Source organism: Mytilus galloprovincialis, chromosome 7 (assembly GCF_965363235.1).
Source record: "Mytilus galloprovincialis chromosome 7, xbMytGall1.hap1.1, whole genome shotgun sequence".
In the NCBI taxonomy this organism is placed as follows: Eukaryota; Metazoa; Mollusca; class Bivalvia; order Mytilida; family Mytilidae; genus Mytilus; species Mytilus galloprovincialis.
The window spans coordinates 51148124-51220212 of record NC_134844.1 but is presented as its reverse complement, the minus strand read 5'-3'; the positions used below and the strand labels follow the sequence as shown (position 1 = coordinate 51220212).

Genomic DNA, 72089 nt, shown 5'->3' with positions numbered 1-72089 from the left:
TAAGTTGGGTTTATAGTTATTGATAACATAACAATTTAATCAAAAATGAATCACTGTAAGATCAACCATAAACAAATTGAACCGTGATATGATTGCCGAATAGGACTATTATTCATCATAAGACGTAAGCAAGTATCAGATAACATAAGTCCTTAAACAAAGAGCAAACCCATTATATATAGAAAAGCCAGTAGTCTCGTTTCAAAAGTGTAATCCAAACGATATAATCCACAGACAAAAAAGACGAAGTTCCATTACAATAATAAACTGGGTTACATTTTATATATAGATTTTTTTTTTATATTAAACTTTTTAACATAGTACAACACCGATGTGTAGATTTAGAGACACCTATGAACAACATAAGCAAACGACAATTACTGAACATCAGATTGATGCTTGCATGTTTTGCTTTCATTTTGTACATATAATAGGCCGTTAGTTTTCTTGTTTGAAGTGTCTAACATTTGTTATTTCGGTGCATTTTATATCGCTACTAGTGGACTGATAGCATATCACCAGCCGAGTCGTAATTAAAAAAAAACATTTTGAATTAAAGAATGTATCTCCCTTTTGCAAAACTCGGATTCCTTTCCTGGTTTTGGTGATGCTTATTTTGTTGATTTTGTCTATTTGTTTTATTTATAGCTCTCCATCTTTTAAATAGGCTGTGCGTGTACATATGATTTGGCCTTGAGTATCACTGTAGAGACACTGATTGTCAAAATTGGCATCTGGTGCAGAAACATTGGTATCGTTTATGTTATATAGCTAATTATGCAGTATGGTATTAGCTCATTGTTTAAAGCCATACGATGAGCTAAAGTTGAAACTCTGTGTCAATAAGTTTTTTGTGGAGAGTTGTGTAATTGGCAATAAAACCAATTTCATAAATTATGCAGTATTAATAGGTGGTGATATAATATGATATAATGTGAGTTAAGTTCTAGTATGTATATGTTAAAAAAAGACAAGATTGTTGCAACAGAACATGGAGGATATTCATGCCGTCTCTGACGCATCTTCCCACATACATCATGTAAATTTGGCGTCTTTAGGGGTTCAATTTTCTTCTATAATGTTGAGGTGGTACATATGTTCGTATCAAAAATAATTATGATTCTGTTTTTTTTTTAAACCATAAAAAGATTATATGTTGCAGACATAATCCCTCTTTGGTTTCCTTTTTAACATCAAGGACTGTTGACAATCGACTTTTCACAGTCAACAAAAAGATTATCTTTCATTTAAAACATTGGGAAAAAGAATTGGCTATAATTACATATAATTAAGCACTCAGATTGTTGCAATAGAACATGGAGGATATTCGTGCCGTCTCTGACGCATATTCCCGCATACATCATGTTAATTTGGCGTCTTTAGGGGTTCAATTACTTCTATAATGTTGAGGTTGTACATATGTTCGTATCAAAAATAATTATGATTCTGTTTTTTTTAAACCATATAAAGATTATATGTTGCAGACATAATCCATCTATGGTTTCGTTTTTAACATCAAGGACTGTTGACAATCTATTTTTCACAGTCAACAAATAGATTATCTTTCATTTAAAAAATTGGGAAAAAGAATTGGCTATAATTACATATAATTAAGCACTCAATGCCTGCAATTGTAATTGTTAATCAAATGGCATATAGGGTGCAGTACTAATTGGCCTTTCGTTCTTGTTGACTACGACGAACTAGATCGGCCTAGTACTATCAGTCATCTTAATTTATTTATAAAGAATTGAATTGCACGTTTAACTTTGCGTCTTTTTGAGTTTTTATTCCGTATTTCTGCCTGATGACGCATTCAAAACGTGAGTGAAACATTCATCATATGCGTTAGTTCGAAAGCAATGCATAGAAAGGCAAAAGAACTTCTTGAATAAACTCGTAATGTAAACTGAACTAAAGGCTGGATAGCAAAAAATCATTAAGGTGATGTATATCGTATACCAAGTCAATCGACAGTTTGTTTCCTGAAATCGTTATACGCCTTAGGTGGTCACGGAGAAATCATCATAATGTATTCTTGCTATATTAAAGTACCAGTATTTGTAAGAATCAAGCAATTTAATAACAAATGAAAACATTGCCGAAAAAATTTACAAACCTTACCATTCTATCTCGATGTTACCCTTATCCTGATTTATAGATAGAAGTTATGCGTGTCTGATTATTCAAGAAATATGTAGACAACTCTAGACAACTTATTGTTAAATTGCTATCAAACTACGGAGTTACCTACACTTAATTGTCATTACAACTAAATTATATCTTAAATAACCTCTTTCTTAACGACTTTTGTAATTTCTAAATTTTAGTGCTGATGAAGGATCGTTTACCTTCTCTTTTAAGGTAACTATCAAAGTGTTTGTTATTTGGGACAAATGACTGCTAAGTATATTATAAAGTTGCATTTCTAGACGTTTAGTATGTATGTTGACCACTGGAATTCGTTGATGTGTTGTTTTGCTTGGTTAGGGTTTCATTAGCGTAAACCCTCATTTAATTGTATTCATAAACGAACCGTTAATGCATTCATCGTTTTACACTACGATTGTAGATACAATGGTCAGGTGCTAAGCATACCGTGCTATTCAATCTAAGTCTGGAGTTATTGTCCAATGTGTACCTACTGTTTTTGTTTTATTTTATCAGTTAAAACCTAAGTCAAAACCATAACCCCAAAACAACTAATTCCACGAAAAATGCTCACCTTGATGATATAATTGAAAATGCAATACCGAATCTGGAATCGAACAATATTTTAAATGTTTTATACAATGTAGTTTACTAAATTCTACTGCATCTATCAAGAACTATCCCTTTTTTTGCGGACCTATTTTTTTTTATAAAATGGTAATCTTGGGCATTATTGTTATATTATGTACTGGACTTTACAAAATAATAGTCAAACGAATCATGAATAAATTTATCTGAGACTTCCCATTTGAAGCTTTTTTAAGTTAAATCAAAATACATGCACAGCTATATAAACCTTCACAATGTGAATTGAACATTTTCAACATTCAACAGTTACATTATGCTGACTTTTATTTTGTTAAATCTGTTATTTGAATGTAGGGTAATTTTAATTTATTTTGATTAGGCAGCTTACTTAAGTATTTCTGTAAAGTACATTGTAGACACCATATTTCTCTACCTAACTGCGAATTATAAATACCAATTATATATTTCTTAAAAGAGCACAGGAATTCGTCTACCGCATCCACCTTCTATTTTTGCATGCATCCTCTTGTGCAGACTAAAGTTATAAGTATCAAATTCAATTTAGTTTAGATGTATGCGATTGGCTGTTGATTATTTTTGTAGATATAATCAACATTCCTTGCTCCTTAGTATCTAAAAAGGTACTTCAGTTTATTCAGATCGCTTTTGGTTATAATGTTTCGTCTTGTAACGTATCAAGGGAAATCGGATACATGATTTGGTCATACTTTTTTACGTTATATTTGTCTTTAATAGTACAAATTGATTGTTCTTTGGCTTTGGTTGACTTAGATGGAAAAAAACCACTAATATGGGTTTTAAAAAACCTTCGAAGCCTAACATCGCTTTACTTTTTTTTTACGTTTACACATTGCATGCTTGTTTGTAACCTTACTTCTCTAAATAAATCATCAAATTGAATATTGAAAAGGATGATATCTTATAAAAATGGGTTATTTAACAGCAATCAAGCAATCCAATGCAAAACTGTTGTGAATGAATTTAAAACGATTCCAATTTGAAGGTTTATGTTAAGGTAAAACCGATTTACTTTTAAATTATGTCATATTTCAAACTAAAACTGCATTTTATTTCAACAAGTGCAATAAGGCAATACAAAATAGTACAACACCACAATACAACATGTTATTTGCAAAACATGAATTACATTTGTTAGTAAAAGGAAGGATAGTTTTGATATATTAAAATTCTGCAGCTAAGACTAAAAATAAAGTTAGATGTTAATTATATATATTTGAATTGAATTTTTATTTGCATCTCTCATGTAATTGACGGTCTAAAGGCTTGCATCCAAGCAGCTGATATTTGAATTTAAAAAAACAAAATAAAATGCGACCTATAAATTGTTATTAAAATGTAGGTGATTTTTGCGAATAAAAATTTTGAAATCCTGAAGTCAACACTTATTTTTTATTATCTGTTTGCTGTTTTTACTTAGCTGCAACACTTACAGTAGACATGATAACCTTCGACTTTCTTGGTTTGATATCCCTAAAAAGATTTAATAAATTTGTATAAATCGTTATATGTGTTTCAATTCAGAATAATATTTTAATCAAACAGAAAAAAGGGTCCCGGAATATATTGAAGAAAAAAAAATTTCGTCAATAGGTGTTGCATGTTTCTTCTATTTTGTTAACGTTTCCGCTTATTCTATGTTTAACGGTCCTGTTTTTGGACTATATTGTCATTTCATACTCAGTTGGAGTTAAAATCCTCCGTCTAAAACCATGAAAAAAGAAAATCAAATTTTACGTATTAACATAATACATGATATATCATTTCCATATAGTTGTATTCATGTGCAGACAGCTACACAAGCAATGTATTTCTGTATTACACCCATACATGCACTTCTTTGTATTCCAGTATACGATAGTCAACAAATAAGATTATGCAGGTCCTTCTCCGATGTTTTTGTTTCAAGATTGTCAGTTCAATTGATGTTATACAGCGAAAATACAAAGATATAAAAGCAACATCATGTATTAAGATACACAAGGTCACATTCCAAAACTGTCTCAAGTCCCCCATTTTCGTAAAGCAAGTTTAACTGGCAGTTTTTTGTCCGACAAAAGAATCAAATGCTGTTTGTCAGTAACTTCGACACATATTCAAAGTGAAAACAATTATTTTTTTTTGTGGGGGGAGGAGGGTTGTCATTTTGAGTATTTCGACTATACATTTTTTTTTTATTCTTCTCGGTTTAGTTTCTCGATAATAAAAATGAGTATATAACAGCGAAAAAAAGTGTTTAATTACTGCGCATCGGTCTTTACACAATTCCAGCGAAATCTATACTGTTGAGATAATGTCAGGACATATTTAAGACTGTCATTAGTGTGTCGAGATATATTAAAGTCATAAGAAATGAGTGATCGGTGAAAAATAATGTTCTTCCAATTCTTGAACCAATGCATACAAACATCATAAACTTAGTCTTCTGTGCACGAGTTTATCATTTTTTTTCTTGTAAATTTCGTATTATCGTCATTTTTTTTTAATCGGTCAGTGTTGTTGTGAAAATATGGCAGGTAATTAAAGTTCGTGTTTTGAAGCCGAAGTTTAACGATTGTCACCTTTTTGTCAACAATCGACAAAAAATCAATAAAAAAAGCATGGAAATTGAGCACGTGTTTAACATATAAATTCAGATAATAGTTTATTTTAAGGACATCCATGCGCAATGCGATCACCGGATTTTTACGAGATGGGTCACACTGAGGTCACTTTGCATACGAAAAATATGTCGGGGAATTATTAAAATAAAGTAATTTTCTTCTTAATATGAATAAATTAAAGAATTTTCTTCAGAAAAAAGTATATGTACATAAGTTTTATAATGAAAACTATCCATTGAGTTAAAAAAAAACATATGCATTATTTTTTTTAATTTGAGGTTTCTTATGACTTTAAGACAGCATTTACACTGTCAAGAATGAGTCAAGACACATTCAGGCAAATTTAGACAACAATTTAGTCTTCTCAGAATTTTGGACTTTTGTAGTGTATACAATTGGATTCTAAATATGAATTCCGAGTTCCTCACTTGTGTTTGTTGCATTGGTTGCTGATTCACTTGTATTTACTCAAATGATTGACAGATGCATTAACCAGCAGTACGGAAGTTAAATATAATTACCCTATGAAATCATCTGAAAACACTCCCAATTAGTGGGGTTCTTGATGCCCAGTCTTTAGTTTAGTTATCTACGCTTTGTTTGTGTTCTTATGTTTGTCGGTTTGGATTTTTACTTTTTGAGCCGTTTTTTTTTTTTTTTATCGAATTATGAGTTTGAATATCCCTTTGATATCTTTCTCCTCTCCTGAATATTGTCTTCATTAGTGACAAAACTGATTTTTTCCTTAAGGTGGTACCCAACACTTTCACTAAAATTAATTTGGCTCGTTTAATTTTCATAAAATTTTGTCAAAGTATTAGACCCTTAAACAAAAATATCAAAATTTCAAAAATTTTGAACCAACCGTTTTGTCAGAAAAATTACACTGGTTTTAAAGCAGTTTGACAAACACCAATTCTGATCTTTGAGAAGCTTATTATTCCCTTTACAATACAACGTAATTAAAACGTTTAGCTGACTTTACAGAGTTATCTCCCTGTAGTGTTAGGTACCACCTTAAATGAAATAAATATTACTTTAGGTTTAATACTATCAAGTTATATCATGTTGATTTTACATTCCACAATTCCATGCATGTCTTAGACTCTTTATTATGTCAGTACACTGTTTCATTTAATTCAATTATCAATTATTGTCATCGTACGCTTTGTTTCCTGATCTGAGATGTTTTACTCTTTCTTATCTTTCTGTCGCTCTCATAGTTCAAAACTGATTGTAAACTTTGTTCATACCTTGTACTTTTACACCACTGTCACACATTACTGGATGTGTGAAGACTTACTGGCATGTTCAGTACTGTTACAATAATTATGTGACTTCTTTTATTCAAAAGTTTCTAACAAAGACTAAGTGAATTTAGATGGAATTCATCTACCATATTCAATAATGAAGAAGACGACATTTACTGAAATTTGTTCCTGCAGGGTTCACCGTTCCAGTAACATATGTTTAATTCGGCCGTAGTAATTATAGAAGTGAAATAGGTAGCTGTTTGTTTTGTACTTATATAAATAAATCTAGCTGTTTAAAGCAGGTGTTTCTTGATATGAGTACAAAACAGTAATATTGATAAAAAAAAAATGTAAAGCCACTAAATCGGTTAGCACGCCCTTGTCTTTTTCTAATTGTAGGAGTGTTACATTTTCAATATAACATGATGGATCGTCCTACGCTGAAGATTTAATGTGGAGTTTAGTGTAATAGCTAGTCATCTACCTCCGGTAAGCATAATCAGAAATTACATTTTTGCACATAAGATCGGTTTTTCATTTTCTCTCTGGATATTTTGTTCTGTTTTCATTGCGGGTATTCTCTATATTCAGTTTGACATCAAAAAAATATCAAAAAAACATTCCATAGCAATCTTGTATAAAAAGGCGTCGTATATGTGGTTTTACCATCTAAAAGAAATAAGTTATATCGGTTCTTATACAATTTAGAATTATGATGCCTGTCTATTTCCAATTTGCCAATATTTAAAGGTTGATGTTAAAGAATGATAATCATTATAATTATTAGGTAGAACGAACGGAAATTATGTTTATTTCATAAATCGACAGTGAATTCAATTACTTTACATATAATGTGAATATATATATTTTAATTAATCGTTTATAATAGCAACTAACAGCAAAAACACTAAGTAAAAAATGTATGATACAATGTTAGGCATCGCTTAGCACGAATACGACAGAAACGAAATATTACAATAAAAATGTTCATTAACGACAATAAAACTAGTTCAATAAATTATCTGCTAAAATTGAAATTGAAACTACCTTATGGTGCTTTTTTAATATTTTTTATGCAGAGCACTTTTTTGTGATGTATTTTAGTTTTAAAAAAAAAAAACATAATAAGCGAACCGATAAACATCTCCTTATTTCAAAGCAAAGCAACTATATTTAATGTTTTCTTGTAATTAGATGACTTTGTATGATTGTTGATATTGATGGTAGTCTATCAATTTAAAAAAAAATCATTGTTGTTTTCCTATTTTCATTATTCAATAGAGAACAAAGATGAAAATTGAAAATTTTAATTTCGAGTCGGAGTTAGTACATGCCTTCTTGATTTAATAGTTTACGTTATAATCATGTATATTCATAAATTAATACCCGTCTTTTTTTGCCACTTTTAAAGCAATTAAACTACGTCGAGATAAACTTCAAAGGACAAGGTACAATAAGGGCCATTTTGGCCCCCTTTCCAAATGAATTGAATTTTATAATTTCAAAAGACTAAATATAGAAGCTTAAAAAAATGACAATTTTTTTTTTGTAATTATCATTTGTTGTTTGCCTGGCAACAGATTTGAAATTTGTTAATTATGCGCTATTTTTAACTATATTCATTAACAATGTGTCTTTCTTTTTATATGAATCAAAATGTATCATTGTACAATACATATATAGAAATGTATAGTAATGTCTCATTTATCTGAATTATTAAATACGAGTAATTATGATATCTTAGCCACCAGAATGTCCCTTAGCAACAACACTGTATACTAAGCAACCACAGCCTTTAGCATCTCTTCAAGGTTTATGCAACCAATAATGTGTTAACCAAAGCTAGGTATATATTGTTAGGTGATTACATGACAATTGTAAATACATTTTGTCAGGTTATAAATGCTTAGAAACTACCTAGCGACCGTATCCATTGCATAGCAACGACCTTTCTATATATGATTTACGTTGATATTGTACTTTTCTGATGGTTATTTGTCATCTATACGGTATTGATATTTTGTAGATTTATCACTATCCAACTATGGGTGGAAGAAGCTTGATGTTACTAAACGAAAACAAATTCAACACCCCTCCCCCCAAAAAAAAAATAAAAATAATAAAGTCTTACGAAAATGTTTTACAAAAAAATCAAAGTTATAATGATCTTCAAGGGACCGTCTCTCATGGTATCATCAGTATTATGTTAAGCCCTTGTACAATAGCAGTTAAGTTAAAAAAAAAACAGAATTCATAACTGAAACTATTGATTTATTCAATGATCAAACAACAATTATATCAACAAGGAAATAACAGGTAGTTTTCTTTGACAAAATTACACAATGTTCTGTGAATGTTCATGGAACTAATGAAAATCATTCTTTGTAAAAAGTTCCACTGCATATAGATAAAACTGAAATGGGGAATGTCCATGTTAAAGAGACAACAATCTGACTATAGAGTATAAACTGCCAAACATGTATAGCTTACTAGGTTAAGTATATATTACAGAGAAACATGTAAAAAGCATCTTAAGATATAGTCTAATATGAAAAACAACATGAACGCCATTGGTCTGAATCGAAACTGTCGGATATCTGTATTAAAAGTGAAGGTAATTAGATAAACCTATCATAGTGCATAATCATATAACAACCACATTCCTTATAGTATATATGTACATAATACCACATAAACTGTGTAATCTCCAAAGTGACCAAAGTTTTGTTTATTAAAGACACATATCATCACACGTCAATCAGCTCCAAGGAGGAAAAACTTTAACCAGATTTGCTGACAGGGTGCAGCAAACTATTTTCTATTTCAGTATAATTGTAGTTCATTTTTTGAATTATGTACTGTTTAATGTAGAGTATGTTCAGTAAGAGCAAAAAGACTGATATCTAAGCTATAACTAAAACTCACATGGATCTAACCTCACTGGCAATCATAACACATCATCTTTTATATATATCTGCCATGTGACTGAAAATGTGTACAAACATATTCTTATTCTTAATTGGTGAGCAGATAATTATCAGTAAAGTATGTACGATCAGTGAGAAAAAAACGTATTCAACATTAAAATCTAAAAGAATTCTGTAAGACAAGAACAATAATCGGATGCAGATCTCAAAAAAAAAAGTTTGTTAAGACAACAATGAAAAAACCCACCCACTGTTAAATAAATTTACTATTTCTATGCATTTACATCTTAACTTCTGTCAATAAATATGAGTGTAAGGGAGTCACTCCTCAATTAAGCCGTCAATATCAGAATCGGAATCTGTTTGAAGGCCTCCGCAAACGTGAGCCAATAGTTTCTTTTCATTATCAGAAAATTCCGTTTGAATGCTATCCTTTTCACCATTCTTTTCTGTGGCTCATGTTGGCGGAGGCCTTTAAAAACGACGAATTTCAGTCCAAAAATCAACATTTTGCTAACTTTTGGCGTAATAAGAGAACTTAAAGCAACCCAAAATCAGGTTTCTGCTTTACCAAAAATTAAAATCCGCATGAGCAACTAAAGAACAGATATGTGCAAATTGTTTCCGATTATAATTTCGTTTATTTCATGAAACAAAATGACAATAAAGGGGGCCAAATACGGCCCTTAGTGTACCTTGTCCTTTATACTTGAAGGAGTTACCGATTATTTGAACAAGTAAATGAAGATGGAATTATAAATGTTTACTCCTCTACAGCAAGAAATTGATTTTATAATGTGATCTATATTCAATATGAGACGACTTAACAATATATAATATAGATACAACATATGATTTTTGCATTTAATTTTAATCGAGGAAAATATAGCAAAAGGAGAACATCTTCAGGTAAGAAGTGCTATAGACTATATAAATATCAAATTAGTTTAAAAGCGATCTTTCCATATACATAGTTGGAACTGAACTGTGTAAGTACAAAAATCCTCTCGTTCCGTACATGCATGGTCTATTTGCCACTGCATGTTAAGTAATCAACAATCAATGCATCGATACAACATGTTTGTCTTTTAAGCTTTTGAAAAAGTCTACTCAGTTATTTGAATATCCTGCAAATGATTACAGAAAACATTTAAAATAAGCCATGTTTGTAATGAGTATTTTCAAAAAAAAAATCATAATTCTCAAACTACTTGTATTGTACATTCAAAACCAGTAACGTTTAATTGTGTTTTGGGTATCAGTCTCTTTTTTTTTACTCTTAGTTTTGACGGAGGTTTTTGCTGAAATAAAACATCGTTCTATTGGTTAAAGAAATTGATAGAATCGAGTTCATTTTAACACCAATGCAACATTATTTTGGTGCCATGAATGGAGCAAGACATGTTTTGGCACGCTGTCTCTATGACTTGAAGTAAATTTTTGCGTATAATTCAAGATGAATAATTTTTGTTTCTAAAGTTATGGTGTTCAGTGCGGCTTACGGTGAACATATACCTTTGTGCGAAGAATCCTTCATACATATTTTACTGCTAATGCATTCTAATGCATTGATAATATATAAACCATTATATCTATCACAAAAGTTTGTTTTTTAAATTACTAAGTTTGAATATTCAATAACTAGAAACAAAAACAGGTCTGTTTGAAAATTCTATGTCATAAATTAGTCTGTTCTTAGATACAAATAAAGATTTTTCTGCCAAAGTATAACAAAAATATTGTTAAATTCAACTGCACAGTTTATTTCCCGCACTTGATTTATGAGCACCACATACAGCATATAACATCATTATATAAGAAACTTTTTTTCTTCTGAATAGCATTAGTAACATAAAGTAATGGTTCCCTTGCATTAGTATAGACTTCTACATCAACCTAGTATGGGAAATACATCTAAATCAAGATAAAGGTTTGGAAGATGTACTTTATATGTTGAATAATACTATTAAGTATAGTATCGTGTTTACATAATGAGAAGCATTTTCAATGCATAATATCCAAAAATGTTCAAATAACATGCCAACAAAATATAAACTGATGGTGCATGTTGATTTATTATTCAATATAAAGTTGATAATTCAATTGTAAAACTGATTGATCGAGACATTTATCATTTATAGATAACAAAACACACATTCAAGAACGACAAGGTACTTTATGTACCTTTAACGGAAAATATGATATTTTGTATCCTACAAGCAGCCAACTTTATTATATACATAACATATACATACATACATTTATGTTTTATTTTTCAATGAATTTGTACAAATAAAGTCTCCTGTAATATAGATATTTTTTTTTGGCGTAACAGTTTATTTCTTGGCCTCTTCGCGGTCCGCGTTTAAACGATGTCGATTACTAAGAAAAAATGGAGAGATTGATTAAAGTTTGAAGTGATTGGTCTAAATTGCAGTATAAAAACAATATGTGTACATTGTCAGAAACATATAATTGTAATTGTATTTGCTACAATACAGGAGAACATATCGACGAGCTTCGCTTTTCGTACTGTTTCTTAAGCCAGTACAAATGAATTTAATATTTTACGACATTTTACATACATTTTTGTGTAAATTGTATATTATATAGATATAAGAAAGGCCGAATAAATGAGTTTTTTTAATGAAGTATATATTTTATATAAATCATTGAATTTATCTGAAATAACTGCTGTAACAGTTTTAAAACGGGGTCATTGTGTCGTGATAAAAACATTAACCAAAACACTCGTAGAAATAGAAATGTACCGACTTGGTATAAGCATGTACAAAGAATACATTACATCATCATATTATATCATTACTTAATTTACAAATGAAGCTAAACAAACTTATAGTATTGACATGATCCAACATATAAGCGTGTTTATAACTTCCGACAAGTAATCAACTATAATACTGTGTCTACAACCGTTTATCGATGCAAATAAAAAGCAAAACTAATGTATATAACACACATTCAGCGGGTCATGTAAATCTTATAATGATGTGATTCCGACTTTACTAATTCTTTAGAAATTGAAGTTTGAAAGCGCAATTGCATTAATGTTTAACTGAGGCATACTAATTTACAATGTATATAGAAATCAAAAGTACACGCTTAAAGAGTAATGATTACTCGATGTTCTTTTATATTGACCAGCAAGTTAGACACATAAAGCATTATTTTTTTTTTCGTGAGATACAACATTTCACTTAACACATTGGTGCTTTAGCAATGTATCTCTATATTTCGGTTGGATACATACCATTAGATTTTTAACTGTGTACGATTCCTTAATTTTGACAGCTCATACATTCACATCATAAAAGCAACGTACACCTAAGATATCTTTGGTGTCAATTAATTGTATAATAAAAATACCAGAGAAAATGGAAATAAATCACTGTAAACATATTCTTATCTCGACTTACATTCAGCTTTCATTAACCAATGGGGATGTTGGGTAGTTCTAAAATTAATACAGTGTTTGAATCTCGTATTGTAGTTGTAAAGGGAGATAAAACAGTATATTTGAATATCAGATAGTCTTTAAGATGTGTCTATAGTTATTGATCAACCCATAACATTTTAATCAAGAATGAATCGCTATAATATCAACTATAAACAAACGGAAGCGTGATATGATTGTCAAAATTGACAGTTATTCATCATAAGTCAGTGAAAGTCAACAAAGTGCAAACACAAAAGGTAAAGTACATGTAAACTACAGAACAAACATATCTAAAATAACACATACACACACACACACACACAATTAAACAAACTCGAAAAGCACACATTAAAAACTCGTTAAACTACAGAGACATTTTTTTCATAATTTTAAGCAAAATAAACGGAGAATCACTAGAAAAGTCAAATGTGTTAGATTTAATATAAACAAACCTTTATGCAACAAATTTTAAATAAAAGACAACACCGGCGATAAGTCGTAGCAGGGATCCCCATAATAGTTTTAAATAAAAAATATTCAAGTATTAGACTTGTTACATATAATTAATGTGTATATGGTGTTTTAACATGTTTAATAATTTAATTGATACCGTTTATGTCATGAGCTACCAGTGCAGTTTGGTCTTTGCTTTTTGTTGATTGCCGTACAGTGATCTATAATTGTTATTTATGTGTCATTTAGTCTCTTGTCGAGAGTTTTGCCATTGGTAATCATACCACAGTACCACAGTAATAAGCATAGTTAGAACACTTGGTCAACGAGAACATTTTTGTGATATGAGCCACCAATTGCGTAAAAAATGATATAATGTGAGTTCAATATCAATTTTTTTAATTATATCGCTTCTACAAACACATCTGATATGGGATTATTAAAAAAATGGACGAGATTGTTGCTTCAAAAAATGAAGCATGTCTGTGCTTTCCTTGGCATATATTCCTACATATATCAAGTTGATATGGCGTCTTTAGATGTTCAAACTTTTAAGATCAAGCCAAAACCTTCTATCATGTCTGAGCTGGTGCATTGTTTCTTACAAAAACGTATTATCATTCTGTTTTTTTTTTACTATTTGTTATGTTGCAGACATAATCCCTCTATGGCTTCCTTTTTTAAATTAAGGACTGTAAAGAATATAATTTTCCCAGTCAATAAATAGATCAGCCTTCATGCCTTCATACAAAAGTGAGCAGAAAAGCATTCGCTATACTTATATATACCAAAGCACGCTGTGCCGTTAGTTTTAATTATAAATAAAATGACAGTTAGGTTCTAAAGTAATAGTTCTTTTGTTTCTGTTTACTACGACAAATTTCTCACCAGAACATAACTACATGGCAGTGATAGTGAAATTCCTTACGGGATGGAGTCTGCATACTTTTACTAAAAAATTGGTTTAATACACTCATTCGTATTAATTTATATACAGCAGAACTGCACATTTAACTCTACGTTTCTTTTTGTATTGTTGTTATGCCATACTTCTGATTGGTCGATGCATTCAAAATATTATATTTTATTGTCGCATAAAGTTATGCATATGTGATAACTCCAAAACAATGCATAAAAAGCAAATGAGGTGTTTGATTTAATTCCTTATATAAAAAAAGAAGATGTGGTATGATTGCCAATAAGACAATTATCCACAAAATACCAAAATGACACAGACATTAACAACTACAGGTCACCGTACGGCCTTCAACAATGAGCAAAGCCCATACCGCATAGTCAGCTATAAAAGGCCCCGATAAGACAATGTAAAACAATTCAAGCGAGAAAACTAACGGCCTTATTTATGTAAAAAAAAAAGAGCGAAAAACAAAAATGTAACACATAAACATTATAACCAGTATTCTGATAACAAAAAAGACATCAAGGTGATTTATATCGTATACGACGTCAGTCGACAGATTGTTTTCTGACAAGATGTTCTCCGTTTCAGGTGGTCATGAAGAAATCACTATAAGGTATTCTTACTATCTACAACACCTTATGTAAAGATTTTTGTAATTTTGAAATTTTACTGTTGATGAAGGATCGTTGACATTCTCTTTTTGGTAACTATGAAAGTGTCCTTAACTTGTTATACATTGCTGATAAGTATATTCTAAAGTTGTATTTCTAGAGCTTACATTGTAGGCGTGTTTACTGACCGTTAGAGGGGGATTCAGCTAACACAGCTAACCCGGTCACATTCTGTACGTATTTTATTTTTGTTTGTAATTAAATTAGGTCGTTAGTTTTTTTTTTTTTCGTTTTGATTGGTTAGCATTTTCCGTGCGATGACTGACCTATAGTTGTTCATTTCTGTGTAATTTGGTCTCTTGTATGACAGTTGTGTACTCTTTAATTTCTGAAGCCTATTTATGACTTAAAATGTCTGTGAAGAAATTAAGGAGCTACAATTTGATGTGTAAAAGAGGGGTTGTTCTTGGATAAAAAAAAATGCCTTGCATTTTCTAAGACATTATTTGAAATCTCTGTCCTGCCGTTTTATTCATTAAACTGTTTTGTGCTGCTTTATTTATTAGTTTATCCTGACTTTAAAGTACGTTGCAAACAACATGTGTGTTTATCAAAAAATGAAATATGAATCCTAATTTCAAATTCCATAAAAGTGCACATGAGTTGTAAACACTAGATATAGGTTTTGCCCTTCAGTATCTATAATCGTTCATCAGTATCATGTCACTTTCAGCTATAATAATATTATAATTCGTTTTGTAACACATCAAGGGAATTCAAATACTCAATTTGTTCATGCTTTTTATTGTAGTACTATTTTCGTCTTAAATATAACAAATTAATTGTTTGTTGCTAAATTGTCTTTGTTCAATAATACACCCATATTGTGAATAATACCTGTTATAATAATGTTGTTAGTTTGTTTGTTTGATTACATCGGCGTGCCTCAGTCTCTGAAGTATAGTTGCCTGGGTATTGCGTTGTCCTTTTATGTTTTAATAAGAGAATAATAGTATACATGTACATTTAGTTTATTCCGACTCTCTACCAAGCAACCATAGCACATTTTCTTATAATCGTATTCACCGACTTACTTATATAGTATAAATAATAATAAGCATCTAACTTCTACAGTTATACTTTAGTAGCATACAGTATTGTGTGCTTTACCAGTCAAATATGATCCCACACCGTACCGTTAGCTATAAAAACAGTTGCATTCCATACCGTCAAATGAGCTTTAGTACAACAATGACAGACGCCTATCAAGTAATAATTTATTGATTTAATTGTTGTGTTTTCTTTACTTGAACATGCATTAACTATTTGTCACTGAACATTTAGCAAAGAGCAATTAATCAACCCAATTTAAAGAAATAGTGAAAGAATTTAACAAAAGCTACTAATTTAAATTCTTTTATGATTTTCTTATCCCAGGAAGAGTTTACCTTAGCGGTATTTGGCACAACATTTGGAATTTTGGGTCCTCAATGCTCTTCTTCTTTGTACTCGTTTAGCTTTATAACTATTTTGATCTGAGCGTCACTGGTGAGTCTTCGGTAGATGAAACGCGCGTCTGGTGAACTTAATCATAATTCTGGTTCCTTTGATAACTACTAACTGCTTAAGTTCTTTAAAAAAAAGTATATAACTTGAACATTAGTGCAATAAAAAATTGTGATCAACCACAATTGAACATCATTTAAACAAAAAACAAATTCTTAAATCCGCTAGTTATGGGTAAGATTGTTTTGAATTATTCTAATTTTGAAGCTAATTCAGTAGATAAAGGAATAGAAAATTATATGAATTAGACTGATATTTCCATTTGTAATACTTAAAAGTGCATTGCTAAGAATGATGTAGTAACACAATAGAAATGCCAAGTACGTATGTATTATGAAAAAAAGTGAAATAATAAAAAAAAACGAAAATCATAACATGAAACGGCAAATTCAAAGGCTCAACACAACAAACAAACGGAAAATAGCTGACATATTTCTGATTTAGTACATGTATTTCTTCATGCTTCTTATGATTGATTTAACATTGTTTCAAAACTTGCTAAACCTTTCACTTGTATGACAGTCACAAAGAATTCCATAACCCATTATAAGTGCACATGAATTATTCTACTCCACTCGCCATCCAGTTATTATTTTGGTCGTGTTGCGCAGACTAAATATATTGGTACTGTTGTGTCCTATTTTTTTTTTTTTTCTATTTGCTTGATTTGCTTTTGAATGCCAATTTTTAAGATATAATCAGCGCTCTAAGCTCTCCAGTATCTATAAATATTTTTCAGTTTATTCAGATCGCTGGTTATTATGATATGTCTTGTAAAATATCAAGGGAAATCAAATACGCGATCTGTTCATGTCTTTTATCACTATAATCGTCTTTGATATAACAGATTTATTGTTTGTTGATAACTTTTTTGACAAGAAAATGTAAATCTTGATGATTAAATCTTCGAAGTAATTTCTTGCCTTTTATCACCATATTCAATTTTATTTGTATCGATTAATTGTTTGCTGGTAAACTTTAGTTATTCAATAAAAAAACGCGGATTGCAAAAAAATAAAGCATTTAATTGATGACGTCAGCGATGTAGTATGATCTTCTTCTTCGTACGTTAATTGGCCTTATTTCCATTATTTTATTCGAGCGTCAATGATGAGTCTTTTGTAGATGCGCGTCTGGCGCAAATATAAAATTCCAATCATGGTATCTATGATGAGTTTATTTTTATATTGTATCTGCTATCCCTATATTCATCTGTACTATCACTGAGTGATTATTTGTTGGAACCCTAGCTTAGCTAAATAAAAAATCATATTCAGAATTATGTCCAGTTAAAAAATTACAACTGTGGTGATCTTTCAAAATAAAACTTAATTCTAAAATATATTTGTTATTTATGTATTATTATCATTTTGTTGGTTATTTTCTTTGGTTACATCTTCTGACATCAGAATCGGACTTCTCTTGAACTGAATTTTAAATGTGCATATTGTTATGCGTTTACTTTTCTACATTGGCTAGAGATTTAGGGGGAGGGTCGAGATCTCATCAACATGTATAACCCCGCCGCATTTTTGTGACTGTCCAAAATCAGGAGCCTCTGGCCTATGTTAGTCTTGTATTATTTTAATTTTAGTTTCTTGTGTACAATTTGGAAATAACTATGGCGTTCATTATCACTGAACTAGTATATATTTGTTTAGGGGCCAGCTGAAGGACGCCTCCGGGTGCGGGAATTTCTCACTACATTGAAGACCTGTTGGTGACCTTCTGCTGTTGTTTTTTTTATGGTCGGGTTGTTGTCTCTTTAATACATTCCCCACTTCCATTCTTCATTTTATTAGATATAAAACAAACACATATTTTTTTCAACATTAAATACAACATCAGACGTCACTATAAGATGGAAAATCAAACTACAAAGAAACAATAATGAAGTGATATTACATACTTACCTCTTATGTGGCATATGTTAAGTAAAATAAATGTCATATTACATAAAATTTGTTTCTTTTATTAGTATAAAGATTATGCATGTCAAGGTCACGTTTAGATAAATCACCTCATGTGATCACATTGTCGTCTATCGGTCTTAGGTGGATAGTTGCCTGATTATAGTAATAACAATCTATTTTACACGTATCAGCAATTACATCATATCTCCCTATTGTCATATATATCGTTGCGCTATGATTCAAAACTGTTCCGTCCTTCTCTAACATTGTGTATTGCTACTTGCTGCACATACCGTGCGCGTAATGATGAAAACCTTAATTGTAAACTAAAATCACATAGCGTACCGTTAGCCCAACATTTTATATGATTCCATACCGTATGATGAAATGTGAAAGCCTTTTCTTCCGTGAGGTCTTACATTTTCTTGATATATCATTGACACTCTCTCATACCATGTAATGATCTTGAATCAAACAAATTGATATTTTGCTTACTGTCACTAATTTTCGTTTATACACACGTCCATACTGTATGTAAGACATTTTGAAAGTTCATAAAATGAATATATTTAAGTTCCAGCTAAATTACTGTATAAGATAACGCGTTAATAGAAGACAGTGAGGGTATCACCAGTCCAGTAGCCAGTACTGGCATGAAAATACGGATATTTTGTGTTATTAACATTTTCTGTTACAAAATGTTAGAAATTGTTATAAATAAAGGAATGTTTCTCCGTCATGCAAAGCTCTGATTCCTTTCACAAATTTAGCTATGCTTTTTGGACCATTCGGATTATAGCTCTCCATCTTTTATATAAGCTTTGGATTTCAAATATTTTGGTCACGAGCATCACTAAAGAGACATGTATTGTCGAAATGCGCATCTGGTGCAGACAAATTGGTACCGTTAATGTTATTAGATTTGTATATTTGCATTACTAGTATGATATGGTGTGATAATTGTTCAAACCGAGCTAATGACGTGTCAAAAACTCACAAATACACATTGTATTACATTCTAACGACCTTAATGGGTGTTTTATTCAATTATAAAACATAATTGGTATTGAACTTCCTTATTGCCATTTTTATCAAAATTTTCTGTAGAGGCTAGAGGACTGTTTTGTAAACATGATACCATAAAACAAGAGTTAATAGACCATTGTTGCTTGTGTTTACAAATTAAGAATACAGTTTTACTCAAAATTTTGAACTTAAATACCAACATTTAAATTGTTTTTCATTTTTATAAATGTCTCAGATGATGACTATCTATAGAATGCAATTACATATTATACCTGTTCTTAGATTATAAGAATAAGGACATGGAGATAGCATAACTAGCCATGACTATCCATTCGATACTAATACGCAATGATGATTTAGGTCTAGTGTATTTATCAAAATGAGTTGTCTTACATTATAACAAGAAACATTTCGTCGCTGGGCTTCTAAAATGTCGTATATGACTTTTTTGGCTGAAAATACTTTTTGACACCAATGGTCTGGGCGGGAGGAAATCTTTGTTATCACAAAATAGCATACAGTTAGACCAATCAAAATGTGTGAAATAAGACATATTACAAAATTGCCAATGTCAGTTGTTTGTAAAGTTTGCTTCCAAAATGTTGTAAGAAAACTTGAAAATCGTTCTAGAATGGTTTTGGGAAAAAAGTAATTGTACATTTCTTTATTTCTGTGAAAATAATTTAAGTTCTTGGATAATCCAGAAGTGTCAACGTTTTTATTTAACTGCTATTTACAAAAATGTTCAAGTTCACATACGACATTTTGGAAGCATGCATATATGCACATATATTTGTTCCATTTATGAAAAGGTATTTGATAAATCAATAAAGTATTTCAAATATTGTTTCCCTAGCCATGTTAACACAAGGAGATAAAATTTGAATTGCTTTTATTGATTTTCGACAAATAATGAAGTTTTAAACACATATATGAAACAAACAAAATCAACCCAGTCCCCCTAACGTATGAACTGTCAAGATTGAATATTAACATTTTATTGAATATGAAACAAACACACCAACATTAACAATTTTCTAATTAAACTCATGTACTGATTTATATCGTACAGCTAAAGAACAAATGCTTTTCAAATATATTGACTATCTTCCTTTTTGCGATTTACGGCTAACCGTGTTGTAGATATAATCATGTTTATGGTAAAAAAAGTAAAACCTCCTAATATCTTCACATTTCTTGTTTGTTGCAATTCTATAGGTACGAATTAATCAAATCGCAGTTAATTGTTCATATCAAAAGAGTTTCGAAATTGAAAGAGACACGAATTACCAAGTCCACAAGAGTCAAGGTACGGATAATAGTTAACACAAGTGACTTGGGATGAGTTCACTTAGGTACTTAACGATTTTTGTTTATCTAACACCATACTTAAGATATATATTGAGTACAAAAAGTTAGACTATTCAATTGAATTGTATCTCATGTCATGTTGAATTTTACTTTACAAACTAAGTAGTCTTCAACAAAGTGTTTCTTTTATTACTCAAAATTGGTACTTGATTAATAAAGGAGCGTTTGGCTCTTTTGTACTAAAAGATTTTTTTTTTTTTTTTTTTTTTTTTGCTTCTTATAGTATTTGTGTATTCAAACTAGTTTTGACAAGTTTGATATATTTTGATATACGAAATGTTGATTAACTTTGTCAAATGCAATGTTATGCTCAATCTATTCGGAAACATTGAACTTATCAGTTTCAATTAAATCATAAGAAAATCATAGTATATTCATTTATCTTTTATGAATTCTTGATTTGAAAATTGAACAATTAAAAACAACTTGCTCGAGTGAATGAATATTAAAAATATAAGCAGGTGTTAAATGGTTTTTTGACAAACAGAGATGCACTGAGGTAAAGTTTAACAGTACTGTAAGACAAACAGTACTTTCGTATGTTTGCTCCTTATCGCTGTAACTCTGGTATTACAGTTTGATTTATGTGTGTGTTAAATATCATATTATATACATGCATCTGGTTTAAGAAACTTTTCACATTTCACTGATTAGACAATAATTGTCAAAATGCGTTCCTGGTGCAGAAATACTAGTACCCTTAATATTTTTGACCAACACTTCATTTATTTACCAGGAATATCAAAACAAATGCTTAAATATATTACAATAGTACAGTGTATTTAATACATATTCCATGCATTCATGTTTCCTTCTCTGAGCATAAGAGTGATGTCTGCAATCGTTGTGTCCGGAAATTCAACTCCTGATTTAGGTTAATAGTGATAGGTTCTCTGTTGGCCAATTAAACTTTTAAATCAAATGTTTTAATATATATAGAGTTGAACATTTTTAAGAGAGGATGAAGAAAATATGCTTGATTGCCATCGCCCTACGCAAACTTCTTTTTCTCCTTTACTTCTACAACATACTAACTCCATAGAAAAATCGGTCATATTTATGTTTTCAGTATATCACTTTTTTACCTCATCTTTCCCTGTGGCTTCGATTACCACACTCCATCCACCGTTCTTACGTTCCATTACCCCTGTCCAACATCTCATTTAAGGACGTCAATGTATACATTACTTTCGCCTTTCTGCGTATGCTGCAAAAATATATTTAAACTCCACTGGTTTAATCCAAAAGGATTTGTAAAACTCATATGTTATCTTTCTCATATAGTTGTATATATTATCATGTATATAAATATGCATAAAATATGTCTAATGTAAGTGTTGTGCAACAAAGAGTTCTTGTCATAAAATAAAAACATTGAGAAGCAGTTGAAAGGATATTGATGTATTTTATCCATTATTTAAGATTAAAGTTTTAAAATTGAATTATAAGTTTACAGATTAAATTTTCACATAACATGTATAAAGCATCGACACGACTTATTCGTAAATTCTTGAAACGTTGGCAGATTGAAATATTTATCGCATTGTCTGCAAAATTGAGAGTTTGATGGATTCGCAGCTTTGTATAAGATTTAACAGCTATAGTAGATATCACCCTGTAAGTTGTATAAGTTTGATATTAAATATTTAGATTGCTCAACACATTCAATGTTGCATCGTTAAGTGGTATGTCAACAAATTTTAGGAAAGAAAGTGTTTTGTATCATGTTTCTAATTATATGATAATCAATGATATTGGTGTTAGCATAATTGTCTACTTGTGACTACAAAGGTTACTCTAGTTTCAAGACGTGTTTTCAACTTTCAAGTAACAAATAGTTCTTCAGATCATCTACCAGTAACATCATAACTAACGTGAAGTACCTACTTCTTCTGCTATTTGCTACCTCACTCTAAACTCGTTCAACAAATCCATTAACAAAAATGAAGATACAGTGAATCGGATTAAAGCGTAGGAGCCAGTCATATTACTGTTTGATTTCTTGGATACCATAAACAAGTTATTACAGCAATTACTATAGATTTATAACGTTTTCTATAAAATATAAGAAAATGAATTTGTCTTTGCTAGTATTTCATATTGATGTGTGTGTGATCGAATAAGAGATGTTAGTGTGTGTATAATTCCAAAATTAGGTAAGTTTTTACATTTTATTTCTATGCTTTTAAAGTAAAATGCAATATTAAAACAAATTGTTAAATTGGCACTGAAACTTAGTTTCAGTATCACACCTGGAAAGTCTTATAATTTTGTCAAAGCAGTATCTTATAATCTTACTTATGTTTCAATTGTTTAATTTGATATCATTATTAGCTTCTTATCCTGCTATGGGAACCTTGGATGTCCTGAATGCAATATAACGATTTGTTTGGTTCAAACAAATGGACAAACGTTTAATATTATTAGGTGTTTTGTGTAGAAACACAAATATTCAGACATTTTGTTTCAAATTATATGCAATATCGATATGGTTATGAATAATATATGTGTTAATCTAGTTAACTGTGAATTAACGTGGGTCTATTTGTCTTAAAATAAAAACATCCATGAACATTTCTTCCTCATAATTTGTTCTTTTCGCAACCCTTTTAAAGATTTAAAAACAGCTTCACACATGCAGGTTAATCCTGCTTCACATGTGTTAAGTATATTAAATTAATAAGTTTTATTTTAGCGGTGTGTAAATTTTCGCTTGTGTTCGTGCATAGAACAAATCGCCAAAATAATTTCAGCCATATTGTATGTGAACATGCAAAGGTATTGATAAAAGATTTGAATCCGCCAAAATAATAACCGCCAAAATATTTCGTTTACCTTATTCAGAACAAATCGTATTTTTACACTAGCGAAAATAGCCCGTTATACCATAGTTTGACTTAATAAATAATAATGAAAGATTGCGTAAATAATTAACGGTATCAATATCAACGGAAAATTCGTAAACGTCCAACTACCTCAGTTGTTATGGTGTATTTACTTTTCAAAGTCCTGGATCAGCAACTGGTCAGTACTGAGATAATTACACCAAAAGGACTCAGGCTGACATTCGAACAACAATGGTATCGATCTAGTACTAGTAAATTCTAAAAAAAAACATAATACTTTCGTGCGTCCCTTTATGTTATTTCAGGAAGGAAAAAGGCATTAACAATTAAGTATGTGCGTGTGTCATCTTCAAGATAGAAAAAAGGTTCCTTCCATTTAAAGATATGATAACCATTCGATGCAATGTTTTACAAAAAAAGTATGAAATGCAACTACATTTTTTAAAGTTGTGTTATAGATCTGAAGATTATTGTTTTACTATCTCAAACAAATTAGTTTATACGGTACTGTTGGTTTTATCCAATTTTGATAATTGTGCTATCGTAATTTTAACATGTTTCAGATTTTGGGTTTTCCAACTCAAGCTTAACTGATGCAGAATATTGTGTTCACAGATACGATATCCTTTGTTTGGTCAAGCTTCACACTTCAGGACATAAAATGACCAGTTTTTGTTGTTATGTTTTTGTTTTTTTTTCTTGTTGGTGATTTCATTTTCTTCCAAAAGTCTTAATCATTCCGTGTAGATGATGAATAAAAGCACAATCAATTACTCGAATGATGTTATTATGGTTAAGGCCAGCAAACCGGATGTATCATTTATACCTTAAAGAGATTTAGTTATCTGTTTCGGAAATGAATAATTTATAGACACGAAATAATTGCGTACATTGGTAAAAACATATGAGCTCAAGGCATTAACAGTTTAGTTGATATTAAATATAACAAATTCATTACTTCTGTCCATTCATCGGTACACAATATATAGAAATAAAGAGACTTTATTAAATTGACTACTATCAACCAGAGTTCAAATGACGAGGAAGTAAGCAATTAAAAAAATTAAAAATCTTTTAATATCCTTCAATGATGAGAACAATTTTAAGTTAAGTCAGACTCCTACATGACAAATGTTAAAAAAAGGGATTTAGACAAGAAAACCATCAGACTTATATATATATATATATATATATATATATATATATATATATATATATATATATATATATATATATAAATAAACTTTTGAAAAAGAAACATGATGTACATGAATCGACGACAACCAATGACTGATATAGTTAGTATGCATTACAAGTTGATGCAGTATGCATGATGATGTAACAGTTTGCGAAAAGTTAAAAGGAACATAGATCGTACACACTTAACATCTTATATGTAATGAAATATTATGCTGAATGTTGTCCATAGTACTGGAATGATCAAAGTTTACTCATGCAAGGTATTTCCTTAATTCAAACAAAGATAAATTCTACACAATTTTTTAAAAGTGAAAATTTAACATAGTGGTTTCACACTTGTGTATACGACGAAACTTGTATTCTTAACTTCGAAACAGCGAAACAGTTGATGTGTATTCTAAAAACACAAGTATTGATTTGATCATCCCACAAATTTCGTGATAACATATTTTATTTATTGAGGACAATTCTTAATACACTGTCAGCTTTGCTACTCAATAATCAGTTGTATGTCTCCAACTGTAATATGCGTTATGTAGAGTAGGTTAAATCTATTTTATAGATGATTAATATCCGACTTCACATCACGCAATCATAAATAACTGATCAAGTTTAGATGAATATGTAACACGTTGAAAACAGACTTTGTTAACATTAAACTTAACATGTAATAGAAAGGCAACAACTTTTTTATAAAACGATATGAAGAAAGTTCACGTTGCTGTCTCATTATGCATGTTAAGGAATCACTCACATCCAATTTATGAATGAAAAACCTTTAATACACTGACAGCCATAAAATCACTGAAAGAATAATTAAATAGATACTGAAATGACACTACATTGTTAATACTGTAAGATTGTCATTAAAAGATATCATTTTAAAAACGTTACGTAATACGAAACTCTGTCAACTTGATGACAAAATATTAAAATTCTTATTCAAGCTAACAAATAAACACCATTATTAGATTAATCTTGTTTAGCAGCTTTAGGTTATAAATCTTCTTCGGTATAATGTGATCATGGACGGTAATCTTATCGAAGCACTTTACTACGTACATTGGAAGGACTGGTAGCAATTGGCATTAACTTTAGAAATATGTTTGTTACGATGAATCATGGCTTATACATTCGAAAACAAATATTTGTTTATATACTATTTAGATTGAACTTTTAGACGTTAAGAAATGAAATAAGCCTTCGATGCCTTTATACTGAGATTCCGTTCAAATTGTCAGTTGTCAATCTGTTTCGTCATTAGGTGTTGTATGTTTCTTCCATGTTTGCATCTCTTTCCCCGCTTTTTAATTTAAATATCATGTTTTGATATGACTATACTGTGTACCATAATAATTGGGGTTTTGAAATCCTCGATTTTTAAAAAAGAAGAACATCAAATTTTACGAACAAATCTAAACCGTGATATATCGTTTCCATATAGTTGTATGCATGTTCAGACAAGCATAACACTAGAACACAGATCTAAATGCAGTGTATTCATAAACTACAAATATAAACGCACTTCTTTGTATTCAAGTAAAAAGTAAAATCACAAAAAAATGAGCCCGAGGAAAATAAAAAAGGAAAGTCCCTGATCAAATGGCAAAATCAAATGTTCAGACGCATCAAACGAATGGATCAAAGCGATATTCAATGGATGAAGTAATGCAAATCCAACTTCTCCATTTGCAGTATGGATGGTTGTCTATCAATTTGATGTAATACGACAATAGAACAAAGAAATAGAAGCAAATAGAAAGCTTATTTCATTTCGAGAAAATTCTATCATTTAGTCTGCGTTGTTTGATTTTTTCTTTACATGAGGTGTTATAAAACAGCGGAGAATTAATAACTTTGTATTGAATGAGACACCTCCTGGAGCTTACATTAAAAACCAAGTGTTCGTAAAACAGCTAAATATCTATAATCTAACTTACAATGTATTTTAGTATTTAACTCTGCAGGCAGCATCAACATGCATTTAATAAAGTAAAACGTTTCAGTATAATGAATGTCATATTCATTATTACAATATATCAAACTAGAATTGTGTCTTGAAGACACCATTACATCCTCAAATTTACATTTACAATGTGTCAATGTCCAGTAAATTGGTAAAAAAGTAGCTTATTATTTACAAAAAAATGACAAAATACACAATGTATCAGATTTTAAAATAAAGTCCCCATTATGGACCCAATATATTTTCCAAACAAATTGAACTGTTTCATATTTGTCATGTCTGTAGCCTGTTATATCAGACTATACAGTATGGATTTTTTTTCCCGTTTTCGTCTCAAGCAAAGTTTAGGTTCATATCGTAATGACACGAAGTAAAATCACAAAAATACTGAATTTCGAGGAAAATTCAATCGGAAAGTCACTAATCACATGGCAAAATCAAATGACAAAACACATCAAACGAATGAACAACAATTTCATATTCCTGACTTGGTACAGTCATTGCCAAATATTGAAAATGGTGGATTGAACCTGGTTTTATAGCGCTAAACCTCTCACTATTACAACAGTCTCATCAAATTCCGTTATATTTACAACGATGCGTGAATAAAAACAGACATAATAAATAAAATAGTCAAAATATATATAGCAGTCATCACTGTGTTACAATCTTAACACAAACAATTTTACAAAAAAAGCACACAAGAATCTATCAAATTAAAAACACATGCATTGCTTCGCGTGTCTGACGTCAGAAAATTAATACGTCACATAGGAAGAAATTTTGTCGTTCAATGTTTACACACAAAACAATTTAATAATTTCACATGGGAAATGTTAGCATAGAGGGTTAAAAAATCAGAAGTACGTTAGAATTTATTTCAGAAATAGACACAGATTTTAAATTGTTAAGAAGTTCTGTAAAATTTATAAAAAATCCAGAAGAAGAACTTATTTCTGCAATTCATTTGAAAGTTTTTCGAGTCATTGGTTTTAATTCTACGAAGTATTTAAATAAGCCAGATTTTCTATAACCACACGGAATATTTAGGTCGGCTTTTGCATCATATGATTTATATCAATATGCTGTTTATTAATCTTGTTGAAAATTTATACAAATCCGTCCAAATGTCAAAATATTAATGTAAGAAAGACAAAAGATGAATACACTCCTTGAAAGCTTAGTAGGAATTAAAATGATATTTACAATGAAAGTTAAGACAACTGATGGTGTTGTGAAAAGGACAGATAATCAGTCGGTTTTTACTCTTCTGATTTACTTCGAGAAAAAACCTCAGAGAATTCACATGATTTTTTTCATCATTTCTAACAAGCCATGTATACCTTAACGTCAGGAAAACTTAATAAAAGTCATATTTTATCAAATTTATGACTACTACCAAGTTAATGTTATATTAACCGATAAACTTATAAATGTTTTTTTTAAATATTCCATTAAATCAACATTACGCAATCACTTCACTTTCCAACAAAAATAAGTTAAAGGTCAGAAAGTTAAGTTTTAAATTACTCATTAATACTAACAAAATAAACTTGGAGTGTTCGAATTTCTACGGAAGACAACTTGGTTCATACATATACAGAGATGTGTTGTTGTTTTTTTTTTACGTCAGGTGCTTTATGAATAAAATATAGCAATGACGATTCACATTGCAACACTGTATATTCAGAGTACGACACAATATTTCTGAAGATTTGCACTGAAGAAGTAAAGTCCTACTCTATAGATATATTGTCAAGTCTAGCGCTGTAGATAAATGAAAAATTTTCGCGTTATATAAAGCGCTTAACTTTATATATGCAGCGCGGAACTTTGCCTGTAACATGTGTAACGCGCTACACTTCAAGTCTCTAGCTTGACCTTTGAAAACGTTAATGTTTCATCTACCTTCGCTTTAAGATATCTTCGATGACCTGTGATTTGGGTGAAAACTATTGAAAATATAAGGTATTGAGTTAAATATCTACACAATATAATGTTTATAAAGTTTCAAGCCGGTTTAACTTCATGGTAGACTACATAAACTCAGCAAAATGATGTTCAGATACGGATTTGACGAACTGACGTTCATATGATATAGTGCAAAGTCTATACATGTATTATATTTTCATATACAACTATCCTATATTCGTTGAAAAAAAAATATGATATCTTGACCAAATAAACCTTGTAGTTTTTTTTTTGTGTTTTGCCAATTGACATTCACTAACCGTTGTTATTTCAAATAAACAAGCACAACTTTTCATTAACATTATTTCAGTATATAACATTGATGATAGGTCATTGCAAGGCCTTCGAATATACAGAACCCAATAACGTATAGTAAGCTATAACAGACCATAGCGTGATAAAATGTGAACAAAAATTAGAAATAAAAAAGAGAGTCAATGGCCTGATTCATTCTGATGAATAACGAGAAACAAATGATGCATACATAAGCCAACGATTTGAACTATATTAAAAGTTTCTGATGTCGTAGAGGTTCTGAACTATTTATTAAGTCTGTATGAATAGTAAAACACTCCATACGAGCAATCATTAATATTTAGTTGGAAAGGACTTGTCTCATTGAACGGCACTTAATACTTAAAACACATTTAAAGATAAAAAAGACACATAGCACTCGCAATGCCCGAAGGCTATTGATGACTTAATTTCAATAGTTAAATATATTGTAATTTTTAGACTCAGCTACAAATCCATGAGAAACAAACGCAACAAGCATACAGATTTCATGAAACAATATTTTAATTCATGAACTTGTGCAGTATCGTTTTTACAGGATTTAGCACCGCATGTATTCAAATCAGCTAACATTTAGATATTCCATTTATACCTGTTGAGACAAAACAAACGTAATTGTAATGATACAGACTATATCAAAAGATCTTATTATAATCTTAAATTGATAACTATTAAGCATATGTATATTTCAATGATCAAAAGGTTCATATGGATCTTGCTGACCCTATTATCTACATGACTGTAGAATTACTGATTTTGAATACCTTCTGCAATTATGTTTATACGTGTGGATGTCTTCATACGATATTATTCATTTAGTTTGTGTTGCATGTAAATGAGAACAGTATCAATTGAATCTTTGAACTAATATTGTAAGAGGCAAATGTTTCAAAGTTTCTGCCTTTGCACCTTACATATGTATAAATATGGCTTAAACGTAGAAGTACAATAGATGCTACATGTTTTAGTCATGTTTGTATCATATTGGCTTTTGTCCAATATTGACCTGTTCAGTGATTATAAATTAAAACATTACGGTGCATTGTTTTTAATTAAATGCTCAAGTAAATCATTTTTCTAAAAATGAATACAGACTTTACTAATTAGGCAGGAACTGTTTCGGCTAACTGACTTATTTCCAAGAATGAACACTTAGTATGCATGATCATGATCAAACAATATATCAATTAATTTGAATAGGACGGGTAATTAAATATCATTTATAAACGTACTTGGGGAGAATGTACAATGCACTTCTGATGATTAAAGTACATATAAATTAATTATGAATATGAACAAGATATTAATGAGAATATAAAAATGAAAAAGAAACTCATCAACACATTGAAATAAATATGATATCAACAAATATTCTATACCAACAAGAACTGTTCATTTCATTTGCTCTATATCCCAATTGATGTAGCTACGATGCGTTATCAATTCATAGGAACTTCTCAATATCTGTCACATTTGTCTTCAACCAAATATACCATGAGTTAAAAATGATACGCTGAAAATATAAGATAATTGGACTGATGATAATTGTTATTGATGTTATATTTTTGTCCGTGTTGATGTGAGTATATCAGTGAAATATTATATGAATCGTTTTGTCTTTACTGCTGATATACTAGTATTCTTGTTCAAATAAAAAAAAAACATTTGTCCTCTTTCGTAGCACATGTTTTTTCTCTGCTTACAGGCATTCACTGCCAAGAAACCTGAATGGAACAACTGCACGGTGACATGTAGTTCTTAAATTTTGTGTCAGTTGATCTCGTATAGACAGTTGTCTTAATGTCAAACATATCGCATCTTCTAATTTTAATTCATATTTAGAGCGCTTGCAATGCAAATTTTCTTACATCTTTCAGGCATCAGTCGTGTCAAAACAATCTTTCTGTGCTAATTATTGAATTCGATCAACATTTTGCTTACACAAAACCTTCGATATAAATCTTATACAAAAGTATATCATTGAAAATGCTGCATTAACAAAACATGTTATTATGATTGTTGCTTTCAATGCAAAATCTAATATATCCAAGAAATGTATCTATTGAACAATGGTTTATACAAACCAAATTTCAAACATTCTCGAGACATCGCTAATATAAACTATTATAAATTTATACAAAAATGAAAGTCACTGAAGGCTTTTGAGCGCGAACAATACAATCAACTGTATAATGAAATTTTAAATTAAACATTTGTTCTGTTAAAAAGGTATCAAATGAATATCATAATTTTATTTTTTTTTAAGCACGATTAATTTTGTTAAAATTTTGAAAAACTATTTTATCTCATTTTAAAAACCAGATGTTGAATATACTCGATCACGATACATGATGACGTTTCTGTTCATATAAATGCAGTACTATTAGTCGCAAATATATGTGCACCTATAATGGTTTACTTTTATAAATTGTTATTTGGATGGAGAGTTGTCTCACTGGCACTCACACCACATCTTCCTATATCTACATACTTGTGTCGTGGGTAGTGGGGGTTAGGGTTCGAAGACAGATATCATACAACTGAGTTCAGGTTCATGATTTTCTAATTTGACTTGTTATACGAAATATATAGAATTAATTTTCTCTTATAAAACGATATATATAGGTTTGCTATCATATATTTTTATCAAGCGTATACAGTTTTTAAATATTCTTCTTTTTTGTCAAAATATTAATGTAAGATTGGCAAAAAATGAATTACGTTTTTGTAGATTAGTCTGAATGAGAACATTATTTAAAACTGAAGTTGACACACATGATAGAGTTCACAACCTAATCCCATTGAAGTAAATATATCAAAGAAAAAAGGATAGAACTTCTAAGAATTAAATTAGTTGTATGGACGACCTTAAGAAGAACCAATAGAATGACATGCAGTTACTTTTAGAAATAAGACCTACTTACCTAATACCCATAAACTATACAGTCTGGTTTTTGCATGGAAAGTAGTAATAAGTGCTATAGGAGTTTTAACATATTTAAACATTAATCCGTAAGATTGGATAAGTCGAATGAAATAAGTGTCTTGCTATAATGATGTTTAGGACACACGAGGATAACGTGGTGTCTGCAAAACATTTCGAACATTTGTTTAATGTCTAGGAGATTAAAAAGTGGGGATTATTTGTTTAAACACTGAACACTTAGGTCGGCTTTGTCTCATAAGCAATTATGGTAATATTTGATACAATATTTTAATCATGTTAAAAATCAATGTAATCCGAATAAATATAGTTGACAAAAGATGAATTCATACTTTGGAAGCTTAGTCTGAATAGAAAAAATATTTAATATATAAGTCGACATCATGATGGAATTTGCAACCTAATCTCATTGAACTAAATATATTACAGAAAATCAGTAAAGAACTTCAAAGAAAAGAATTGATTGTATAAACATGCTCTACAAACGCAAAAAAACTGTACAACATACCATTAAACCTAGTACCAATACGTAGTCTTTTAAAAGTATTAACCGACATGTTTTTTATGCAGAATAGATATAGCTGTTGTAGGTTTAAAATAACACATCTGTAGCAACAGCAACGCCTTCATATGCAGAATATACTTGATACGATATAACAGGGCTTGTATTTTTTTACTATGATGTCGTCGGTAAAGTTTTACTGCTCACAAGGAAGTTTTAAAAAGAATGAAGTTGTGAAGTTGAAATCATACTTTTGTAAGATTTACGTATGTCATCACGAGTTAGTTGACCTTTACGGAATTTCATTTTCATAGATGGTATTGTCCTTATGTTGCAACTACAATCCCATCCCCTTACTCCAAATTTGACCTACCTCTTTAGACTTATTAACTGGAATGTATTTATACGAACGACGTGACGGGTGCCATATGGTAACCAGGATCTGATCTTTTTGCCCTACCAGAGCACATGAGATCACCAGAAGTATGTTGTGGGGTTCGTGTTGCTCAGCCTTTCAGTTTCTATGTTGTGTACTGCATTATTGTTTGTCTGTAGATCACTTATGTATAATGAATCAGAATTAGACCAACCTGTATTGCTTAGATCAATTCATTTTTTTTCCTTTTGACGAAAGAAGAATACAAATATGCAATCCACAATAGATTTTAGGAGCACCTGGCATCACATACATTATTTTAATGTGGTTCGTGTATCTCAGCCGTCCCTTTTCCACCTTGTAGTAGATGTACTGTTGTTTGTCTGTGTGCCTTTTCTTTCAAGAAAAGACCCTGGAAAGTTTGTTATATGATCTTGAAAGTCCCTTCGGTATTATTTGCCTCTCTTTAAAATGTCAGTCAGTTTATGTGTAGATATTTTTTCAGAAAAAAATGAATTTGTAAGCAAAAACTGTTGTTTCGAATATGTACTACACCAGCTACAAAAGAAACATTAAATGATAATTTAAGAGAAATACTTTTTTTCTCATCATTAAAACAAGATTTGTGAAGATATTTTCTATGCAATCAAAACCAATGCGTAGACTAATCTGCCAGCTATGAATAACATTTATTGTGACTCTGGAATCTTAGTTAGGCATTAGTTTTACAAAACGTCTCAGTCAATTTAAGTATAAATATTTTTCATTTAAAATTCCAAAAACAAAATTCTATATATCTAAACTAACACTGCTTCCTATAATGTATTGCAGCAATTGCAACAAAAATCTCACACGATGTACTAACAGTAATAAATATTTCCTTGTCAAAACAGCTAGAACTTTAAAGATGCAAAGTGTAGACTAACATGCCAACAAGGTCTGACATTTATTGTGACTGTTTTATCTCAGTTTAGCATAAGGTTAACAAAAAGTCACTTTATGTGAAGATATTTTTCATTTAAAATTCCAAAACTAAATGCTGTGCATTACAGCAATAACAATAAAAATCTTACTTGCTTAACTTCGAGTAATAAGGATGTTCCTTTGAATAACAGCTATAACTGCATTTGTATATAGGCGTTTTATATGCAATTAAAAGCAAAATGTAGGCTTATATGCTAACAAGGCCTGGCATTAATTATGGCTCTGGAATCTTACTTAGGTCGTAGTTTTACAAATCGCGTCAGTCAATTAATTGTTAATATATTTCGTTTATTATTTACAAAACAAAATCTTAATAGATAAACAAACACTGATGTCTATAATGAATTGCAGCAATTGCAACAAAAATCTTACATGCTGTACTTACAATTATAAATATTTCCTTTTCATAACAGCTAGAACTATATAGATGTTTTATATGCAATTAAAAGCAATGTGTATACTAATATGCCAACAAGGCATGACATTCACTGTCGATGTCATATCTAAGTTTAGCATAAGGTAAACATGATTAACAAAATGTCAATGTAAATGTAGATATTTTATATTCAAAATTCTGAAACAAAATTCTGAACATATTATTAAACACGCTGTCTTAACTGTATTGCAGCAATTACAATAAAAATCGTACATGCTGTACTTCAAGTAATAAATATTTTCTTTGTCATAACAGCTAAAACTATGTAGATGTTTGTATGCAATTAAAAGCAATGCGTAGGCTAATATGCCAACAAGGCCTGACATTCACTGTTAATGTTATATCTCAGTTCAACACTATGTGCATTAAAAAGGTAAAAATATATTTGGGTCTACTTAGATAATGATCGTAATTACTCCGATAATAACATTATAAATCTGAAGTTAGCATGTATTATAACATTCAGACCACGAATCGTCTTCTCCAATATCCGGTAACGTGAATTATAACCTGAGCTTTGAGTCGGATGTCAGACTGACTTTTGCAAAACATTAACTTTTTAGTGACAACGTCAGGAATTAAGATAATTTCCAGGCCAGTCAAACCACTTTCATCTAAACTAAATGTTCTACTCTGACGCAGAATTTGTAGTGATTATATGTTGAGAAAACAAATTATGTATTGCTATGAATAATAATAGAGTAGAACATTTCAATTTGCAAATATATTCAAAATAAAAATAATTAATTAAGACATAAATCATTACTAGTGGTAGTTACAGCGGACAATCTATCTTAAAAGTGGTAACATTGTGAGAGATATGTTAACGTAGTGCTTGATTGTTTTCGGATGTCACCACTTGACTGATTTGACTCTTATGGGAAGCTGACATAATTATCATATGTTTTATCCTGCAATAAGCCAACTTTTGAACATATAACAGGTATACAAAAACAAATTTGCTTTATTTGTACATGTACAAAATAAAGTCTCCTGTTACCTCACTTCCATGTTGAGCAAGTGGTAATATTGTTGTTAGGATCCTTTTTCGCGGTCCGCGTTTCAACTATGTTGATTTCTTTGAGAAAAAAGAGACAATGATTTAGACTTGAATAACTAAATTTTCAAGTGTTAGGAATAATTTGAGGATAAAAATGTGTTTGTACTCGCTACGAAACAGGATAAAAGCTTGACGGAGCCTTGCTTATGGTCCTGTCTCTAAGGCTCATACAAATTAATTTTATATTTTCCGACTACATACATATATTGTGTATGTATCAGCAACTATATCACATAGTTTTGCATGTAACAAGGAATATATCATTCAATAGATCACAAATGTATACTTACAGATCTTTCCTTAATCTTTCCTTTGCCAACAAAGGTATCGAAGGCGTCAACTTAGGCAATATCCTTCATCATAAATTAGTTCAAACGAAAATACCTCCTTATTTTAAATACCAGTCTGTACCAATCATTTCTTATACCTATACCAAACCTATTGCAACTAAAATTTTCAATTACAAAACACGTTTTGCAGGATCTCAATATTGACGACTTCAAGTCTAAACCTCCTGATTGCACTTGTGCTAGTTCCCAATTCACATATAATCCTGCTGGCCAAGTTATTACCGGTGACCTCAAAATTGTTAATAACACTTTTCTACGAAATGTGTTATCGAAAGGTCCGAAATAACGTGAGCCTAAATCCATCAATTGGAAATACAACTTTAAAATTTTGATGGATTCAGTTGAGGATTATGCCAGGCAATAGGCTAAGCGCAAGAAGGAAGACGTAGACACTCTTTCCGAATAGATTAAGGCAGTGAGGTCGTTGATACAAATCAGAATTAAGAAACTGAATGGGTTTATCAATGCCCATGCTACGTCAATCTTTAAAGACCCAAATGTTGCAAAACACCTATCCTACCTCCATGACAAATATGTTGTTGTCCCCGCAGATAAAGCCCCAAACAACATCGTTTTTGTATGTAAAACTCATTACATTAACTGCTTGATAAACGAATTAGGTATTGACAATTCACTTGGAAACTCAACATATTCCCTCACGACACTTACCAAAGAGGAAATTCTGGATAATCATAGGTTTGTCCTGTGTTCCTTTGGAATTTCAAACAAAGATGAAAAACTGGATCTTCCATCACTGTATTGGATACCTAAACTACATAAGTGTCCTTACAAACAACGGTATATTGATGGGTCTTTCAAGTGCTCCACGAAACCTCTTTCAAAATTATTAACATCCATTTTATCAGCAATCAAAGACGGGCTTCAAAAGTTATTGTGAAACTGCCTATTCTAGAGGGGGTGTAAATTAGATGTGGATACTTAAAAATTCCAAAGATCTTTTAGAGTACATTCAATCTAACTCTCTTTCATCTTGTAACAGTATTAAAACATTTGACTTTTCTGCTCTTTACACTAGTATTCCACATTCCAAACTAAGAGACAAATTGAAAGAGTTGGTATTGCTTTGCTTTATAAAAAAGAATGGCCAACGTAGATACAAGTATCTTGTCTAAGGGAGGGGTAAATCCTACTTTGTAAAGGACCACCTTGATTCAAACAAAAAATTCTCTGAAACTGATATTATCAAGATGCTTGATTTCTTGATTGACAACATATTTGTTACGTTTTTCAACAGACTGTCGGCATGTTAATGGGAACAAACTGTGCCCCTCTGCTTGCCGACTTGTTTCTTTATTATTACGAGGCTGACTTCATGCAGGAACTTCTTAGGAAGAAAGATACGAAGTCAGCAATATCCTTCAACTCTACTTTCCGCTATATAGATGATGTTCTTTCACTAAATAATTCAAAATTTGGTGACTATGTGGAACGCATCTATCCAATCGAGCTAGAGATAAAGGAAACCACAGATACAGTTAAGTCGGCCTCATATCTTGACTTACATCGAGAAATAAACAATGAGGGTCGGTTGAAAACAAAACTTTACGACAAAAGAGATGATTTCAGCTTTCCAATTGTGAACTTTCCATTTCTAAGTAGCAACATTCCAGCAGCACCTGCATATGGGGTATATATCTCCAAATTGATACGATATTCCCGTGCTTGCATTTCCTATCATGATTTTCTTGATAGAGGGTTGCTGCTCACAAAGAAGCTATTAAACCAAGAGTTCCAAATGGTGAAGTTGAAATCATCCCTTCGTAAATTTTACGGACGCCATCACGAGTTGGCTGACCGTTATGGAATAACCGTTTCACAAATGATATCGGATATGTTCCTTACGTCGTAACTACAATCCCATTCCCTATCATGAATGTGACCTACCGAATTAAGACTATTTACCGGATTTGTAATCACATGAGCCACACGAAGGGTGCCACATGTGGAGCAGGATCTACTTACCCTTCCGGAGCACCTGAGATCACCCTTAGTTTTTTTTTTTTTTTTTTTTTTTGGGGGGGGGGGGTTCGTGTTGTTTATTCTTTAGTTTTCTCTGTTGTGTCATGTGTGCTGTTTTTTTGTTTGTCTTTTTCATTTTTAGCCGTGGCGTTGTCAGTTTGTTTTAGATTTATGAGTTTGACTGTCTCTTTGGTATCGTTTGTCCCTCTTTTAGTCAGACTCAGTGATGTGCATATCGACGGCTGTTACTATTTACCTCCCACGTTAATCCACACCTATGATGATTGCGTTGAAATTAAAAATGAAACTTCTAAAATCTTATTTATTTATTAACAAGAAGAATAAATGCATCAGATCTTAAAAATGTCTGAAATCAATATAGAATTTAATTCCACGAAATTGTATATATAATTTTGACGCATTGACGTCGTGTTTAAAATTTTGAAAACATCATAAGAATGAAAACTCTCAACCTGGGGATTATTTCGTTACTTGAACCATCTAAATTCGGATGATATCGCATTGAAATGGCGTTTTGAGATAGTGGTTGTTTCATTTCTCTTAACACACATTTATGGATTTCATTGCTGCTCACTGCATGCGACATGTAAACTGCTGATTTGACATTTAATAGTAGCAAACAACAAACAAATGTCTGAGTTCAGAATTATTCAGGAACTAACACTTTTTTTCAATTGCTAATTTAAAATTTCAATTTAAAGGAAATCAATGAAAGCCTTAAAATTATTTGAAAGTTGTAGCTTTAATCTTACAGGGGGTTAATAGCCATACACACGGTTATCTGATCTTCGCTTCGGCTTTTTTGAATTGCCGTATTAGTTCTTTCAAAATCGAAATCATTCTTGCAAACTATATATTTGTAATAATTTGTTCATGTCATTGGTCAAGTGAACTTTTTTAATAAATACATGGCTTGCATGTATTATTTCTTAAACAATACTAAATACTATACAACATGTTTTTATATATCCTGTTTCTGGAAGTATAAAATACTAAAGACTCGTTTTTACAAATAGCACCACTTTTAAAGGAACACATGTCAATACCAGACACTGAGGAATCTTCACATGATTGTCCTGTAAAAGAATAAATATGTTTCCGTTTTATAATTATACTGAATAGTACAAAATTTCAATCCTGATATCTATGATGAGTGTCTTACCATTCATCTCATTTCTACTATGTATAACTTATTTTTATGATATGGTAGTAGGCACATTTTGTAAAACATGTTTTGGTACTTGATAAATTACCTAATTCTTGTCAATGATCAGCATTAAATTTAGAGAAAATTAGATGTTTATTTGTATTCAATTTTATAAAAGTTAAGTTTTTTTTAAATTTTATTCCTCCTTTAATTAATCGTCATTCTTATCTTCTAATTATAAGCAATATGTAAGTCATTTTACAACACGATAAAAATGCTAGGACAAAATGCATGCAAAAACGTGAGTTTGTATTCCCTTTTCTTGCATATCATCATCATTCATACAAAAATACAATTTTTTGAAGTGGAAGTCTTATTTCATTCATGTATTATTGATATGTTAATGGTCTGTGGATAGAGTTTATTCATAGATCACACAAGGTTTTCCACAAATAGACATTATAGTGGTAATAAAAACTTACCGTTCATGCTGATATGTATAAAACATTAAATAAAGTTAGATAGTCTGAGTGTCTTTTAACAATGTTAAAGGTACCTGCTGCTGAAATCAAAATAAAATAGATATATTAATAAGGTCCATTCTTACTGAACTAGTATAATATTTTGTTTAAGGGCCAGCTGCGAGAATTTCTCGCTGCATTGAAGACCCATTGGTGACCTTCGGCTGTTGTCTGATCTTGGTTGGTTTGCTGTCTCTTTGACGCATTCCCCATTTCCATTCTCAATCTTAATAAAACAAATTGACGTGATTTTAGGTTTCATACAAGCTTAAGTTTAACTCAATATAAAATAGTGACCGTTTATATACGATGCTTTTTCTTACGTATGAGGGCATTTTTGGATCGGCTGGGACGTAATATTACAGTCTATATGAAGTTGAAATAAGCAACAACAAAAATATGAAAACAAAGATCATTGATAAAACTTCTGTTATAAAAAAGAAACTAGAACAACTCTTTTAACAGTAATGAACTGTAATGGCACGAATGTTCTGGCATCTTTTAATTAAGACACGTACAAATGATACAAAAATATTGTACCATTACCAACTGTAAAAAAAGTGCGATCACTTAATCATTAGGGGAAAAAAAGAAGTTATAGGAATGCTCGGTCTTGTCTAGTTTATTTACCTATATTCTTTATGTGAGCACGCGATGGTGATGTTTACATATCTAACACGTCAGAGGTAAATTACTCATCTTAGAAATCAAAAGAAATTCCAATTTCTGACTGGTTAATACTCGTAAATACAATATTACCTGTCTATTTTCTTCATCTTGGTACCAATGATTATCCTCGACCAACTGAACGTTTATAGTTAATACGCGTATTTCTTTAAAACATCCCATAAATGAGATGAGGAAGGCGTAGAGTGACAGTGCTAATAGCAACTCTGTGATTTTTGCCAACAATAAAACATCTTTGAAATCCTCCTGGAAAACATTTAAAGAAATACTTGATCGTCTAAAACCTAACATAAACGGTACCAATTTGTATGCCACAGATGCGCATTTTGACATCGGATATGTTCCTTACGTCGTTATTACAATCCCCTTCCCTTTCATGAATGTGACCTACCGAATAAGACTATTTACCGAATTTGTTATCACGTAAGCAACACGACGGGTGCCCCATGTGCAGCAGGATCTGCTTACCCTTCCAGAGCACCTGCGATCACCCCTAGTGTTTTGGTGGGGTTCGTGTTGTTTATTCCTTAGTTTTCTTTGTTGTGTCATGTGTGCTGTTGTTTATTTGTCTTTTTCATTTTTAGCCATGGCGTTGTAAGTTTGTTTTAGATTTATGAGTTTGACTGTCCCTTTGGTATCTGTCGTCCCTCTTCTTTGACAACATATTTGAAAATCAAAAATTACTAAAAAAAGATGAATAGCTGTAAAGCAAAAAAGACAAAAGGTATAGCCAATTAAATATAGATGGGAAAGGCATCAGAGCTTTACATGAGGGAGATACTCTCAGTCTGAGAAAAAAAATAAAATTTTGTAACATCAAATTTTATTTACACAAAATCAGTATTTTCATGCCAGTACCGAAGTAACGTAACGTATGGATAGATATTCGAATTTAGATGAAGAAAATGCATAACAAAAATCTTTCATAAATATATTCGAATTTAGATTATAACCCATTTGTACAGCTTTCCGATGGTTATCGTTTATGTACTGTACGTTGTATACGATAATGCATTTAATCTCATAGGGAAAAGGGCATAGGCGGTAAAGAAGAAGAAACTTTTATTCTATCTTGTTCATCACATGATACACACTGATGCATGACTAATGAAATAATGTGTATTTTCCCTAGAAGTCAAAATTACAGAATAGGAAAAGCAATCGTACATTTACATTACCTGTATTTTCCTTACGAAACACAAAACTTCCAATTTAAAAAAAAATACCGGTTTTAACTTCAATAAAAATCTAAAAATCAACACTCAACGAGAAGTCACGAAATAAAAAAAAATCTTAAAGCAAGAAGAAAGTGACATGCCCAACCCTCTTTGTTGTTACACGTACGAATAAGCAACTGTATTAGTCCAGTCAATCTAGCATAAATTTGACCTAAAAGTCTAAAAGTAATTGCAACAGAAGATATTTAAGTTTTAATCTTTAGTATTATACCTCAAATAAACACAGAAAAAAATCTTATAAAATCTTTCTTGAGGAAGACTTAAAATCTTGATTTAAAATTCCTATGGAAACATGCATTGAAAAAGAGAGATAACTATGTAGAAAAGGCAGAAATATCAATAAAAATTGATACTAAATTTACCCCGTCTATTCAACAGAATGTATTGATTCTTGATATTTTAGCCGTCTTTAGAGTATAACAAACAACTTTTAAGGTGTTTTCATATCTTTTATCAAGCTTCAATTGAGATTTCTTAATTCATTAGTTGACCATTTATTGAATTTTTCAACATGTCAAGGTAAAGAATCTCAAATTTAATAAAAGTAATTAAACAAGGTAGAAGCTGAACAAAGGAGTAGGTTCAGTAAGACCCCTTTTTGGCCCCAAAATATAGAAGTTTTACAAAATTGTTAAAATGTAAACCTTTAGTTATTTATTGGACAGTAGAATGCTTCTGCTACATAAATATGGGCTGTTTTTGACAAAACAATGCACATATATCCGGTACTAGCACCATTAAGTGATGCTAAATTACTGAAATCCTCATAATTCTAGCATTTTAGTTAAATTTTAGACGGTTTTCGTGTAAAACGAAAGTGGCCGCATTCGTGTTCATCCTTAATATTGAAATGTAAGTTGTATTTTATGATAATACATAACATATATAAAGGTTGAGGATGAACACGGATGCGGCCACTTTCATTTTTACCAAAAACCATCTGAAAAGTGACATTTTTCGGCATATTTGGTTGATTTTTCATATTTGAGCTTGAATCGGATCGTTTTTAATGACTAAATCTGTTAAAATCTTTCTCATAAACTAATTAATTCAAATAAAATAGACACTTAAGTGTTTAAAAAGTGGTCAAAATCTTTCGTCCGATGAACCTGAAATATGAGGCCAAAATCGGTCCTTACCGGACCTACTCCTTTAATATACAGATATAAACAATACCAAATTTTCACATTATTTTTTTTTTTTTCAAAATGGTCCACAAATTTGCAATTTCTTAAATGAAAAATGCACAAAAAAATAAAAAAAATACCTATAACACTTCGGTTAAGTCCAATTTATGACCAGAAGATTATATAATATAGTCAAATACAAACTTATAACCACATCAAAGTATCATACTTTACATAAATTAAAAAAAAAAGCAACCAAAAAAGTGACAAAAAAGACTCATTTTTGCACAGTTATCTCCCGTTCCAATGTTAATTTCCAGAGGAAATTAAAGATGCTGATATTGAGATTTCCTCAAGTTAGATTTCTTGGGACTTTTTTTCTGTGTATATTTAGGGCATACTACTATAGTTTAGAGCTAAAACATTTTCTGTTGCAATTAGCTTGCGGTTAAAACTTAATTTGACTGGACTAATACTACTGCATTGATATACATACCTTTTTCTCCACTTTAATATATACAAAAGGTACAATAACTATTTTATGATTAAGGAAAGTATCCATTAGAAGGGTGAAAAATTCTAAAAGCTATAAGTTGTCTGGATGGGACCATTCAATACATTTTGCAGCGCATACAACATCGCAATCTTATCTTTTATATTTTTGTTCTGTTTTTCTAAACCTTGAATCTTATTATGCCTATATATATATATAGATAGATCATCCCTATTTATGTAAATGGCTAATATATGCGTTAATAAACTGCAGTCAATTTTCTAAGGTGCTTATCCAATTCTTGCAATATAGATATTATATACATAAATATCTAGAATTTGATAGGAGAAAACTACCCTTGTATATTATCATGATCAGTTAGGGCTGCTTTTTCTCCAGTTCATCATTTTTCAATTTCAAACCCACAAGGGTCCATAATTGAATTAATAAAGTATTCTTATTATTAAACTTATTCCTATGAATAGAGGTAAATTACAAGGACATTTCATCCCGAATATACCGAAAACTGTAAACGCTAGCTCCCGAGTTCCAAAAAAAAATTAAGCATGTTTTCTTTGGTCCTGAATACCTAATTATCAATTCGAAAGTTTTGCTATATTTAAAAGCCGAATTCCAACAAGAAAAGGATACAATTCAGACGTCCTAAGAATGCACCTAATGCAATGGTGTGGGTTTTTTTCAAATTAAATGAGTCGTACACAAAAAAAATCAGTATCAAGTGGAATGTTTAAAATGAAAAAGGATCCATATAACACTTTAGTAAAGGTAAACATTGTGAGTTTAATACTGAAAGGCAGTTATTTCTTCTTCTTCTGATATACAGTGTCAGCTTCATTTATATTGAAGATTACGAACTGTTGGTAGGTGAATCAAATAAAAGTTAATCAATTTTTGATTTTTTTTTTAAATATGTAAAATACTTGAATAGTGATATTTACATAAACGAAAGACAACACGTGATTAAAAAAATACTATTACTGGTTATAGTGACCATGACATCAGTCTGCATATTTCTGGTATACAATTTATGTGGACTACAACAGAGGAATTATTAGTAAGCCAAAGTACATTAAACATTTCCGACTATCCAAACATAATTAATTTGACATGACTCAATCTTGGATTATAGATTATACAAATCACCCGTTAATCTGTTCTTATCCAATAATGTGGTTCCCGCGTTTATTTATTCTAGATTGTCGACCGTAAATTCATTTATCATAGATAATAATAGATTGTCGACTGATAATGATAATTTACGGCGTACATCTATAATGGTCGACTGACAATCTATCATTATCCCCGATAGCCTGTGATTATCTCATTTATGTGGTTCCCGCGTGCCATATGCTCTCAGAGGTTATACAATTATTAATATTCGATAGTTGTGCCTTTTCGTTTGATCACTGCAGTTCATTATATTTGGTAAAAAGGATACAAATCACAAATATTATACATGTGACAACAGAATTGATACACTGCCATAACCACTCCCATCGTGCTCTCTTGAGCTTGCGTGTGAGGGCTGTTTGCAAAAACATGTATATTAATGGTAGTATAAATGCAACGGCAGCACCTACAATATGTGGTGGGAACATGGTATCAACCTACAAAATAAACATACTTTGTGAACGGCACTTATTAACTCTAGTAAGGATAATTTGTTGAAGAAATTGTATTCAAAAATAGTTTTAGGTTAATCAATTGGATTGTCTATTCGTGGATTCGAGAAAACACTAAAATGTACATGGCTCCCTTTTTTCCAGAACTAAGTAAGAGAACAATGATAACTAGATATAACGGTTCTGAGTAGTTTTGGCAATTCTTTTTTTTCTGCGCAAATTATTATGGTTTGGTTTTTTTTTTTGTTGAAGTTAGTCAGACAAAATGGTTATAAAAGGTGATACGCTATTAAAAAGATTAAATGTGAATGCATACAAATTTACTTTCAAATTAATTAAAATAATATATCATGTTGATTCTTACCTGAAAACATGCTACCATTAACAGTCCGATTGACGACAAGATACCTACAACGAGTCCAATAATATTCGCTATCTGCCAACGGTTACTGCAATTGGCTCGGTTTCTTTGTATCCTTTCTCTTATAAATAGGAATCTTATTTCAGCATTTACTGCCACTGAAAAAAAAAGAATTTAGACGGCAATTCTTAGTGTTGGGAATTCGGTATCATGTATAACTATATATGTGAACAATGGCATATGTATAGTGAAATGAAATGTATGTAAAATGTAGCAATTTGCCAGGAAATGTGTGTTTATTCGATTGTGTTAGAGTCTACATTGAAACCAGCAAAAGACACTGTATTCATATTTCTCTCATCGTTTGGAATATAATTTTACTGATTTTGAAACTTTCCTTTTATAATTAAAACATCGGTAGATAAATGTACATTTCCAGTTGTTTAATTGATAATAACAACGATTCTCCTTATTTTTATAGTAGAAATGTTTGGCGCGATCAAAACAAAGCATACAGCAAAATATTTAAAACAACTCACACATTATAGCTGACACTGTAATTAAGAAGGAAAATATACCACTCTCTGGTTCGTCTACGCCAGTATAACTAAAAAATGGTAGACCAAAACAATATTTGATAAACAATTTTTTAATTTTCCATTGTTAATATTTCAAAAACATGGGCACTGACCCTTCATTTTTACTGCTATTTTAGTTTCATTATTCATATATTATCACCGCATACCAGTTTTCAAAAAGCTTGTTATTTTAAAACAAAGACTAAATAGCGAATATCCTTAAAATTTTGTAAACCAAATCACGGTTAATAGTATGCAGTTCGTTTGAATTCATTTAGTATCATACATGTATGTGTCTGTGTGTCGGTAACGATATGGATTCTTCCAAATACTGAACACACAATTGTGCTATTTTTGCATTTTTATGTTTTGTGAGCTATTTGAAAAAATAAAGTAATGAATTACCTTATATACGGAAAATCTTGATTCGTGTGATTCTGTGCAAAAGCTAACCCATATCTGTAAATTGCAGTATATGATTGATATGATAAAATTATTGGTACAGCTGCAAATATTGTCAAGTATACGAACACACGTTCAAACTTTTATAATTTCCTTGAGCAGAACGAAACAATATTACTGACAACGATAAACGTTCGTGGCATAACAGACGTTGCAACGTTAGTTAGATTTGTCATACGAGTTGAAACTAAAGAAATGAATTTGTTTTTGTTGTAAAACATAATGAAGAGTTGCTCGTTAGTCTTTGCAGTCCTATACGGCTTAAAATTTGGACGTATACAGTTATCTTCAGTTGTTAGTTATAACAGTTCGTGCAATGTTAATAAATACAGATAAATACAGATAATTAAACGGACAGCTGGTTTAAGACATGCATGAATTGTGTATGTACTAGACGTAAAAGGTTGATTTTTTTTTAAATTGCATAGGATTCCTATATATATATATATATATATATATATTAACTAATATATCTACTGTTTTCAATTGGAATCGAATAAATGAGATAGGTAAATTGTATTATCCGTACATAACCTTCATCAAATACATGTCGCTTCTGCTTGTGTAGTTTTGGCATCATTGTGTGGTTATTGCTGTTGCATACTTTTGTGTATCTAAATCTTTTTCATGTGACCGCCCGAGTTAGACTATTTACTGGGTTTGTAATTACATTAGCAACACGATGTACGCGGTATGTATGTGGGAATCTGCTTACCCTTCCGGAGCACCTGAGATCACCTCCACTTAGCTTTATGGTGGGGTTCGTGTTGCTAAGTCTTTAGTTTTCTATGTTGTTTTTTATGTACCGTTACTTGTCTGTTTGTCTTTTCTGATTTAAGCCATGACATTGTCAGTTTATTTTCGATTTATGAGGTTGACTGTTCTTCTGTATCTTTCGACCATCTTTTTCTTTTACTAATCACTTGCAAGGTATTCTTTTTCATTTTTACCAAAAAAGCTTCCAGATTATCCTAACCTTGCATCCTTACTTTCGCTTAGGTTTGCTATTTGTTTGTATTTTCTTAAAGGTCGAATCTATTTGAATATTAAACAGCTATAATTCCATTCATGTAGTATGGACTTACGTAGTTCCAAATGAAATCCAAATCCATACGTTTGTTACTATAGGTAAAAGGTATATCAAGCTACAAAAACTGCAACTTGCAGCGAACAACATTTTAGAACCAAATCTTATATTCTTTTAAACACTGAAAACAAAATGTATGAATTAAGGTATCAATTTGACAAACACAGCAATCAGGGGCGGATCCAGGAATTTGGAAAGGGGGGCGAAGTTTGTAATGCTCGCCGAGCGGAGCGAGGCGAACAATTTTTGGGACCTTTTTTAGGCTAAAACCCATAAAATAAGTGTAAAATGCACTTTTTAAACGGTTCCTGGCGTGGGGCATGTACATTCTATAGTTACTGTAAAGTGTAAGGGTTGGACAATTTTTATGCTGTATTCTCCTTATTGATTGCCTGTCATAAAAATGATAGTATGGATCCAAAGCTATGTATTGATATATTTGATGTGGGACTTGTCAGTAAAAAATAGAAATGGAAAATTCTCGTTTGTTGTATGTTAAGTTAGTATAACCTCACAGATTTCTTGTTGTAAACAAGAAATACGTCGGGATATTCTATGAAATTTACAATACGACCAACACGAGTTAAAAAAGTCAAACAAGCAATTTTAATCTAAATGTTTGGTAGATATGTTTCGCCCAACAAAATTAAGGGAGTTGAGGGGTTTCAAATCAACCAAAGTCTACGAATGAGTTTGAAATGACAACGAATTTATGAATGACGGTCGACAAGTGGAGACATAAAGGCCACACCCACCAGGCAGGTTGCAGTCTGGTCTTGAAAAAAGTATTCAATATATCAGTTCAGCGAAACAGACATTCCGGTCAGACATGCAAAACCCGGCCTCAAGCAAATACGCCTGTTTGTATTCATCATGTTCATTTAATACTAAATAATTCTGTTGGAAAGTTTCGTTTCTAATAGCAAAAAAGATTATAGTTTTCAATGCAGATACGGCCCGAATTTTTATTTAATGCAAAAATCAGAGTCAGATTTTTTTCTCTTAAATACCTTAGACTGCCTCCTCAAATCAAATGGTTCGTACTTTAGACTTTAAATCTATCTAGAGCTTATACTGACTGGGTATCATTATTCAGCTATCTTGCTATTTTAAAATAGGCTGGGGCGTTTGGGGTTAAACATGTTTTCGTTGGTAAATAATATCGCTGTGGATTTTTTTTTCATGAGAGTGTAATAGAGTATTACTTTCTGTTTGGTTGAATTGTGAAATGGATGTCACTACGTTCTTGCTCAATCCTGTGTCGCTTTGAAGGTATCATGGTTGTCATCCTCAGCCTAAGCAATGTGTTACTGTTATTTGAATTTCAAAATAACTAAGTGGCGTTTTATTTTACGCACTGATAAACTCCACCATGTAGCGAATCACATGAGTTTGACATCATCAGTAAATACCAGAGAAAAATATCTTTATAAGTAATGAATTGTCGCATGAAAATTAAATACACGGGAAAAGTTCACAAAGTCTAGTCTGGTAAATCATTTTACAAAAAAAAAAGTCCAAGCAAAGGGGGGTGGGGGGCGTACGCCCTCTACGCCCCCTCTGGATCCGCCAATGGCAATAAAACCGTAATAATGGAATGATGATACGTAAATAAATGATTTTGACTCTGATAGATCTTTATATTCCACATCTGCTCATCTTTCTATTATGACAAGCGAGTGTGTAGCCGCAAGTTATGAACTCAAGTATTCATGCTTCTGTTTAGAAATATTTGAATGCATTTGCATAGCTTCGACAGATATGTATATATATATACTTATAATAAGGACTCACTTCTTATTTTTCTCTCAAATATAAATGGACATACATGTAAAAGCCTGTCTCCGGCTGCTGGAACTTTTAGTTCAGTCTTTGTATTAGGTTGCTGTCTGCTATTATACGTATTTCTCGTTTATAAATTGTTTTGCGTAAAACTGGCAGATAGTATTCTTTTTCGTTACTTGCTTTATAAAATAGTTTAAGAAATGAACATTTGAGACCCCCAACCACCAGTTTTTGGCGGGTTTTGTGTTGCTCTGTCTTTAGCTTTTCCGGTGTGTTTTGTTTGAATGTTTGTTTGTCTGTTGGTCTTTTCTTATTATATGTAGCCATTTCGTTGTCATTTTCGACTGATGATTTTGAATATTTGGCCTCTCTTTCGAAACAAGAACACCCACCTATATAACATGTCCATGGCTTTATGCAAAACAAATTATAAATGAGAAATACGCGGGTTTATTTTATGACGGGCCTTTTTTTTTTCAAGTGTTTGCCTATTCACAGTTACTCTGTATAAATAACATGTTAGTTTAAAATGGATCATTTTTGCTCAATAATGAAAGAACAGTTTGAGACATTATACACTAAACTGGTTGAAAATATGTACTCAGCAAATGTAAATTCCCGTTGAAAAAGAAAAAAAAAAAACGCAAAATTGATATAATTTATAATATGCCTATTAAAATCATAGGCATGTTAAACTCGTTATAATCATGTGCGTGCTATGCTCATTAAAATTGCATGCTCGCTTAAATCACAGACATGTTAGGCTCGCTAAAATCACATGCATGTAATTTTCACTAAAATCACAGTCATGGTATGCTGACTAAATGGCATGCATGTTATGCTCGCTAAAAACCACAGGCTTAGTAAAGCTCGCTCAAAAATCACATGCATGTTATGCCGGCTAAAATCACAGATTCTGAAATGTTATGCTCGATAAAATCAAATGCAAATTATGCTTGCTGAAATCACATGCTGGTTGTGCTCGCTGAAATCACATGCATGTTTAACAACTGAGATCATACTAAACGAAATATTGGTTTCCTTTTTACAAATATGTTTCCCCTAACGAAATTCTATAAACTAGAGCTTACCTTCTATTTGTTTAAATACAACTAGTATGTCAAAATTTATTATGTATATATTGTCGTCAGGTAAAAAAAAAAAACCTTTAAGGAAGTCGAACTTTAAATTTTTACCAAATGGAATAATTTCGTTGACTTTTGTTTCCCAGGTAGACGACTCATTATTTATCCTGCACGAAAACTTTTAAAACACCGATTGTCACTTGTAAACCACATATGATATACATCTGATACTTGTTAAGGTTTTAAAACTTTTAGATATACATATTGTAAGTTCAAATTAAAAACAACGTGTACCTTTAAATTTTTAGAGACTTCATGAAATAATCAAAAGGAGATACGTGTTTTGGTTTTTATATTTCTAAATATAGAATAGTCAAAATAATATGGTATATCAGTATATCCAAGTGTGGTTGAAAATCGTTTGAAGTAAGATTAAAATTTATACCATAGCATGGTTACAATTCTTATACAAGAAACTTAAAGTTATGTGTATATTCGATTATGAGTATATATATATATCAGTCCGATTAAATATGTCATGCATATTTCAATTTGTGCAAACATTTTCCTAAGTATAATAAATGAAAACTATTAGGATTTTAAGTGAATCCATGACAATTCATTCCATTTCTATGTTTTAAAATAACAAGCTTTTTAAAAGATATTAATAGTATACAGATAACGGAACTTATACAGATGAAAAAAATAATAGGTCCGTGTGCCTTTGTTGAGATATAAGCTATTGAAAATTTGGAGGGAAATAATTCTCTCTAGGTTTGTCATACAACTAGGTAAACATTCGAAGCTTTCCTCTCCAAACAAATATGAAAAAAAAAACATTGTCAAATTTTGTATTGGCAACTAGATAGATAAAATCAGAGGATTCCAATGTCTTAGAAATTAAAAAAAAAAAAAAAAATGGAGAAGCGAACATCCTTAAACATGTATACATGTACTTGAGTATGACTACAAGTTGAATAAAAGTATAGAAGTTTGAGAAGAAGAAGAAAATATATACTGAGACAAAAAAGTTTAGCAACAAAAATGTGAAATTTTATTTTATTACAAAATAGTGTTGTCAAATCGTACACTTTTGCCTAACCGGTTACTCGGATAATCGTTCGACCGATTAACCGGTTAACCGGTAATTTAAGTTGGTATTTGATAGCCTTATCAATAGAACCCTACTCATAGATATAAGATGTGGTATGCGTGTCAATTTGACAACCTTTCATCAAAGTCATAAATACGCTTTTAGAATTGAAGTTTTTCCTTTAGCATTATAAGGCTTGTCTGTGAGGATTCCTGGCGAAGTTTTACTTTTAATAAACAAATACACCGTATCAACTATAGCGTTTGTACCAACTTCAGATTAAAAAATCCAAAAAAAAATCTTAATCTCGTAGAATTGAATATGTCATATGTCTGAAACCGATTATTCTTTCCCTTTCTCTTGTTGTCTCCGAAAATAATGGGGTGTGTTTCAATTTGAAATGATTAATTATACAAAAAGAAGATGCGGTATGATTGCCAATGAGACAATTCTTCACAAGAGACCTAAATGACACAGAAATTAACAACTATAGGTCATTGTACATGCTGTACGACCTGTTGCTTCACTGTGTTTGCTTTTTTCTTTAAGCATGTTACTCGTACTTTCACGTATACATTGAGTACATTCACATTTGTTTGCATTTCACAATTTTTGAATTTAAAGTAAGACTAACCCTTGAACTACGGAGGTTGCACATTTAAATGTAGGTTTACACAATATTAGATCGAAAACGAAATAATGAAGTAATTAGTAAAATTAAATCTCATTACTGATCTAAAGTTACTGTTAAAAAAACATGTTTACTAATTATGTTTCTTAAAGATCCTGCCCCGAACTCTAATTAATTTTATGTTTTTAGGATTAACAATAACAATCAATATACTGGACAATTGATCTGTCAAACTAATTACCACGACGACAATTTTTAAATAAAACATAACTATTTAATGATTTGTTCAACAAAAATTTATATCAAATCTATCGAAATTGAAAAAGGTCCGGTTAACCGGTTAGCGTTTTTGGTATTCGGTATTCGGTCGTTCGACCGATTAACCGGTTAACCGGTTAACCGTTGACAACACTATAATATAAAATCATAGCAAAATATAATTTTAATAATAACAAAATGAAATTATGACATGTCAGAAGCAACATGAATGTTTATCACTCACATTCATGGGGATTTTCTTTGTATGGAGCGCGGAAGGGTCAAAATGCGGAAATGAGAATAGTGTTATTCAAAAACAATTTCTCAACCATGCTCTAAGTGTACCAATGGATGATTGGCAGACACACCAGCAGCTGCTCTTAAGTCAATGCACTACTTTTGTGGCTGGAAAAAATTGTCACGTATTGACGTAAAACGAAGGTAGCACTCCTCCCTTGAGAATAGTTTTTTTTTTTGGTCTACAAGATATCGATCTTTCCTGTGCAGTTGCAATTTGTCGATATATGTTTGTTAGTCTCTAAACTGTTGCCTTATGCACATTAAATCGAGCCACGATGTCAGCAACACTCATTCCGGCATCAACCATTCCAAAAGCTTTCTGACGGTCATTTTCGGGGAGGCCTTGTTGACGCCCCATGCAATTTTTCAAAGATGTATGTGTTTTTCTTACCAATAGTGTGTTCCTGGACGTTAGTGAAAAAGAATTTTTTAATATTGTTTTAAAAGTGCAGGTACAGAAGGTAAAACATCTATTACACATGCAAAGCTGAAATGGCGCGAAATCAATCTCCAGGGAAAAAGTACGACTGAGGATTTTTTTTATACAACAAATTAGGTTTAATATGTAATATTCTTTAAGGCATATCGTTTTTTAAAAGTACTATTTTAATGTATTTTAGCTAGGTCATTTAGTGTTTTTAGTTCGATATTGATTTTAAAATGTATAAAATAAATAATAAAAAGGAAATTATCGAGCAAAGTGTTCGCTTTAATTGGTAGATGAATTGATCGATTTCTTGTTGTTTTACGCCACCTTCAGCAATATTGCCTTTAGTGGCGGTTATTTCTTATTGTCGGCGGAAGTAGGAGTTCAAAGAGAGAATTCCTGACCTTCAGACGAAACTGACAATCTTAGTCAAATATAATTGAAACACTTGCCACATTTGAGGTCACTTTGGTAGAAGTAGGAATTAAAGAATATCGTGCTTAATAACATGGCATCTTTGAATAAAAAAAAATAGGTTTTTCAATTCTGCCAGTTAATCAAATACTGGACAATTTAAAATGTCCATTATATAAAAAACATGATGACACATTTTTGTAGAAATTCTCAATTTTCATTAAGAATGCAAAGTCAGGCAAAGGCTAAAGACTAAAGTAGGTACGCATTTCAAATTATTGGACCGAAATTTCAGTATATTAACAATCATAGTAATTATTTAAACTGGATGGTCATATATAAATTAGATATAGTACCGATTGAAGTAGACGTGCCATCTCGATGTATCAAAGGCTTGAAATCGTATATTTTTAATCTCACAACTTGTATAACAAAACAGAATGTAAATTTTTACAAAACGATATCGAGAACTACCTTATAAGTTAAGATGCTAAAGCAACTTGAAGAATTGTTACGACTACGAAACTAATAAGAACGCTGTTCATCTGTTGTTGTTTTTTTTTTTTTTTTTTTTTTTTTTTTTTTTTTTTTTTTTTTTTTTTTTTTGTAACAGTTGTTATTTTTAAGATCAAAGTAGATAGTTGTAAGAAAGAAATTAAAAAAAACTACCGTGTGTAAAAGAAAGGAAAAAATAATAAATTAAAAACTCGAGATACAATTTGGAAAAAAATCATCAGTAGAAAACAAAAACCTACGGCTCGTTTTTTTCATCCAGTAAATATCGTAAACTAATTGTAACATGACTGGAACTTTTTGCCCTTTGACCTTCTGATGAGTTAACTTCGGCTATTTTTTTTTTTAAAAGAGTGTGTCAGCAGACTGGTTTTTCAGTCATTTCACCCTCCAGTTTCACCGTTGACCACTAAGAATGTACGGAGCTTAAACCACTGCTCTAACTTTCATCTGAAAATTTATTAATGTACAGTCTGCATTTTAAACGAAACCATATTATCTTTTTTCCCTACCATGCAGAAATTAGTCTTTCTAGTAATCTACGTTCAGTACGTGGATGTCATCACTTTGATACATATGTTAGGTTTCTTTCAACAAGACTAATATGTCATTTTTTTTAAATCATGAACACATCGCAAAATAAAAAAAAAAGGATTGTTAAAATCAGGATTTTATTTTGTTTAAATATTCTTTTCGTGTAATGCAATATGAAGCCTTGCAGATTATTTGATGACAACATGGAAATATAAAAGATTATGACTGCTAAAAAATCTATGTATGATATCGATCGGCAGTCGTATTTAAAGGGATAGTTATACTGAATATCTGTTTTTCTAATCTTACTTTTCATCTTTTACTTTAACTAAAGGATTTGACGCAATTATATAAACGAGTTATAATAAAGGTTAACCATGTTAACACATAAAAACTTAGTTTTTGTACAATTGTACGACAGGTGACGGAGGGTCTAAATGAGGATCCTTCATTTCTGTATTCTCTAATTTGATAAGTCCTTGTTTTATTTCGTCCATTACTCTTCATTCTTTTTATTATAGCACCTCATTATTTTCTGTGTTTTTTTATATATAAATTTTTCTGAGGATTATTTTTTTTTTGTCCCATTATTTTCTATTCTGTAAACTCCATCAACAACCCGGAAAGGCAGTACAATAAATCAGAAACTTTTACTGGATTCGGCACAAGGAACGGCTATGTAATCGATCCGAATTTATAAAAAAATCCAAACAATCGATTTAGAATGTTATTTCTGCAATCAAAATTTTTAAAGCATGATAAGAGGTATCTGTAACTGGAACTGGCCATTTTTTTTTGGTCGAGCTGAAACCCAGTATCGGTTGCGGGATTTTCTCGCTGTGTTGAAGACCCTTTGGTTGCCTTGTGCTGTTTTCTGCTCTTTGGTCGAGTTGTCTCTTCGATACAGTCCCAATTTATAGTTCTCAATTCTATGTTCTCTATATCGCCTTGTCATAGCCTAGAGTAACACACCAGCTATCATGACTATATTTTTAACTCGAATAATTCAATTTCTCTCCGTGTCCTATTTTCTCCCAAGTGAGGCATTGTAGAGCAACGGATAATACAGAATAAATTATTTGGGTTACTGTATTCATTTGAAATTTTATGATGTAATGATTACTATTAAAAATACCAAATTGACTAATATATCATTTCTTTCTTTGCAGTTTTCCAACGAGATTAACACGCAACTGTTCCTTGGTTGACAATGATTTATGATAAAAACTAAACTTGCGAAAGGCTGATAATTTTATTCAATGGAAAAGAAATGACGCATTTTGTGTTACAATATGTCTCGAGGATGTATACTATAAATATTTGTCCGTGACTGTTACCACTACATTATGAACAATAACAGTTCGTATCATTTCCACGGAGGAAATTGGAATTGTCATCCTGTAAATGGAGTAACAGTGTCGTTATCAGATTGTAAAAACAGGATACATATGGTGGATCATAAAATATGGACCCCAGACGTTATTCAACGAGTAGTGTCTTTGATTGTTATAATGATAGTCACGATTATAGGAAATACAGCGATCATTTTTGTACTTTCTTGCACGAGATACAGAAAGAAAAACAGTCGAGTTAATATGTTCATTATTAATCTTGCCGTTGGAGATTTAACTGTTTGTTTTGTAACTATGACAACTGAAATTCTTTTTGTGGCATTCGGTGAATGGGTACTTGGCAATGCTGCGTGTAAGATATTGACTTATCTACAAATTGTAACCTTAGCAAGCACGACATTCATTTTGACCTCCATGAGTATTGACAGATATTGTACATTGTGTCGACCATTCCAGTTTCACCAACCATCGTCTGCTCTACGCGCCAAACGAATGTGTTTAACGTCTTGGTTACTTGCTTTTATATTTGCCTCTCCACAATTGCTCATATTTGTTCAGACAAAGGAACAGGTTTTTGACAACGGACACGTACAATATGGATGTAAAAGTCAAGGTTATACAGCGCCATGGCAACGAAAGGTTTATTTTACCTTTTTGACCTCATATATTTTGATAATTCCTGTCATCATTATGTCATATTGTTATATCAGCGTTGTTTTGTGTGTTTGGCGTCAAGGTAAACCGTTTAGAAATCAGAGTGGAAAATTCTGTCAGAATGCGTCCGCAAAGAACACAATATCAACGGCAAAAGTAAAAACAATAAAGATGACCCTGACAATTATCATAACATTTATCGCATGCTGGACACCGTATTTTGTAACAACGCTCATTAAAATATACAGCGACTATAAATTCACAATACCATCGTCAGTAATGGTGTTTGCTGAAACAGCTGCCTTATTGCAGAGTGCGTTCAATCCAATTTTATACGGGTGTTTTAATATTAAAGTAAAACATTTAATGACTGACCACTGCTGTCCAGGGAAAATATACAAAGTTAAAACTGGACGTGCATATAATGTTGGTGCATCTGGTACAATCGTTGTAACGGGGAAGATAAATTATTATCTTCGCCATGATTCGAAAGAAGGTAGTAGTTCCGGTGGAAGCAGTAGGGGGTATGTTTTTAAAGAAAACGATGAAAAATGTTTCAAATTAAAAGTTCGTTTTATTTCTAAAGGCTCAATCAATCAAGACAGCAGCGAAGCAGGACAAATTTAATTTATATTTCATTGTCATTGTTTGATGAATGAATAAAGATAATTAGGTATTTTTTCTCGTTTTGACATTCTATGTACAAGTAACTTGATTATTGTTTTACTCTACATACGAATTCCCTATGCTCGTGCATTAGTATGCTAAATTGATGTCCTACCCTTTCACTTGTATTCCTGGTTATATATTAAAGACAGAATAATGTAATAAATTTAACTTTGATTTAATAGGAAATGGCCAACATTAGTATAGATGTTTGTATTTGGAAGGCAAGGCAACATTGTATTTACAAAAAGAAGACTTTAATTTAAACATTTAAACAAACAGATCTCTAAAAGTGGCTGATTCGTGCTCGTTTATTTAACAGGAAACGGGACGTTTGGAGGACTTGTACATGTACTATAGGAACCAAATGTGTACCTTTTTCTTGGCGACATTTTTCTTCCATTCTAATGAGGCAAACTAGAAATTCACAGTAAAATATAGAGAAACTAGCATTACCTCTTGAATGTTACTTCATATTTCATAATATACATCTTGAAATAACAGATACTGTACCTTATATTGTTTTAAATTTGATTTAAATAAATACTGATTGACTTACTACTAGAAATTAGCTTTAATGGTGGTCTATTTGGAGCTTTAACTTCATAACAATTAAGATTATAAGGAGTTCAAATATATCACTTTTCATGTTTGGCTATTTCGTTCTTGTAGATGAAGAATACACATACCTTTTAGTTGATACGATATTACAGGTATTTCAGTTCATTTTGAAATTCTTTGATTTAGAGCTTCTATTGTCAAAAAGACTTTTGAACAAAAGGCCAAAACGGAAAAGTCCTCCGAAAATATATTTTACAGACGCCATAATGATAAAGTGTACTGTTATAGACAACTGATTTCAAATATATTACCATGGATATGTTCCAATTGTTGTCAGAATTTTGTCATCTTTCCAATGTGACTTATCTTAGAGGTGTTTTAATATTAAAGTAAAACATTTAATGACTGACCACTGCTGTCCAGGGAAAATATACAAAGTTAAAACTGGACGTGCATATAATGTTGGTGTATCTGGTACAATCGTTGTAACGGGGAAGATAAATTATTATCTTCGCCATGATTCTAAAGAAGGTAGTAGTTCCGGCGGAAGCAGTAGGGGGTACGTTTTTAAAGAATACGATGAAAAATGTTTCAAATTAAACGTTCGTTTTATTTCTAAAGGCTCAATAAATCAAGACAGCAGCGAAGCAGGACACATTTAATTTATATTTCATTGTCATTGTTTAATGAATGAATAAAGATAATTAGGTATTTTTTCTCGTTTTGACATTCTATGTACTAGTAACTTGATTATTGTTTTACTCCACATACGAATTCCCTATGCTCGTGCATTAGTATGCTAAATTGATGTCCTACCCTTTCACTTGTATTCCTGGTTATATATTTAAGACAGAATAATGTAATAAATTTAACTTTAATTTAAAAGGAAATGACCGACATTAGTATAGATGTTTGTATTTGGAAGGCAAGGCAAAATTGTATTTAAAAAAAGAAGACTTTAATTTAAACATTTAAACAGACAGATCTCTAAAACTGGCTTATTCGTGCTCATTTATTTAACTAGGAAACGGGACGTTTGGAGGACTGGTACTATAGGAACCAAATGTGTCCCTTATCCTTGGCGACATTTTTGTTCTATTTTAATGAGGCAAACTAGAAATTCACAGTAAAATATAGAGAAACTAGCATTACCTCTTAAATTTTACTTCATATTTCTCAATATACATCTTGAAATAAAGGATACATGTACCTTATATTGTTATAAATTGGACTTGTATAAATAATGATTGACTTACTACTAGAACTTGGCTTTAATGGTGGTCTGTTTGGAGCTTAAATTATCAATTTTAAAGTCCTCGACGAGGCTCGGACTTTAAAATTGATAATTTAACTATCTCGAACGGATAAATCCGATAATCTACTCGTATCAATGTAAGAATATATATGTATCTAATAGTATAGTGTTTCAAAATACACAATGAAAATTCACAGTGGAACATTTGGCCAAATATCATCTTTTGGGAAATCTAGCAATAGTTTTAAACAAGATTTTGGTGTCTATCAAACTCGATAAAAACGTACGTAAAAGTATCCAGGAGGGACGAAAGATAACAAAGGGACAGTCAAACTCATAAATCTAAAACAAACTGACAACGCCATGGCTAAAAATCTATCAACCTGTAATATATCCAATACTGTACTCAACAAACACGATGTAATAGGAACATACAAATTACATAACAAATTATACGGTTGCAAAGACTGCTTGCAGTTACAGACAGTAAGCGCATACAAGTGTGTAATGTATCTAACTTCTGGATAAGAAATGCAGACGTCCTGCACTTTTAGACTTATATACTAGGTGAATAATTTGCGTAAATTGACGCCCAGTAATCGATAAAAAAGAAAGCTAAAGCAAATAATTCGCCACTTACGATTTCCTGCAAATTTTATGAAATACTTTCAATATTTGGTATGAGAATACAGATATGTGTAGTGCATTTATATAAGCTAATCGTAATACGTTCAAATAAACAAAACAAAAATCTCACCTGCTTGATCTGCCAAGATAGAATGCGCAAAAAAACCTAGTACATGCAGCAGCGAAGTTTTGTTTTGTTGATTTTCGCCATTCCGATTTCATATAAATAAGAAGATGCGGTATGAGTGCTAATGATACAACTCTCCGTTCAAGTCACAATGTGTAAAACATTCAATTATAGGTCAAAGTACAGCCTTCAACACGGGACATTCAATTTGGATCACAACAAACAGCAAGCTTAAAAGGGCATAAAAAAATCACTGAACTAGGAAAAATGGCTCTAGCACTTTAGTAAAAATGTCTCACTAATTTTCAAACAGTTTTCCCGAACTACATGTTGGGTGATCAATTACATAATATGTAGATCTATTTAATATGAGGTTACCAGAAATCTGTAACAATCTTTGTTGAAAAAAAATCAATCAAAATGCTTTAAAAGCACGCTGGTCATTCCCCATACAATACTACTACAGTCTAAGGTCAAAAGGGTTTCACCTATCCCAATGTCCTCTATTATTTGGTATAAAACCCAATTTAAAAAAAAAAAAACTTGTAAAAACTAATTGAGGCCTGATTTCGATGAAATTCTTAATATTAAGCTCATGAATGTTTACAGTCTTATTAATTGTTATTATTCTGATGATTATTTGTATGAAATGTTGAAAATGATATAGTCGCCCTTTCGAATATCATACAATGTTAACTTCTAAGAGTATACGAATAAGAAGTTGGGGTTTGAATTCCAATAAAACATAGTTATATTTCCTATGCAAAATTTATTTGTTTATTTTAAGTGCAAGTAGTTTGATAATCATATTAGTCTGTATCCGTTTTACTAAGAACATTTGAAGTTCCTCATTACACATATTTATCACAAGTTGAATGACAATGAACTAAAATTACTATCCCTTGTTTAATAATAATTATGACCTCATTTCCTTCGACCACATGTTATTGTACTGATTCTTTTTTCATCTTTTTATTGACTAAGATCCAGATACAGCTTTACTTATTTATTTAAACGCATATTTGAAAGTAAAGTGCACTGTAGGCGCTTTTTTAATTTTTTTTTCTATTTTGGGCTTACTTATATGTTGTCGCGATCGGCAAAATTAATGAATTTGTATGCAGACACTAATATAACATATTTTAAAAGAATTATTTTGCCAAACATATTAATTCAAATATTATTTTTTTTTCTGTATTGTAAGAGGGAGATTACAATCTATTCCTTGACTTCAGATTTACTCCTTCAGGCATCATGGGCATATAGCATTATAAAAATGAAGGTTTTGCCTGAGTGTTTAACTTTAGTAAATTTATATTTAAAAATGACAGCAATCATTTTATCTTGGCAAACATAATACCTAGAAACAATGAAACTAGAAACATTTTTTTTTCAGGAGACCACCATGCTTTTAAAACAATGTAATATTTTTTTTCCCAGTCTGGTGCAATTGTGTCACTTTTTCTTATATATACTCTTGAACTTTATAATTACGGAATCATCTTTGATATAACTTTATATGTTTTAATGTTAAAAAACTGGTACAGTTTAAACGACAAAATTTGTATTTGTAGTAATGTCTAGTAATGTCTATAAAAACGAAAAACGTTATAAATGTGAAACTAACCATAATACCAATTATTATTCAAAATCATTCAAATCCAAACCGAAAAATGACATTTTCCGTAAAATGGATGACAATTGGACGAATATTGGTCATGATGTACATGTAACCAAAGTCATCAACCACAATAAAATCGAAGAAAAATGTGCGGACTACAAAACAGAAAGACAATGTGATATTATGATTGCCAATGAGACTATTCACCACCAGAGTTCAAATGACGCAGCATTTAACATCTATATGTCACCGTGCGGCCTTCAACAATGAGCCAAACCCATACCGCATAGTCAGCTATAAAAGGTACAGGCACACACATAATGTGGTGGGGTTAGACTAGTTTGGTAGCACCAAACCCTTCCTCTAAATCGGGATAGTGATGTAAAAGTAAAACTTCAGAACCAACTACAAAAAAACAGTTGAAAACGGCTTAACTCATCCCATGTACATCGATGTAAAGCAGAAAAAACATAAAACAAAAATTCATACGTGGCAGTGTATTTATACATTCTAACAACAAAAAAAGACACTACACATGTAAGTAAAGATATGACAGTACTCACAGTTACTGACAGCAAGTTCAAAGTCAATAACAAGTAATTAAACATCTATGTGATTAAGACTAAAATAACAACAAGCACACATTCATAATCTAAAGAATCTTGTGTTTTAAAGACATCATTAACAGTCAGAGAGAACCTTTTATCGCACCGCGGATAAATTATCCCGTTGCAATTGATTTAACGACGTCACGTGGTGACCCCTACAGGGGTTCATGACGCGTTAATGGTGACGTCATATGTTAATGTTGTTGTGTTTCATTGTTTATTTTAGTTTTGATTGTTTATTTTAGTTTTAGTATACAGCGGTATACTACTGTTGCCTTTATTTACAACAAAACGCAGCAGAAAAAGGTCCAGCGTGTGATAAATTCGTTCAACGATTAACTACTGACCCCTACGGATCCATAGAGGGTGAATAAAATCCACAAGGGACTATTAATTTTACTAACCCTCTATGGATCCGTATGGGGAGTCAGCAGCGATCCATATAACTTATATAGTAATGCCAAGATATATGAATTTACAGATTTGCAGAGCCATGAAGGTGAACATGTATATAACAGTTAACAATAACAGTTAGTTTGATATTAAGTTTGATACAAAAAATCAATATTTATACAAATAAAACAGTATTCAAAGATCTAATTACAGTGTGGAATTATTAACCTTTTATAGTAGAGTGACACATCAAGAAACAGGTGCTCATTTTACGACATTAATGGACCGGCATAACTGCAGGCTGGAAATATTTTTTTACAAAGCCAATACGTACACATTTATCTTCTTTTTTCCCCGGTGGTAGCTATTTTCTGTGGTGCAGATTTTCATGAAATGGAAGGTAAAAGACTTCTTATTTTTTTTTTTTCATTAACGAGTTCTGTGCCATAGGGCCAATAAATTTGCTTAAGCAACATCTTTAAAATGTCATAAGGCCAATATTTTGGCCTTTAATTGGTAAAAATATTTGTCATATTTTTAGAGCAAATACGGCTGTATGTCTTTTAAAAATGTTGAAAATAAGTTGGTTTGATAACTACGACAGTTCAATTTAGATATCGTATACTGTAAACAATAGTTTGACGCTTACGTTTATTATGTCACGTTCACAACATCAACAGGTACTCGCGCTGGAACACATAACACGTAAGAATACTGCTAAATCTTGATAATTTTAGTGATATATGAAACTTTAAATTTTGAAGAAAAAATGATTATATCTTGTATACATAGGTTTTACTGTAAAACATGTGTTAGAAAAGTTATTATCTATATGTTATAAAATTGAGTAAAGGTTGACCATTTCATTGACCATGCAATTACTTACCGATGTTAGTACCTTGACTTCTATTTAATGCTCGAATATTGTCATGATCAAGTTTTCGTTTTAGAAAACAAAAATTGAAAATGCGTTAGTTATAAAAATAGAAATTATACAAATAGAAAATGTAGACGACGTGTAATCATGATAAAAATAGACGACAGAAATTTTATTGAAAATGGGAATTTTTTTTTTTTGTATTTATGTTACTTAGATCGGCTGTTATCGACAAGTAAACATATGTTTACCGGATCAAATATAACAAATATTTTTTTTTATTATCGATCTTAAAAAAATGACAGGGCACTATAAATAAAGGCAAAAAATAAAACCCCTGGAAACTGTGTAAAGGGCACAGGGCGCCAATTTATATAAAAAAAAAAAAAAAACACTGTGCCTAGGTGGAACACTGCAAATAATCCATGTTACCGATTATCATATCTTTAATAATGTTCATTAAAATTTTGTAGAATTGAATGATACTGGTATAAAGTACTATATTTTAAATATAGTCGCCATTTCGAATATGTTGACTTCTAAGAAACTAAAAATAAGAAGACGTGGTATGATTGCCAATGAAACAACTCTCTACAAGAGACCAAATGACATAACAAAATTATGTTTTATATTATTAAAATGTTTTTTCCCATGCAAAACATAATTGTTTATTTTAAGTGCAAGTAGTTTGATATTATTCTATATCCGTTTTACTAAGAACCACTGAGATTCGTTACTTCCTCATCCCACATATACGAATGACAAGTTCATTAAAAATTAACTAAAATTCCTATCCTTGTTTAATAATAATAATGATCTCATTTCCTAAGACCACGTGTTATTACATTTATACTGATTCTTTTTTCATCATTGCATTGACCAAGATCCATATACAGCTTCATTTATTCAATTGAACGCATACTTGAAAGTGCACCGTAGGCGTTTGTTAGCTGGACTTACTAACATTTTGTTTAGATGCAGATACTACTATAACATGTTTAATGTGACGTCCATTATCACTGAACAAGTATACACATCTGTGTTAAAGCCAACTGAAGCCCATCTCCGGGTGCGGGAATTTCGCGCAGTGTTGAAAGCCTCTTGTTGGCCTTGGGCTATTTTATGCTATTTTGTCGGGTTGTTCTCACTTTGACACATACTCCATTTCCGTAGTAATTGAATAAGAATGGTTTTGCCAAACATAATAATTCAAAAATGATTTTGTTTTTTTTTGTATTGAAAGATATTTTAAATTATCATTAGATCTTAGATTTTTTTCTTCAGACACAACCTCGACGCATTACAAAAATTCAGGTTTTGACCATTCAACTTTAGTAAATTCATCATTTTTCTCTTGGAAAAAGTCATAACTGACGTAAATAGAGTGTTTTCTTACAATTGAGGTAAGCTAGAAACATTATTTCAGTAGACCATCATTAACCTGTTTAAAACAATGTTAAGTTGTTTTCGAGAATGTCGCATTGTATCAATTTTCTCTTGAACGTCATAATTTACGAAAACACCGTTGATATTACTTTATATGTTTCAATTTTAAACACTGGTACAGTTTTAACTACAGAATGCTTTTAATTTAAATGAATGTCTTTGAGAAGACAAAAACTTGATTTCAATTTGTATAATTTGTAACATATACTTTAAACCAAACAAACGTGATAAATGTGACAATAGCTAAAATGCCATATTTTATTCAAAATCATTCCAATTTAAAACCGAACAAATAAATGTTTTCTCACAATGAATGACAATAGCGTGAACATGGGTGATAATCGTACATCATCAACCACACAAAATTCGAAAAATATGTTCGAAATACAACACAGAAACTGAAAAATCGCTTTGGACGAAACATGCAAGAGTTGTCTCAATGGCAATCATACCACATCTTCTAATTTCAAAGATATCAGGAAATGGAAAGATATATGCTGAGCATTAAGTTCTGCCACATTTGAAACATCAGGTATTACATTATTATTAACGCAATCCGATTATAAGGCAAACACAAAGAAAATAAATATTATATGAATAATATACTTGCTAAAACAGTTCGTTGCCTCTTTTTGAGAAAAATCCTTTAATAAATTTACTTGTAAGTGCAAGTAGATAACTACATGTATTATTTTATGTCCGTTTTACGCAGAAAAAAAACAATAATTGTCCAAATTTGAATTGAGATGAACGGAACCTACAATGATAACTTTTTTTGATAACTGTTATCTTATTTCCTACGACAATATAGTGTTAGACTGTATATTTTTGAATCGATGGATATTGACGGATATTAATATCTGTAAAGATTTGTACATTTGAATCATAGTAAAACCGAAAACTCCATGTAAGCCCTTTTCGGCAATTGAAATTGATAGTGGTTGTTGTTGTCTATCTGTTATCGTTATCTTTTTTAATGCTTCCGGTTTGAAACTATCTTACCAGTATTGATAACCAAACTTTATCTTGTTTTTCCTTAGAATATCTTGTTTTAATTGTATTAGGAGATGTGCTCTATAAACAAAACATGGCCTTTCGTGCTAACATAGAACAAAGGAGTAGAACTTTAATTCGTAGCTAATACTGTAATATCTCAAACCAGAAGCAGTTAAAACTAGTAGGATGACATGACCAGCCGGTCATGGTGTATCTCTTATTAAATTTTCAGATAAAGAAGAACGAAGTTTTAATTACTTTCTTAAAATATCCTGGATGTCTACCAAACTTGGACAGTATCTTGTTTATGATCATAATTTGTATTAAGATATTATCCAGAAGTAAACTTTCCTAAACTATCCTGGATTTGTACAAAACTTGGACAAAAGATTGTTAATAATTAAAAGCTTGTACTTGTATCTAGTTTTTCTTCCAGTTAGCATAACACATAGTCTGTAGTTAAATATTTTAAACATCTATTAGATTCATAAAGTAGACGTTACCCTTACTTGTTTTTTTTAGATTTAGCTAGTTTGAGTTGTAATATCTTGGAACCGGAGTAACCTCTGTGGCCAAGTGTTCTACGTAGTTCTACTACTGTTACAAAAATGTATCATTATCTAGAATTGTTGAAATTACCAATTGACCCTTCCATATACTTTTGTTTTCCTTTATGAAGTGTTGCCTTTGAAAATTGGCCCTTCAAAGACCATCTTTATAAAAATAAGGAAATGTGATAAAATTGTCAATAAAACAGTTGTCCACTAGAAACCAAAATGAAATTTGATATATCAACTATGTCATTGTATGGTCTTCAGCAATGAGTCAAACCCAAACTGCACAATCAGCTGTAAAAGGCCCCGAAATGACTCATGTAAAACGTTTTAATCGAGAAAACTAACGTCCGAGTTATTGACAAAAGAATGAACTCAAAACAAATATGACACAAACAAACACCCCACGACCAATTAAGAAGTTCGCTACTCAGTTTCAAAATAACAAGCTTTTCATAACACTGGTATATATTTATAGAGGATTAATAGAGAAATCAAAAGAGCGAAAACAGGTTAAAGGTCCGTATGCTTGTTTTTGCGATATTAGCCATTGAAAATTAGCGGGGAAATGTTCTCTCGTAATTTTTCATAGCTTTATCTTTGACAAGCATGACAAGCAAACATCCTAAATTACAGGCTGCTGATGTAGGACAGACACACAGATGATGTTGAGAGGTTAAATGGGTTTGCTAGCGCTAAATCCTTACCGGAACAGTTGTGTAACAGCATAACAAAAGTACAAAAACAGCAAACATCAGTTGTTGTCACTTAAAAATGACCATCATATAATGGAGACAGAGGCCTCATTAGCATTAATAACCTTCTCGTTAATAGGTGGGATTTTGGTCATAAATATTTATTCATAATACAGCAACAGGTTCGTTGTGCACATTTCGTCCTTATTGGAAGCCGATGATTTGTAGATAAATGACATTTCTAAAGGGAACATAAATGTTTCCTAGTATAAATACATGTGCAGTTGTCATATCAAATGAAGTGCAACAGACTTTGTTTGTTGTCACATAAAGATGACCTACACGTAATAGAGTTTAAACATATATCTGCATTCTGACATTTAAAATGCCCCATTGAATTAGGTAAGTAAATGTGTTCTAAATGAAATTTTGAGGCAAGTGGTATATAGGTTGGAAAACCAAAACCAAAAACAGATTCGAAAGTACCGATATAACCATGCAATTTGTATGGGAGTGTAGAATCACAATTGTTTAATCTTATTGTTTTTTAATAGCAAGAGATAGTTTTTCAAATATAGAATAATACCAATAAAAACCTACGAATTCTTAAATATAATTGACGTAAAGGGATTGTATCTAAGAATGAACCGAGCTATAAACAATAGAATTGATGAAATTTCTAGAATAAACATCGATCAGTTATACCTATAGCTTCATGTGGTGTTCCTGAATGGAACGTATTTCATAAATGGTGTTCGTTGAAGCTAATAATACATATCGTTCCGATTAAAAATGTAATATTCAATGTAGAATTAAATGTTAGAACTTTTCAAAATGTAGGACACTACATGTTATTCAAAGGAGGTTTAATGGATTTAAATTCATACATGCTTCTTTGATTGATTAGATATCAAATGCCCATTAAAACCTCAAGATAAGGGTATATTTGATGTACTAGAAACATATAACAATATATTTGAAATGTTCTTATAAAAATATGTCAATAATTTATCTGCCCTAATTTTTTACTTGAATCAATTATTATACTCATGCTAGTATTAAGCCTTAATAAGGACAGTACCACACGCATTTGCCTGTATTTTACCAACAACCTGTCTCTAAGAAAGATATGATGCACGATATAAAGTAAATGTTGTATCAGACATAGAGTTTGCTGACCATTCATGGTTAGGAAATAGTAAACTTGAATGAACCCCTAACAATAGTGAAATAAATAATGTGGGAATGTTGACTCGCAATTGTTTAATAATAGTAAAATTTGTAACAGGAAATATTATTAACAAGAATATGTCCCACGTACACGGTTGCCCCGTCCGCACTGTCATTTTAAATGTTCAATGGACCATGAAAATGGGGGAAAATCTCTAATTTGGCATTAAAATTAGAAAGATCATATCATAGGGAACATGTTAACTATGTCTCAAGTTGATTGGACTTTAACTTCATCAAAAACTACCTCGACAAAACACTTTAACATAAAGCAGGACGAAAAGATGATCAGACGAACAGACGCACGAACAGACGGACGGATGGACGGACAGTCCAGAAAACATTATGGCCATAACTGGGGCATAAAAATATATTAGCTACCAATTGAAACTTACGAATTCTAAAATAGACTTGAAGTTATTACAGAATATTATGGTAAAATAAGCTTTGCAATAAGCAATATAATTGATGAAATTTCTAGTTTTAGCACCAGTAACTAAATGTCATGTTTCTGTGTTTTTTTGAGCTAATAAAATGTTATTCAAAATGAAAGATCTAATATAAATCAAATGTAAGTACTATTTGAAATGTAGTGCAATAAACATGATAAATGTGACCCAAAGGAATTTAAAAGAACTAAAATCATTCATGCTTTGTTTGCTATTTATTTGAAAGCAAATGTCAATTGAAACTATATAAGAATGGTATATTTGAAATTTATGAGAAATATATATAACAAATGCATTTATGGTTTTTTTTATAAAACTATGTCAATGATTTTTTTGCACAAGTTCATTACTCTTAATCTTGTTAAACGATTTGATCTACACAAACAAAATGTCAATTACTACCTCTACCCACATCGTTTACAGTATCTATGGAATGTAAATTAAGAAAATAATGAGCATAGTCTAAGCTCCTTCCTTTTTGATATCACAACTTTAATGAATTGAATAAAATTGCGTTCATTTTAGAAACATGCATATGGTTATCAGTTACGTTTTATATTATATAAATTATATACAGTCTTTTAATAACCAGACAAATGGAGCAATTATCATAAACATAGAACCTATCATTATTAAAGATCTAGAAAGACATTTTTTTTTTATTTCAAGAATAGAAAAATACTAATACCATTTGTATTTTATTATCAGCACTTTTTATTATTTTGAATCTTTTTTTTTTTTATCATTTTGAGAATTTTTTGTTAATATATCATTTTGAAATAGTGAAACAACAAAAATACTGAACTCCAAGGAACATTGAAATACAAATTTATCAAATGGTAAAATCAAAAGCTCAAACACATCAAACGAATGGTAAACAACTTTCGTATTTATATTTCTAACTTGAAACAGGCATTTCCTAAGAAGAAAGTGGTGGATTAAACCTGGTATTACATCTACGGATGTACTCGTCAAAACTCATCCGTACACAGTTTTTACGCCAACTGGAGCCCAGGTCCGGTCGTGGGATGTTCACGCTGAGTTGAAGACCCATTGTTAGTCTTGAACTGTTTCTTCTCCTTGGTCGAGCTCTTGTCTCTTATACAAACTACCAGTTTCAATTCTTGATTTAAAAACTTCTTTTTAAACACGGGCAATCAAAGCTTCCATAGTGTACATATTCTTTTGTTTATCATCCATTGAACGATATGGCATGCGTATTAGACAAGAATTATTTAGTTCCATATGTAATTCGGGAATATTGACAACCATTGTAACATTAGATTGTGAAGATATTTAACATAGAACGCAAAAACACACGCCTCTTACTGATTTCTGATTTACATAGTTATAGTAAGTTTTGTGTTGTTCGGTTGCTGTCTCATTAAAGCTTGTGACAAGGCTCTTGTTTTCATATTATTCAAATAGATTAAATGTTGTTGAATTACATAACTGTGTTCAACACCTTTTATAAACAATTAGAACTAGTCTGAGGAAACGGTTTTACTATGAACAGGTTCCCTGTCATAAGTAATTATTTGCTTCAAGGTACTCCGGTACCTGTATCAGGGTTGTACTATGTTTGGTATGAATTTCTGGATTGCTGTCATAAATGAGATGAACACATTGGTACCAAGGAATGAAAACGAATTTCTAATCACAACTCATTAAGTTGTACTGCACCTCAAATTGATGCAGCAAAAAAAGTCATCAGCTGCAAGTCAATAGTTTACTTTGACAGTGTTTGATTTATGATTTTTATTGAAACACTAGGTAATAATACTGACATACCAATCAGTATAACAGGTTTAATAGTAAACAGGCTGTTGTGCAGAAGTAGTATCGCGGCTTGACTCCTGCTTAACTTACAAAAAAGTAATAATTCTGAAAGAAATCGTGAATAACTCAAAAAATGTGAATGACAAATGCATTTACAAATGAACTATAATACATTCATTTACCAAATAATAACATATTATTAGTATCTGAGAAAAGGTAAGGGCTACTATTTTGTGTTTGCAAAATCATTAGTTACAAATGTATCTTTGATTTGCCGTTTTATTTCAATCGCAAATTGAGTGTTTATGTGTTGTCTTTTTATTCTAACCCAAACCATTCCTTATGTAAAATTTTAATAAGATACTGTCAACTCCTTCAATAAAACAGTTAGCATATCACAAGGTGAATTGATCTTCTTGATACAATACCGCAGTATTCATACCGATTGTATAGCCCTCCATGTATTGAATGAGGCCTTATTCCTGTTGAATTTGATCATTTATAGCCAAGACACATGAAGCTTCTTAACAAATTCAGATGAACCTGGTTAAGTTCTAGACACTTTTTGTTATGATGTATTCAAAAGTTACATCTCGTAAATAATAACAGATGAACTTTCATTAGGTGATCTACATAGGGACATTTCATAATCTTAATTAAAAATGAAAATCACTTTAACACATTTTTTAACGGTAAAGATATTTTATAATAAACTTTTGTTTATCAAAGATGTGCTCTTTGAATTTGTTACTGTTAGTTTAAGATATGTTGATGAATAACACGTTTTGATGCACTAAAGCATGATCAAAGATACCATATGCTATCAATGACGCAGAATTTGAAAGTAACATTAGCCAAAGTTCAACCAAAAAAAAAAACATAGATGTAAAAGTCTTTGGAAGTTCCATTTGGCTATTTGCTGTCACATAGGTTTAAACATGTATCTACCTAAGCTTAAAAATAGCACTGATTTATTTGTTATATTACCAATGAGAGGCTACGAATTCTAAAATAGAATGTATTAAATTGTAATGACAAATAAGCTTGGCAATATGCAATAGAATAAATGAAATTGCAAGATTCATCATCAATTATACCAAGATAGGATGTTCTGGAATTGAAAACATTTCCTAATTTATATTTATAAATTAATTGTTTACAAAATTTTGAATTTTTTAAAATACTAAGGCTTTTCTACCTCAGGCATAGATTACCTTAGCTGTATTTGGCAAAGCTTTTAGGCATGTTGGTCCTCAATGCTCTTCAACTTCGTACTTTATTTGGCCTTGTAACTGTTTTGGATTCGAGCGTCACTGATGAGTCTTTTGTAGATGAAACGCGCATCTGGCGTATATACTAAATTCGATCCTGGTATCTATGATGAGTTTATATTCATACATCGTGTTTGGTGGAGTTGATATGTATCGTCCCAATTAGTAATGCAATATTTAACGTACAATGATATGATAGAGCTATTTGCAATTTAGCGCAATACATATTATTCGAAGTACGTTTAAAAGAATAATATTAATACATACTTTTTAGATTGATTAGATAGCAAATGCAGATTATTCAACAAAGTGAACCACTATGGCATTAGAGACGAAAACCTGTAACGGATAAAATATTTCTTAGAAAACAGGAAACAACAAGTGCTAGTTGAGAGCTGTAAGTCAACACTGGGAGACATACTTTCAGGGGTTCTACAAGGGACTATGTTAGGACCCTTACTCTTCTTAGTATTTATTAACGACTTACCAGAAACAGTTCAACATTCAACTGTCAAACTATTCCACCATATGAAGAATTTCCAGGACGAACCCAAACTACAATAGGACCTTTCAGCACTAGAAGACTGGGAAACCAAATGGCAGGTGAAATTTCACTCAGAAACAATCACCGTCCTCTGGATTAGCAACAGTAAATCCAAAATGAGACGTACTATAAATTACATGGCCACACTCTCGAAACTGTACCAACCAGCAAATATCTAGGAGAAAATTTC

The 72089-nt window shown here is 31.1% G+C and overlaps 2 protein-coding genes across 3 annotated transcripts; one reads left to right on the top strand and one right to left on the bottom strand.

Annotated features, from left to right (window-relative positions):
- Window positions 1–38559: 38559 nt before the first annotated feature.
- LOC143083228 (DNA damage-regulated autophagy modulator protein 1-like) lies at window positions 38560–62996 on the bottom strand. Of its 2 annotated transcripts, XM_076259479.1 has the most exons (10): window positions 62945–62996; window positions 47153–47275; window positions 46011–46064; window positions 45567–45634; window positions 45031–45185; window positions 44483–44651; window positions 43027–43064; window positions 40238–40411; window positions 39440–39519; window positions 38560–38886 (listed from the first exon to the last, which is right to left on the bottom strand). In XM_076259479.1, exons 2-9 carry the CDS (start codon window positions 47242–47244, stop codon window positions 39475–39477), a joined length of 795 nt encoding a protein of 264 aa, XP_076115594.1. In that variant the 5' UTR covers window positions 47245–47275; window positions 62945–62996; the 3' UTR covers window positions 38560–38886; window positions 39440–39474. The 2 variants fall into 2 exon arrangements, with proteins under 2 accessions (XP_076115594.1, XP_076115595.1); XM_076259480.1 differs by lacking the exon at window positions 46011–46064.
- On the top strand, window positions 55367–56881 carry LOC143081747 (neuropeptide S receptor-like). Its single transcript, XM_076257468.1, has one exon. It carries the CDS (start codon window positions 55541–55543, stop codon window positions 56825–56827), a length of 1287 nt encoding a protein of 428 aa, XP_076113583.1. The 5' UTR covers window positions 55367–55540; the 3' UTR covers window positions 56828–56881.
- Window positions 62997–72089: the final 9093 nt, after the last annotated feature.

Bases quoted from the DNA above. Each gene is read 5' to 3' on its own strand.
- LOC143083228 (XM_076259479.1), bottom strand. From the start codon at position 47,244: ATGTTGTTCGCTGCAAGTTGCAGTTTTTGTAGCTTGATATACCTTTTA. The intron at 46,065-47,152 runs GTAAGTCCATAC...TGCAATTTACAG, and splicing joins TGGATTTCATTTGGAACTAC to ATATGGGTTAGCTTTTGCAC. The intron at 45,186-45,566 runs GTGAGTTGTTTT...TTTTTTTTTCAG, and splicing joins TACAGTGTCAGCTATAATGT to TGGCAGTAAATGCTGAAATA.
- LOC143081747 (XM_076257468.1), top strand. From the start codon at position 55,541: ATGAACAATAACAGTTCGTATCATTTCCACGGAGGAAATTGGAATTGT.